At 35.2% G+C, this 67,104-nt stretch overlaps 12 protein-coding genes and 1 pseudogene across 25 annotated transcripts in view; 6 read left to right on the top strand and 7 right to left on the bottom strand.

Annotated features, from left to right (window-relative positions):
* The window catches only part of LOC123198803 (pentatricopeptide repeat-containing protein At2g17525, mitochondrial), a 2,583-nt gene extending 1,863 nt beyond the window's left edge, over positions 1–720 (bottom strand). The window contains 1 exon segment of the mRNA XM_044613584.1: positions 1–720. This exon segment is cut by the window's left edge and continues 319 nt beyond it. Coding sequence (XP_044469519.1) covers positions 1–297 — 297 coding nt within the window. The 5' untranslated portion in view covers positions 298–720.
* Positions 721–2,538: 1,818 nt separating this feature from the next.
* On the bottom strand, positions 2,539–3,286 carry LOC123198802 (54S ribosomal protein L19, mitochondrial-like). The gene has a single exon (XM_044613583.1). The coding sequence runs from the start codon at positions 3,226–3,228 to the stop codon at positions 2,761–2,763; it is 468 nt and encodes a 155-aa protein (XP_044469518.1). The 5' UTR covers positions 3,229–3,286; the 3' UTR covers positions 2,539–2,760.
* A 671-nt stretch (positions 3,287–3,957) lies between these two features.
* Positions 3,958–6,642, bottom strand: LOC123198735 (probable protein phosphatase 2C 47). Its single transcript, XM_044613492.1, has 4 exons — positions 6,097–6,642; positions 5,147–5,341; positions 4,763–4,968; positions 3,958–4,688 (listed from the first exon to the last, which is right to left on the bottom strand). Exons 1-4 carry the CDS (start codon positions 6,280–6,282, stop codon positions 4,133–4,135), a joined length of 1,143 nt encoding a protein of 380 aa, XP_044469427.1. The 5' UTR covers positions 6,283–6,642; the 3' UTR covers positions 3,958–4,132.
* Positions 6,643–8,711: 2,069 nt separating this feature from the next.
* LOC123199407 (glutamate receptor 3.6-like) lies at positions 8,712–14,209 on the top strand. 8 transcript variants are annotated; one of them, XM_044614395.1, is made up of 8 exons: positions 8,712–8,930; positions 10,016–10,092; positions 10,275–10,552; positions 10,677–12,019; positions 12,097–12,374; positions 12,712–12,743; positions 12,924–13,330; positions 13,489–14,209. In XM_044614395.1, the coding sequence occupies exons 3-8, from the start codon at positions 10,285–10,287 to the stop codon at positions 13,957–13,959; spliced, it is 2,799 nt and encodes a 932-aa protein (XP_044470330.1). In that variant the 5' UTR covers positions 8,712–8,930; positions 10,016–10,092; positions 10,275–10,284; the 3' UTR covers positions 13,960–14,209. The 8 variants fall into 8 exon arrangements, with proteins under 8 accessions (XP_044470330.1, XP_044470336.1, XP_044470333.1 ...); XM_044614398.1 differs by lacking the exon at positions 8,712–8,930 and adding an exon at positions 8,954–9,170; XM_044614394.1 differs by lacking the exon at positions 8,712–8,930 and adding an exon at positions 9,218–9,812.
* Positions 14,210–14,799: 590 nt separating this feature from the next.
* LOC123199049 (exosome complex exonuclease RRP44 homolog A) lies at positions 14,800–26,913 on the top strand. Of its 6 annotated transcripts, none has more exons than XM_044613858.1 (24): positions 14,800–15,093; positions 15,199–15,356; positions 15,451–15,506; positions 15,635–15,757; positions 15,896–16,026; positions 16,130–16,370; positions 16,635–16,785; positions 16,935–17,175; positions 17,298–17,454; positions 17,580–17,648; positions 18,165–18,290; positions 18,436–18,488; positions 19,066–19,172; positions 20,604–20,658; positions 20,743–20,842; positions 22,113–22,224; positions 23,037–23,157; positions 23,581–23,640; positions 23,729–23,834; positions 23,918–24,013; positions 24,453–24,534; positions 24,612–24,677; positions 24,937–25,137; positions 26,597–26,913. In XM_044613858.1, exons 1-23 carry the CDS (start codon positions 14,905–14,907, stop codon positions 25,133–25,135), a joined length of 2,799 nt encoding a protein of 932 aa, XP_044469793.1. In that variant the 5' UTR covers positions 14,800–14,904; the 3' UTR covers positions 25,136–25,137; positions 26,597–26,913. The 6 variants fall into 6 exon arrangements, with proteins under 6 accessions (XP_044469793.1, XP_044469791.1, XP_044469790.1 ...); XM_044613856.1 differs by having other exon boundaries at positions 26,563–26,913; XM_044613855.1 differs by having other exon boundaries at positions 24,937–25,142.
* Positions 25,699–29,700, bottom strand: LOC123199051 (protein PIN-LIKES 7-like). The gene is made up of 10 exons (XM_044613861.1): positions 29,477–29,700; positions 28,789–28,987; positions 28,624–28,703; positions 28,005–28,129; positions 27,801–27,922; positions 27,335–27,679; positions 27,147–27,247; positions 27,004–27,056; positions 26,582–26,767; positions 25,699–25,992 (listed from the first exon to the last, which is right to left on the bottom strand). Exons 2-10 carry the CDS (start codon positions 28,921–28,923, stop codon positions 25,868–25,870), a joined length of 1,272 nt encoding a protein of 423 aa, XP_044469796.1. The 5' UTR covers positions 28,924–28,987; positions 29,477–29,700; the 3' UTR covers positions 25,699–25,867.
* A 2,143-nt stretch (positions 29,701–31,843) lies between these two features.
* On the top strand, positions 31,844–37,523 carry LOC123199515 (protein MLO-like). Its single transcript, XM_044614551.1, has 17 exons — positions 31,844–32,007; positions 32,082–32,313; positions 32,396–32,453; positions 32,566–32,798; positions 32,931–33,041; positions 33,141–33,201; positions 33,290–33,402; positions 33,855–33,929; positions 34,099–34,187; positions 34,278–34,327; positions 34,423–34,461; positions 35,168–35,280; positions 35,503–35,661; positions 35,750–35,923; positions 36,590–36,625; positions 36,718–36,846; positions 36,935–37,523. Exons 2-17 carry the CDS (start codon positions 32,191–32,193, stop codon positions 37,337–37,339), a joined length of 1,968 nt encoding a protein of 655 aa, XP_044470486.1. The 5' UTR covers positions 31,844–32,007; positions 32,082–32,190; the 3' UTR covers positions 37,340–37,523.
* A 2,444-nt stretch (positions 37,524–39,967) lies between these two features.
* Positions 39,968–45,164, top strand: LOC123199060 (MLO-like protein 10). Its single transcript, XM_044613875.1, has 15 exons — positions 39,968–40,455; positions 40,832–40,889; positions 40,985–41,208; positions 41,949–42,065; positions 42,173–42,233; positions 42,402–42,490; positions 42,652–42,726; positions 42,815–42,903; positions 43,031–43,080; positions 43,187–43,227; positions 43,308–43,481; positions 43,937–43,972; positions 44,098–44,165; positions 44,398–44,458; positions 44,640–45,164. Exons 1-15 carry the CDS (start codon positions 40,261–40,263, stop codon positions 45,042–45,044), a joined length of 1,743 nt encoding a protein of 580 aa, XP_044469810.1. The 5' UTR covers positions 39,968–40,260; the 3' UTR covers positions 45,045–45,164.
* Positions 45,165–45,911: 747 nt separating this feature from the next.
* LOC123199514 lies at positions 45,912–47,391 on the top strand (annotated as a pseudogene).
* LOC123199061 lies at positions 47,148–49,646 on the bottom strand. Its single transcript, XM_044613876.1, has 6 exons — positions 49,386–49,646; positions 49,244–49,304; positions 49,017–49,152; positions 48,245–48,572; positions 47,977–48,105; positions 47,148–47,899 (listed from the first exon to the last, which is right to left on the bottom strand). The coding sequence occupies exons 1-6, from the start codon at positions 49,474–49,476 to the stop codon at positions 47,424–47,426; spliced, it is 1,221 nt and encodes a 406-aa protein (XP_044469811.1). The 5' UTR covers positions 49,477–49,646; the 3' UTR covers positions 47,148–47,423.
* Positions 49,647–53,684: 4,038 nt separating this feature from the next.
* LOC123198495 (transcription factor SRM1-like) lies at positions 53,685–54,439 on the top strand. Its single transcript, XM_044613177.1, has 2 exons — positions 53,685–54,084; positions 54,261–54,439. The coding sequence occupies exons 1-2, from the start codon at positions 53,813–53,815 to the stop codon at positions 54,424–54,426; spliced, it is 438 nt and encodes a 145-aa protein (XP_044469112.1). The 5' UTR covers positions 53,685–53,812; the 3' UTR covers positions 54,427–54,439.
* Positions 54,440–55,736: 1,297 nt separating this feature from the next.
* On the bottom strand, positions 55,737–59,470 carry LOC123199720 (eukaryotic translation initiation factor 6-2-like). Its single transcript, XM_044614771.1, has 8 exons — positions 59,278–59,470; positions 59,135–59,184; positions 58,943–59,039; positions 58,781–58,866; positions 58,607–58,651; positions 57,123–57,253; positions 56,261–56,371; positions 55,737–56,166 (listed from the first exon to the last, which is right to left on the bottom strand). Exons 2-8 carry the CDS (start codon positions 59,142–59,144, stop codon positions 55,909–55,911), a joined length of 738 nt encoding a protein of 245 aa, XP_044470706.1. The 5' UTR covers positions 59,145–59,184; positions 59,278–59,470; the 3' UTR covers positions 55,737–55,908.
* Positions 59,471–63,200: 3,730 nt separating this feature from the next.
* Positions 63,201–65,850, bottom strand: LOC123199759 (plant intracellular Ras-group-related LRR protein 4-like). Of its 2 annotated transcripts, none has more exons than XM_044614812.1 (4): positions 65,053–65,850; positions 64,061–64,974; positions 63,791–63,976; positions 63,201–63,659 (listed from the first exon to the last, which is right to left on the bottom strand). In XM_044614812.1, exons 1-3 carry the CDS (start codon positions 65,645–65,647, stop codon positions 63,830–63,832), a joined length of 1,656 nt encoding a protein of 551 aa, XP_044470747.1. In that variant the 5' UTR covers positions 65,648–65,850; the 3' UTR covers positions 63,201–63,659; positions 63,791–63,829. The 2 variants fall into 2 exon arrangements, with proteins under 2 accessions (XP_044470747.1, XP_044470748.1); XM_044614813.1 differs by having other exon boundaries at positions 63,201–63,545; positions 65,053–65,849.
* Positions 65,851–67,104: the final 1,254 nt, after the last annotated feature.

Below are 67,104 nucleotides of genomic sequence, written 5' to 3'. Positions count from 1 at the left end.
CATTTCGTCAAGCAGTTCCTTGACAGTGTCAAAGCGACGAAATGCACATAATTTATAGATTAAAGCCCGGTAAGTGGATTGCGAATGGGTGAAGTTTGGGAGTTTTGCGGCCCATTTGAAGGTTTGAAGAGCTTGGGAAGCTGATTTTTGGTCTAAAATGAGACGGGCTATATGTTCGTGAGTTAGGACTGGAAAGGATGATGTAGAAATGGGTTTTGATTGCCAACTGAGCAGTAGGTTCAGACAAGTAGTGGCTTTTGTTAGCGTAAGCTTTGAAGGGTTTGAGATTTTGAGCATTGATGAGGGAGTTCTGAAACTTCTTCTTGTCACTTCAACTTAAAACAAATGGACTTCAGTTCAGTCCATTAAAAACAGAAAAATGAAGAAAAAAGTCACTCTGTCATGTATGTTTGAGGGACATCATGAAACTAGGTTACAGAAAAACCCTTTCATCAAAATGGAACTCTTGCTATTGTTATCACCAATAGCTTTCAGCAAACTCAGCTGTGTGGAAGCTGCTGGCTGGTGGATTTTGCACACCGACTACTTAATTTATAGGTGGTGAATAGTGAATATTACCTAGCGTTTGAGATCCAGTAGCAGCTCGATCGACGTCAAGTTAAAAACTCATTTCGCAATTGACCAGAATGACTTTTGGTCGAATCGTTCTATATCATAATTTAACTATGGGATTCACCCGTCAATGGATAAATAGATAAAATTATTTTAACATTTGTTTAAACAATTTATTAGTTTAACCAATTAGATTTAAGAAGACTCAGATGGGCCCATTGACAAGGTGCTCAAGGCCCCGTTCGGATCCTCTTAATAGGTGACAAAAACAAGACGTTTACCATAACTGGTGCTTGCTGTTGCTTGCCTGATAGTAACTCAATAAGATATGAAGTGATCACAGCCAAAATATGGGCATGAATAATTTAACAAACACAATAAGCCTGATGAAGTCGATATTCTCCTTAATTAGTTTGAACTTTCATCAAATTCAAATTCTTGTCTTAGACAAGCAGCAATAATCAACTAGGTTTATCATCCAGGCATAGGCCACTAGACTGTATATTAAATAAAATATCAACATTTGCTGCTAAACCCAGATAATCAAGAACAAATCCAACCTCACAAATGCTTAATCAATGAAAATTTATTACACAAATTACACTAAATGCATAAGGAGATATCAAAAATGCTTGAAAAAAGAGGCTATCTGTAATGACTCAAGGAGCTTGGAATCGGAATGCAAGTCAGGAATTGAAGTCCTGGAAACTTAAGAATCATAACCCAAATGATAATTCTTCAAAGCTCTAAACTAAGAAAAATATTTAGCATCTGGCAACATCTAGCATTAGAGCTGCACAATTTCCATGTAAATTAAGCAAACAATGTTTGAAGAACAAGCTACTAGTATCCCCACCTTCAGCCATAACCACTTTAAATCAGCCAATCTAGTTCAGGTGTTTAAACCACAACTCACAAGTTATTTTTCAGCAACCTCATGACATGCTAAAAATCATTGAAATAGCTAGATAACACAACCCAAGGATGATTTTTTCCCTCAAAATTTGACAACATATTCAGCAAATTGGCACAAGACACAAAATAGATCTTCATTATTTCAACATGAAAATCGTATACAATCATGATATGGAAACAACCAGCTTCCAAAACCCACCAAGTCAATGAACACTAAAGTAACAACTACCTATGAATTATGGAATGAAGTCAGTGCCCACCACCTAATCTTACCACATTAAGACCAGCATGAGAATGACACAAAATCGGCAGATTATAGTAACCAAAATGTCATTTAGCAACACAATAATTAACAAAGTAACAAAATAAATGTACAAATCATCATTTTAGTGAAATAAAATTGGTGATTGATAAATGTTAGCAAGCTTGATGGGGAGTACTGCTCTACATTGTATCTCCATTAAATTTTCATATCAAAATAACCTTTGCCCTGAACCCAATCTTTCAATGAACACCAAAGCAACAATGACCCTAGAAATTCACCATCTGTCTATTTAAAGGGCAAATGAACTCACTGACAGTGCCTAATTTTGTGACTTTACAAAATGCAAAATAGTGCTATCAAATAAATAGGGTGCCATAAACTACAATGCAAATTTCCAAACATCACAATGTTTAAAGGAGTAATGAAATATCAATAGTAAATAAAATCACTGCAACCTAAGACGTGTGGTCTGTTCATAATAGGCATTGGAATTACACAAATGAGATGCACATCCATTAAAGCAAGCCAAAACTCAAAGAAAACAAATACAAACACAACTAATTCACCACAAGATGAAATATTAACCCTCGAATAACTACAACATATTCATCAAAATGGCACCATACACAATACACAAAATAGCTCTTTGTTAATTTAACCTCAAATCAAATCAATCATATGATATTAAATTGACCATTTGCCGTGAACAGTTGAAAAACTGAATAGAAGGCAATAGCCATGTCTTAACATGCCACACTAAGATTATGAATGAGAATGCTACAAAATCAAAGGGAACCACAATATTATTTCCATAACACAAATGACTAACAGAATAATAAAATATGCAATGTACAGTATATCAATTTATAGTAACAAAATATGCAATGGGAAGTCCAACCCATATAAATCAATGCTTCAGAAAACAAACACAAATCTTATCGACCAATCAAACAAGTACAAACATTTCAAAATTTATGTTTAGAAAAAAGCCTAAACCATGATCTGATTTAATCCAATTCCTTAACAACTTTAATACCCATAGTGTTAGCAGTCCCAATAATGGACTTACAAATACTCTCCAATGGCATGTACTGGCAATACGGGTCTGACTGCTTAACTTTCGCTATCTCATAAATATGTTTAAACGTCAACGTCGAGGCCACCACGTGCCCCGGCCGGCTGCTACCGGACTCGATCCCTGCCGCTTTTTTAAGGTACCACGTAACTGAAGGAGACTTAACAGTGAACTCGAACGTGTTTTCTTTGAACGCAGTAATCGTCACCGCCATCGGCGTGTCTGGCTTGTACTTTTGTGTTCGGGCATTGAAATCCTTGCAGAAAGCCATCAGATTGAGTCGATACTGACCCAGAGCTGGACCCACCGGAGGAGCCGGCCTTGCGCCACCGGCTAGGACCGTCAGCCTGATTGTGGCGGCAACCGGACGGCGAGTGAGTATCTCTTTTAGAGTTGACATGGAGTTGGAGCCTGAGGATATCGGAGGGTGAATCGAGCAATGAAGTTGTTTGAGATAAAATGGGCTTATTTACAATTTCTCATGCTTGGGTTGGGCTTGAGAATCTCAGACCCAGCCCATTACAAATATTTAGGCCGAAAATAGCAAAGGTGGATCCAATCTTAACCAAATTGAACCTAGAGTCTATTTGAGTTCTAATTAAAACTATAATATCCAGTTCGAATTTGTTTAAGCTAATATACAATAACACTAGAGGGGTATTAACATGGTATACGATATCGTTGGAGAAGTGATTGTTTATAAGATGAAAATATTATTGGATAAACAAACGAGTTGATTTCGAATCAAGCTTTTGAGCATCAACTCAAAATCAACTCTTTCAAATTGAGAGAAAGATTTGATCAAAGCTAGCTTATATTAGATCCACTTGTGAGAAGTAGTCTACACACTTTTAAATAGAGCAATTAATTCTAAAGCAAGGCTAGGTTTGATCAGCTTACTCATGCTCACATCAAACAAATCAAGTTTAAATCAAGAGTAGACTTATTTTTATAAACGAATTAAGTTCGAATAAATTTAAACATTTGAGTTGAATTACCCCTAATAAAATTTGAAATTAAATTATTTTAAATCAAATTCGAATCTAAACTTATTAATCTTGATTTGGACCTTGTTTGAACTATGTTAAGATTGAACCCAATCCTTTTCTATAGTTTTTTCAACTCAGTCTCAACCCATGTTTTAGAAATTATTTCTAATTTGATAATATGTTTGAATATCAACCGTTAACTGAAAAATACAAGAAACTACCAAAACTCTTAAAGACTTACATCAAGTCATATTGGAATTCATACTGCCAACCAAAAATAATAAAGAAAAATTACATAAAACAAAGCCTAAGTGCTCATAAGCTATTCAAGGCACCCTTGAGATGATCCAGGCCTTCAGCTGATATACTTCTTCTTCTATGATATTTAGGAATTTCAATCTTAGGAGGTGGATTTGCAGAAAAACAGATTACTACAACAGTAAGGTTGTCACATGTGTTGCGTTGAAGTGCTTCTTTCACAAGTGCTTTTGAGCACTTTTCAGGATCATTATGTTGCATAAGTGCTCTCCTAACCATTGTCACTGCACATTGACTGCTCATTACATCCCAAAGTCCATCACACCCCAATATCAGGAACTCATCTTCTTCTGTCAGGATTATTTCCTCCAACTCTGGCTCTGAACTTAAAGGACAATTTGAGCCCTTTGTGCCCTTAATGTGCCAGTCTCCAAGAGCGCGAGCTACTGATAGTTGGCCATTCAAATAGCCATCAATTATAACACCTCCTAATTTTTCGATTCTTAGCCTTTCAGAGGTTACATTGGGTTTGTGATCTTTCGACAATTCAATTGCTCTTCCACGTTTGCCTAATACTGCTCGAGAATCTCCAGCATTGGCGATCAGCATTATTCTGTAAGAGGGAGTGTCAAATCAACATTCAGAAGTTATAGATTGGTGTCGATTATACCTAGTAAGGAACCATACCTGTCCGACATTAAAGCAGTCACAGCAGTGGTGCCGGAGGATCTATCAAGAGACTTGGCATCTGCAAGAGCATGATCAGCCTTGGCGAAAGCGCTCTTAACAGCCTTTTTTATGCAAGCTGGGAAGTGGTCGTCTTCGACTATGAACTTGAGGATGTTAGTTTTGGTAAAAGTTGCTGCATCGATGCCACCGTGTCCATCAAACACCTGCAGTAATGAGAAATATCTCAATGCACAACCATATTGAACTCATGATTTACAAGGTAATTTATCATTTTAGTGTTAGAGACTCGGTTTGGCTCATGCACTGAAAACTGCCATAAGAAAGTTAACAGAGATTTCATCCATAATATCCAAGCATTTCAACCGAAAAGGAACTAAGTACCCCATAAAATGATGCGGGAGAAGGGAAGTTCGAAGATGAAGGAAGATGTTCAAGAAGATTGTCAACACAGATGAACTCATCTTCCATGTACTGTTTTGGTCCTTTCTCAGAATAGCTTCCTGAACGAAATACAGGTGAAAACACGGAATTATCAGCTGCCGGTGGCTTTAAGCCTGTAATTCCTATTTCTAGTTCCTGCATGAAGAAAGAATGAAAATATTTAGATATATAATCTATATCAAATTGTACAAGCTATGAATATAGCTAATCAGTTTCTCATTCTCAAGCAAAGACTTTGTCTAGAAACTACTGAGAAATATGCCTTATACCTTAGCTAACGCATACACATCCTCCACACAAACTTGAGCACACAAAATCAAACCAGACTGAGCAGAAGAACAGTACTATATGCACTAACAATGGATACAAACACAATCATGTTTGTATTGTTAGTGCATGAAGTATTATTGGAAGCGCAAACTGATTACAGATGTGGCCGTTTGGGCTCAAATCAGTCATGGGGCATTATGGCAACAGCTTCAGAAGAAAATGTTATACCACTTCTTCCAGCAATGCAATTTGCTGTGGGATTTTTCAGATTTTGCCATGAGTTCAAGCTTAGTTTTGTCTCAACTCTTTAATGTGGTGCATTACTTGTAACAAGATTTAGAGAAATTCAGGAACTGATCTTTCTTGGTTATGGAAAAACATTTTCCAAAATTACTTTTGGCATAAAGTGAAATCAGATAAAACAAAATCCTTCTCCTGAATCTATGGCAAAAATGCTGTCAGATGCAAGATCAGTAGAAGAGGATCTTCACAAAATTTTCCCTAAAATTCTCATAACTCATCCTTTACACAAATCCAAACACACCTCTTAAATGAACTCTTGAACCCAAATCATAAAAATTGCATCATCCCAATTGATAGAAAAAAGAGTTTTTACTAACCGGTTCAGCTAAAAAAGCAGAGCTACTGCAGTGCCTGACAGCAGAGAGATTCCTGGGAGGTTTCCCACAAGAGATTTGATTGGAATTGTCCCAAATCTCATCGTTTTCCTCTATTGAATTAGCAGAAACATTCCCATTACACAATTCGGCATCCAATCTAGCTATGTGTTGTGGTGAAGCAGCCATCCCCCCTCCACAAGTCCCACAAATTGAAAAGAAAAAAAACCAACAACTCCTCCTAGGCCACTTTCAATTTAATAAAACCAGAAAAGCCAGCCTTTTTTTGTTTCAACAATACAAATGCAGTTAGCTGGAACCTTGGAAAAAGCTTAAAAAGAAACCATTTTAGACAACCCCACAAAAAAAAAATTTTTACCAACTGTAAAATAAATTACTTGACCCCGAAATCTGAAAGAAATAGAAATCAATCATAAGTTTGGAAATTCAAAGGAGAAGAAGAAGAAAGAAAGAAAGAAGAAGGTAAAGGCAAAGCACGGTAGTAGGGGAAGGGAAGGGGGAGAAAAAAGTAGTTAAAGTTAAGCCACTGGAGATTCCAGGTTTCCCGGTAAACCTGAGATGCAGAGTATGTCAGATGGGGTACTGACACGTGGCTTGGCTTTAAGATCTCATGGATCTCTTCTCTTCTCTGGATTTTACAGTTTAATTGGTTGGTCTGGTAACTGTTTGTCTCTTTTTAGGTGTATATTATTATAAGCAATACTATGTTTATCTATTTTTGATACATAATTTATATACATAATAATATATTATCATATAATTAGATAATTTTAAAATATGTATTATCATATGATAAAAAAATATTTAATCATATGATAACACTTTATCTATGTATATAAATTATGTACAAAAAAACAGATGAATATAATTTTATTATATATTATTATTATATATATATATATATATATCCTGTGCAGAGGTTGAGTTGTCAACTCTCCATTCAATCCAATGCCCAATATGACACCATTAAATTAATAGAACCCAATTGAGGATCAAATTTGGTATATAAAAGAATATATTATTAAATGATTTTAAGTTAATAATAAAATAATATTATATTATATGATTATTTTATTTAAATAATTAAAAATTAGATAATTATAATATTATTTATATGACACATATAAAATTGGATTTAGATTAAGTTTTCCTATTTGTATTTTTGTTTGAATTATATTTGGATTAACTTATTTATAAATCAAATCATGTTTGAGTTGATATTTCATAACTTGAACACAATCCAAATATAAATCATGTTTGAATTATGTCGTTTCATATTAAGATAAATTAAGTCAGATCCATCAAAAATCCAAAATGACACAATACGATCGATCACCATAATTGCCAGGTCTATGCGGAGAATACATTTGATGGAAGATTAACAATTAGCACTGGTGGTGGGGTAGCCTCACTATTGTTTGATCATATGCTTCCCAATCTAACCTTCTCTTCATGATACCATAGAAAAATTGTTGCACGTGCTGCACATGTTGAAAATGATTGATCAGACCGAATTATCAGGCCTTTAGAGGGTAGGTAAAAAAGAAATATAAATTAATTAGAGATCTGGTAAAGAATAAAGACTTGTTGGTAGGACGGAAGAATTTAGCTTCTTATACTATAAAAAAAAAATTACACAAAGTTTGCTTTATGGACACATTAAAAGTGCATATAGTTTAATAGTAATGTTAAAGTCAAAATTCCAAATTATATAAAATGTTTATATCAGACTCATTACTTGCATATTCACCTCATCTTTATAAAGCTCCAGAAGGCTAAGATCTGTGCTTTACTCTGCAGGTTTAACTTTTCCACATTGTTTTTTTCACACAGTGAGTGAATATGTAATTATGGTTGAGTTTTGTGTACACAGGCGGCGCCAGTCCGGTTGAATTAAGCATATTGCTTCTTGTTGTGACATATATAGAATAAAAAACAGTGAGCTGCATTAGGTCGGTTCATGCTGATTATCTGGGTATTTTTTTGTGTTAGCTCTGACTCCAAGCTATACTGCAAGTCTGACCTAAGCCCTTTATAGAATTGTCACCACTTCATCTATAACATATTGTTGTCTGGTCAGTGAGTGGGGTCTGCAAACAGGGGCAACACCCCGAGTCTATAAACCGTTAGAGCTTAATTTATGAAAAGAAACTTTAGAAATGGAATATTTTTACTGTTTCCATTGATTCGAGTGCATGTATTTACTTTAATTGATTCCACGCTGTCTAGTTCGCTCACCAGTTGTGACTTAAAGTGTATTATTTGGTTAAATAATTATGCTTTATGGTTGGTGGATGAGAAGACTAAAGTGATAAACACAGTACTGGAGATTATTCTAGCTACAAAAAGGAGATAATGATGGCGGCTAGCGTCAAGCAGTAATTAAGCACTCCAAGTACTGCCAACCAATTTGATGTAGAGTGCTTCACTACATTGCCTGATAAGGCTATATCAAGAATCATTCGAGTGAAAGTAAAGTTTTAACCCATATACGGTACCGGGTTTATTATAATAGAAGTACAAGTTTACTTTCATGTGAGTCTAAGAATTCTATTTATAATATTACAGTAAGTGCCGATTTATCCACTGTAAAGCTTTGTGAATTGGCCCTGGACTCTAAATGAGAATAACTTGGTGGTTTTGTCAAGATTCTGTGACTGGTAGTATTAAAGTGGGAGAACCCATCAGCTCTGAGATTACAGACCACTTTCTACAGCTATCAGGGAATGGAGATCTTCAAGGAGTTCATGAAATATGGCTTAAAAGTGCTTGCAGTTCACTAGGCAAAAGACAAGTAGCCTGGCTTCATCTTGAAAGTATAGATAGCATTTCAGTATTAGAAATTTTTTTTGTCTATTTTTGGATTTCCCTGTAAATTCTTTGTGCTCTTTTGCTCTTACGTTGCTTTATTAATTGCTATAATTGTTTGTTTCCCGATTTCCACATAATATATATGAGCATGAATCTCTGTTTGGAGACTCAAACATCAGTGCTCTCTGGTTATTGAAGCCGAATCAGTCGGTTCCTTCTGGAGATTTCCACTCTCTGCACTACCAGTAACAGTATTTTGCTTTGTATTGGAGTCTAAGAGTGTATTTTTAATCAAATAATTATATTTGGATTTCTAAATGTTAACATAAAACCTTAGGAAAAGTCTTTTTCTTGGACAAGATAAATGGTTAAGATCTTGTTGGTGATTGAGCTTGGAGAAAAGTTGTCTGCTTTTGTAAGATGCCAACAAGAGATCTGGGTCCTGTTCTTTTTGTATTTTTCTACAATTTTTACTCAGAATTTCATGCCTATAGCAAATTTAACTGGACACCAAGCTTTCCAACTAAAAAATCATATTCAGAGTTACTTGAATGGTGACTCAAATGCTCCCACTTGCAATATGTTCAACAAGACAAGACAAGTGTATCACTTAAACACACTCTGTTTTGTACGCATGATAGTTTTGTGCTTTGGCAATGGTGGATTTAGTAGGCCCACCGCCTAGAAATTCTGCAGATCCTATGGCTTACCGGTAAACAAAGACTCTGACACTTATCCGAATTCACAAAGAAAGTGAAAATCTCACCACATAGGCACATAGGCACATACATCAACTTTCTTCCATGATTTTGATTCCTTTGTTATCCCTCCAAGCTCTGTTTCTCAAAGGGTCAGGTTTTGTGACTGCCAAGGCTCTTCAGCTACAGGTACTCTGTGAGTTATATCTTTCTTCACGTGTCAATCAAGTTTCCATGGTTTTGTTTCCTTGTTGCCATTTCTAGTTCCTTTTGATTTGATTCTCAACTTTGTCTGTGGCTGTTTACTTTTGATGGGTTGTGATTATTTTCTTCTTTATTGCCATGTTTTACCTGTGCTTGGATTTCGCTTCATCTCCCCCTTTTCTTTGCAGGGGCTTCTAAGTCATTGGTAATTGAAATTGAAGCAGCATACCTTGTTTCTGACTATTTTATCACAGTTTAATTTCAGGTTTAGATCTGGATGTTCTTATTTACTATTCCTTTCCGACCATATGTTTCTACTCTGTGTGCAGATTATAATCCTTGCTTCAACCTATATAACTATCACTATCTTCATATTGGACTTTCTTCCAATTCTGGATAGGGTCTTTGAAATAATAATTAAATCTGGGCTGCTTTATCTGTTGACAGGAAAGTCACCATGAGAAGACTTTGGCTTCTGGTTTTAATGATCTTTTGCGGTGAGTTATTTCCATATGGGATTAGTAGAACATATGCTTCTGGAGCACCCAATGTTGTGAACACTGGGGCAATTCTCGCATACACATCTACCGTTGGGAAAGTTGCAAAATTGGCAATAGAAGCTGCGGTTGAAGATGTGAATTCAGATCCAACTGTTCTTGGTGGAGCTAAGCTTAATATTAAAATGCACGACACAAATCACAGCGGAATTCTGGGCATCGCTGAGGGTATATCCTTTACTAATTGTTTGTTGTTCATATAAAGCATGTTATTTAATTTTAATAGATGAATTGCACAGATTCATTTTGGTGCTTTTGATTCTTCATTGTTTGGTTCTGTAAATGTATACAGCCTTACAGTTCTTGGGGGGTGAAACAGTGGCCATAATTGGTCCACAGGATTCTGTGACCGCTCATGTGGTCTCTCAAGTTGCAAATGAGCTTAAAGTCCCTCTATTGTCATTCTCAGCAGCAGACCCTACCTTGTCTTCACTCCAGTTCCCTTTTTTTGTTAGGACTACCCAGAGTGATTTGTACCAGATGGCTGCAATAGCTGAAATTGTGAACTACTATGATTGGGGGGAAGTAATAGCAATCTATGGAGATGATGACTATGGAAGAAATGGGATTGCTGCATTAGGAGATAAGCTTGCTGAGAAACGTCGCAAGATATCATTCAAAGCGCCTTTGAGCCCTCAAGCAACCCGGACTGAAATCACTGATTTACTGATTACAGTGGCTTTAGCCCAGTCTCGGATTCTTATTGTTCATACCTCTGCCAGTTGGGGTCCTGAGGTGTTTCATGTGGCTCAATACCTCGGGATGATGGGACCTGAGTATGCTTGGATTGCTACTAACTGGCTTTCTACTTCCTTAGATACTGATTCTCCTCTTCCTCCAGATGTGATGAGTGACTTGCAGGGAGTTCTTACATTGCGTATGCACACTCCAGATTCAAAACTCAAAAGGAAGTTTGTTTCTAGATGGGGAAACTTAACCAGGGGAAGTGCATCTAATGCACCTATTGGCTTGAGTACTTACGGTCTTTATGCATATGACACTGTTTGGCTGCTTGCTCATGCAATTGATTCATTTTTCAAGCAGGGTGGCAATATTTCATTTTCAAAGAATCCCAAATTAGTAGATGTACCAGGAGATTTGCATCTTGATGCAATGAAGATCTTTGACAGGGGGGACTTGTTGCTTCAGAACATTTTACAGGCCAATCTGACTGGTATATCAGGCACTATTAAGTTCATCTCAAAGGATCTCATAAATCCTGCATACGAAATCATCAATGTGGCTGGAACAGGATACAGAAGGATTGGTTATTGGTCAAATTATTCAGGCTTATCAGTTGAGCCACCAGAAACACTTTATGGAGGTTTGCCTAATCGCTCCAGGCTGAATCAGTTTCTATACAGTGTCATTTGGCCAGGAGAAGCAAAAGGGAAGCCGCGAGGATGGGTGTTTCCTAACAATGGAAGACACCTGAAAATTGGAGTGCCAAACCGGGTTAGTTTTCAGGAGTTTGTCTCAGTAGAAGGCACTGATATGATTTCAGGATTCTGCATTGATGTATTCACTGCTGCTATTAACTTGTTGCCATATGCCGTCCCGTATAAATTGCTTCCATTTGGGGATGGCCATAACAATCCAAGTGGTACTGAGCTTGTGAGATTGATCACAGCAGGGGTGAGCGATGAGTACTATGAACAAGCTCCATGAAACTTGATGCTTTATTTATCATGTGGGTTCTTTGTTCCATACAGGTTTATGATGCTGCAGTGGGTGACATAGCAATCATCACTAACCGGACTAGGATGGTGGACTTCACTCAGCCATATATTGAGTCAGGACTAGTTGTGGTTGCCCCAGTTAAGAAGTTGGACTCTAATGCTTGGGCATTTTTAAGGCCATTTTCTCCAAGAATGTGGGGTGTCACGTCAATCTTTTTCCTAGCTGTAGGTGCAGTCGTTTGGATTTCAGAGCATAGACACAATGATGATTTTCGAGGACCTCCAAGGAGGCAAGTTGTCACTGTTTTCTGGTGAGCCCACAATTTTATGGTTGCTTTCCCTTAGATACATCACCGACCCACACTGTCATTGGTTTAATAGTCTGATTCACGGTTATGATATTATCCATTTTAAATAGAATTATCATGGTTATGATATTATCCATTTTAAATAAAATTTATCACGGTTTTGCCTAAAAACCAATCTTGTTTTAATATTATTAAACGTCTTTGTTATGTTTTGTCAATGTAGAATTTGCAACCTGCAAATAGTAGATGTTACAAATTTTATGCATCTCTTCCTCTCATTCGTTAGTTTATTATGTGCCAAATTGTGCTTTCTTGATCTCAATTCTATTTCGATTTGCAGGTTTAGCTTTTCAACGATGTTCTTTGCCCACAGTAAGTGTAGTATTCAATAAATTACAATTTTTTTACTAAGGTTTGACTTAAAAACATTTTTCACTCAAAAATTCCATTTAGTTAGAAAGATAAAGAACTAGTAAGTTCAGTTAATTGGTTTTCAACAACCACCCTACTATTGGGCTTGTGAAGCTTACTTCTTCTTGTGTATTAATGCAGGAGAAAACATAGTCAGCACCCTTGGGCGCATAGTGCTGCTCATATGGCTATTCGTGGTTCTTATAATAAACTCAAGCTACACTGCCAGCCTGACCTCAATCCTTACAGTGCAACAGCTTTCTTCTCACATCGAAGGCATTGGCAGTTTAAGAGCAAGTAAAGATCCCATCGGGTATCAACAGGGTTCATTTGCCAGAAACTATCTAGTTGATGATCTGGGCTTCGATGAGTCAAGACTTGTACCTCTTAACTCTCCAGAAGAATACGCTAAAGCATTGATAGATGGTCCTCGTAAGGGCGGAGTTGCTGCAGTTGTCGACGATCGTGCTTATGCAGAACTCTTCCTCTCATCCAGATGTGAATTCAGTATAGTTGGTCAAGAATTCACTAAAAATGGCTGGGGATTTGTAAGTATCAGTTTGAATTTACTTTAGTATTTGAGTTGAATTCAAATCATGAGGATTAACTCATTTTGAAAACCAAGGCGAAGTCAAAGTTGGTGAGATAGGTGAGTCACTTGATTCAGTGTTTGCTTACTGTGCAATTTTGATTGTGTTTTGATCAGGCCTTTCCTCGGGACTCGCCTTTAGCAGAAGACATGTCGACTGCAATTCTGAAATTGTCAGAGAACGGGGATCTTGAGAGGATTCATAACAAATGGCTCTTGAGAAGGGCTTGTAGTTCCCAGGGGTCAAAACTAGAAGTTGATAGGCTGCAGCTTAAAAGCTTCTTGGGACTTTACTTAGTATGCGGATTGGCTTCTCTGTTTGCTCTGTTCATATATTTCCTGCAGATGGCCCGCCAGTTCAGTCGGTACTATCATGAGCAGGATATGGAGTCGACTGGTACGAGTTCACGATCTTCCCGCATTCAGACATTTCTTTCATTTGTCAAAGATAAGGAAGAAGATGTAAAAAACCGGTCAAAGAGAAGAAATATAGAGAGAAGCAGAAACGATGATGAATTGAGTAGTTCCAACTCCAACACAAGGCACATCGATTGGTCTAGAAACACTAGTCTTCAATCAGAGAATTGATGCATACTTGATACAAATCCAATTGTATGGAATGGAGAGGAGACCAGATCTTATACAGTCTAACATACCATGAATGTATTTATTAATAATATATATATATATATATATATATATATATATATATATATATATATATATATATATTGACGGAAATTGAATACAAATAACTGTATATATATTACACTTAACAGATTTTTAATATCTATATTACAGTCTCTAATGTAAACAAAGTCATATTTCGAATTTTAAATGTGAACTTAGGATAGTGTCTCCTTCGCCCTGCCTGTTGGGTCATAAAGGAATGAGTTTTTATCCACTAACATGAGTTAGATTAGAGGCATCAAAATAACACTTTATAGAATAAATAAACACAATTATAATTAGATATATTCTTTTTTTTTTTTTTTTTTTATTGTCAAAACAAGGTGTTAGTTTGGTTGTCATCCAATTTCTGAAATCATTGCTCCTTCCTCCCTTTAAAGAAGGACCTGATTATCAGCTTGATTAACCAGTCCGACATCACATATCAAGATAAAATTAGTATTGACTATTAAAAATAATATAAAAAATGATTAACGTTACCCATAAGAGATAATATAAATGATAAAATAAGAAAATATAAATATAAAAAAAATCAAAATTTTAATTTATTTAATATAATAATTATATAACTGATTATTAAATTAGATATTTCACCTGTTTAATATTTTCATATCAAATTTTTAAAGTGATCATGTGACTCAAGTAATTTTGTACTGGAATACGAAGCAAAACGGGCCATTAATTGGGCAAAACCATGGGCCCGTTCATCCGGGTAAATGTCTATCGTAGAGAGAAAATCGTAATTCGATTCCCTCGACTTTTTCTACTGTCAAGCAAAGCTCTGGACAGCAACAACAGAGCATCATCAAGACTGAACAAAATTGAAGAAGAAAGAATACAAAGATGTTAAAGAGCAATGTATTCAACAAGAAAACGAGAAACAACAGAATAAAAAAGGAAGTTCGAGAAGTGTATCTACGAGACGACATATGGTGCGGAGCTTCGTCTTGCAAAACATGCGACTCTTCCGTTGCTCGTTTAGGCACTGCTTCCACAATTCTCGTTATCGATACCAATGTTGTTCTCAACCAGGTTCAATTGATATCTCTTCTCTTCATTTCACTTCTTCGTTTTCTTTGAATACGGTTATTGAAGTTGCTCCTTTTTTTTCATTTCTTTACTTATGACTGGTTTTAGATTGATTTGCTGGAGAATGCGGCGATTGATGACGTGGTGGTGCTATCGGTGGTGTTGGATGAAGTTAAGAACAAGAACGTATCTGTTTACAATAGAATTAGAGCTCTTTGCAGTAATCCTCTGAGGAGGTTCTATGTTTTTGCTAATAAATTTCACAAGTAAGGTTTTTGTTTTGGTCAGTAGATTGTGTTACGTACTGCGTTTTTACTGTTTTTGTGATTTTTTGGGTGTAATTTGATATTCTTTATGCAGGGATACACATGTTGAGAAAATGGATAAAGAAAGTTCAAATGATTTAAATGATAGAGGTGTGTTCTTTGTAAGGAAATTGATTTTGGTGTTTCTTTTTCCTGGTAGACTGTGATTTGTAGTTCTTAACATTGTGGTTGCTGTAACGTTTGTCTTACTCTGTGGCCATGCATTTCTTGTGATTCAGCTATTCGTGTGGCCACTCAATGGTATCAGAAGCATCTTGGAGATGGCACACGGGTTTTACTTATAACTAATGACAGAGAAAATAAGAGGAAGGCCACTGAAGAAGGCATTTTTGCTGAGACAAGTATGTATATTATCTTTCTGTCTACTGTCAGAGCTGCTCCCTTGTTGGCTTTTAGGTCTTTTTTTCACTGTTTCTGTTATTTATCATCGAAAAACTATATCCATGAAGCTCAAAGCTGAAATTTTGGCTTTATTTCAGTTGAGTCATTTGTGAAATCATTGGGTCAGCCGAATTTGCTTGATCTTCTGGTCCAACCTGCATCTGAAGATATGAACATGGAAGACGTTGAAGATTTGAGGTCATCAAAGAGGAAAGACATTTACCCAGAGGTAGCTAGACTTATTACCTTTCTAAGTTGTTGGTTTGTTTGATTACAGTCTTTGGTGGAGGACTGTCTTTTTGTAAAGTTTATCAATCTTGTTGTTTGTTCAGCATAAACCCATGTCTGAGATTACTGCTGGGTTGCGTCATGGAATATACCATCAAGGAAAACTTCGTGTTAACCGTTACAATCCATTTGAAGCATATGTTGGAAGTGAGAGCATTGGTGATGAAATAATCATCTATGGACGTACAAATATGAACAGAGCTTTCGATGGTGATATAGTGGCTGTGGAACTTCTACCTCAAGAGCAGTGGCATGAGGAGAAATCCTTATCGTTAGCAGATGAAGGCAAGTTACCATCATGTAGCATGCATGTTTAATGACCAAGCCACCATTGTTTTGACTTCATTGCCATTGCTACTTATGCTTTCAAAGTGTCAATAAGTAAACATTGACATCATATTATCATTCTTTCATTGAAATTTCTTGTGACAGTTAATTGCACACCTGCAGAATTGAACTTGCCTTCTTTTTTTCTGTCTAGAAGATAATCTTTATACTCACTCTCTAAGCATGTTATCCTATTTTATATTTAATCTTACTCTCTTACAGAGGATGAAAATGAGGATGATGTTCATCTGGCTCCAAGCAGTGCTGATGATGCTCCTAGAACTTCAAATCTTGTGACCACTGGTAATGAAAACACTGTTCCTAGTCGTCCCTCAGGTCGTGTGGTAGGAATCATAAAGCGGAACTGGCATTCGTAAGTTGATTGCATAATGTGCTTGTTTGTTTGATTGTGTTTGGCCATAGTTCTTCTGTCCCTTGCGTATTACATGCCATCACTTCGAACTAGGTTAATGCAAGTTTTTCCTTATTCAGTTGTCTGATAATTGTAAGGATATGATGCAGCTATTGTGGATCTTTGGAGCCAATGCCTATGCCTGCTGGTAGTGGTAGTATTGCCCATGCCTTATTTGTTTCCAAAGATCGCAGATTTCCAAAGATTCGAATTCAAACTCGGCAGCTTGTAAATCTTCTGGATAAGAGGATAATTGTGGCAGTTGATTCCTGGGACCGTCAATCTCGGTACCCTTCTGGTCATTATGTGCGGGTTATAGGAGATATAGGTGACAGAGATACTGAAAGTGAGGTATGCAAAAATGAGTTCTTCTTTGTAAGCATGGGGGGGGGGGGGGGGGGGGGGGGGGGGGGGGGGAAGGGGGGGAGGGTAGGATCCCTGAGCTTGGGGAGTTAATTTTTTGTCTGCTGCAGATGCTCCTGATAGAGAATGACATAGATGCAAGGCCATTTTCTGCTCAAGTTTTGGCATGTTTGCCTCCATTGCCATGGTCGGTGTCCTCTGAAGATTTGGCCAGTCCTGTCAGGCTTGATTTGCGACATCTGCATGTCTTTAGTGTGGATCCTCCAGGTGAGAAACTCATAGGGCTATAATTCTTGCTTATTCTTGATTCTCTTGTCCATACTACATTCTTGATATCTGATGAATGATGGAGATATATTGAAGATTGTGAAATGTTTTTGCCTTTTTTCCAGGGTGCAAGGATATTGATGATGCACTACATTGTAAATCCCTTCCGAATGGAAATTTTGAAGTTGGAGTTCGTATCCTCTAGATTTTTGACTTCCATTCATGGTGAAAATTTCAATGTTGATGTCACTGAAGTTTAAATTTGGCATGTACATTATGTTTTTTTCCCCTGAAAGTTTATGACAGTATGAACATAACTTTAATCTTTTCAGTACATGTATCTCTCTCTCTCTCACACCCCACCAGACTTTAACAGTAATGGAGTCACTGTAATGTACATATTGGTTTGATACTTCTTCCATTTGGAGAGCTACTGTAAAGCACTCGGAGGCGCCCTCATTTATATTGTTCCCTAAATTTAATGTTCTGCAGCATCATACCTGGAAAGTGGCTGAGTCACAATGCCTCCTTTGTTTTAATCTGCTACACCAACATGTTTCTTCTCATTCATCAAAAATATCAACGGTAGAAATTTATGAGTTATATAGTGGTTCACAGTGTACTGTTAGCCCTGGCTTCCAATTTTACTGATGTCTTATTTCAAACATAAACCAGACACTTAAATGTTCTTCTTTAACAAAAACAATTAGATATAGCTGATGTAACAAATTTTGTTCATCCTGGCACGCCACTTGATGATGAGGCCTTGAAAAGGGGTACATCTGTTTACCTTGTTGAGCGCCGAATTGACATGCTGCCCAAACCTCTGACCGAAGGTATGCATTCATGTGTTTGCCAATGCGTTTCTTGTTCTTCATTTCAGTGCATGTATGCTATATAAAGTAATTTTAGGTTTTATGGTTGACTTTTCATTTTTCTTTCATGCTTTATAGCACTCTCAATAGCTAATTTTGCTTGTAGATATATGTTCACTTCGAGCTGATGTGGAAAGACTAGCATTCTCTGTTATTTGGGTATGTGATTCTTTAGCTTTAGATCACATGCTTAACTCATATGATATTTTTGTGGATTCTCTCTCTCTTGCTCTTTTTGTGCTGTCAAGTATGTGTGAGACTCTAGATGGTGTGTGTATAGCATGATTAAACATTTCTAAATAGCCAACTTTGTTCCAACTTCCTAGAGTCCAACATAGTGGTTGAGTGGATTCTAATCCAATGTACTAATTTTAAATGAGTAAAATATCAACAGAGGTCTAGTTATTTGATATGCAAGTTGGCATTGTTATATGTAGATCCTTAACTGTCATTACGCTATAAATTACTGATTATGAAGCTCTTTAAAAGAGTTAAAGTTTGAAGTGCTACTTTCATGCTGCATAAATACTGCTTTTAACTTGATTCTTTTCCTTTTTGTTATACTTTGCTCTTCTAATTTGGAGATATTTTCTTTAGCAATATGATTAATGTGAAAATTGTATATTTTAGATACACTTGCTCCTCCATCTAACAATCACAAACTTGCATGTTGTTTGGAGTAAACTATTTTTGGGCATACATATGGATACTTACTTCAAATGTCCTTTGATATCAGGAAATGACACCTGAAGCAGAGATTATTTCCACAAGATACACAAAAAGTGTCATTAAATCCTGTGCAGCATTATCTTATGTTGAAGCTCAGGCTAGGATGGATGATAGGTGCTTTTTCTTACTTTTCCATCCTCTAATATGTGGATACTTCAGTTATTTTCTTTAAATGTCTCTTTATTTACACTTTCATTACTCCTGTCAAATTCTTTTAATGTATCTTGTTACATACTTTTTTACTGTTGACTTTTCCATTTTTATTTATATTAATTGTCAAATGCTATTAGCTTCTTATAAAATGGAACAAAGCAACTGTTGCTTTTTCTGGAATGTTGTATGCTGATATGACACATACAGCATCCATAAGATCTTGGTGAGTAATTGTCAAATTTCAGTATAATTAGAAACTGAAGTAATTGAACAATTAAAGGATCACTAAATGTGCACTTGAGAGGATGTAAGTCAGTTCTAGTCGACTGTCTTTTGAAGTTTCTGCTGTTACTGAAGACAGAGTCATGGTCACTAGAAGATGGAATAGAATTATTGTTGCTGTCTTGTGGTGTTGATGTTGCAGAATGGCTTTCCTAAACTGACTGAGGTTGCTGTCAAGATATTTATCTTGTATAAAGTTTAGAACCTGAGTTTTTACTTTCGTTTCTTAAAAACATTGTGTCCATTTATGAGACATTGTTTAGGATTCTTCCCCATTCATCATTTTGATCTCTTTGTGGATTTCTAATCCATTGATGTGCTCATCTCATTCTGAGAAGGTTATAAATTAATAGAGGTGTAGTCACAAAAATAATCTTATTCTGACTTAGTTATCCTTATTGCAAGTGGTATAGAGACAAAGTATGCACTATGTTAATATAATTCATTCATAGAGTATGTTAAATCCAAGGTGTATATACATTGGGAAAAGAGAGAGACATAATTTCAGAAAACTAGTACATGTATCTATGTAGTATTGAAAATATGCAAAGTTATCTTAAAAGTCCAAAATTTTATATTATCTTGAATTTTTTCCAATGTAAATTCTATAAATACATTGTTTAAAACATAACCTATGCAATCCTCAACCAATTTAAGTGATACCTTTCCGTCTTCCTCTAGCAAATCAACCATGCCACCTGAAGTTAATACATGAATTCAACTGACCAAAAGTTTTACTATGTGGAGGCAAGTTTCTTATATGAGACATTGTTTAGCCTTGAAAAGTGAAAGCAAGCCCATAGCTGATGTATGCTTGTGTCAAAATTCCTAAACAGCTCAAATGTCTGAGTAGTAGAAAGCCTTTTTCTCTTGTTGATGAAAATTTAAATAGCGCTCATGGATAATTGTTTATGATAATCTAAGCATTGACTATGGAAAATCTATGTGCCACCAATATATTTCCTTTATTTAATTTGTTTCTGGTGACAAGAGCTTGCATATATCGTGAATGGGTTGTCTCTTTTGTGCATATATATCTTAGTGGTTTTTGTTTCCTTTTATGAGTGTCATTTTTATTGAACAACTTAACTGCTTTTATTGTATGTACAGTCGAATGAAGGATCCAGTAACTACAGATTTGAGAAATATGAATTCTCTGGCAAAGGTATGCTAACCTGGAGCTGTCTTTACTTAATTCATGGGATTTTACTGGGTTCCTCCTACAAAGTAGCTTCTTATGATTCTGCAGGTGATGAGGCAGAGACGTATCGAAAGAGGAGCCTTAACTCTTGCCTCTGCTGAAGTCAAATTTCAAATTGATACAGAAACTCATGATCCTCTTGATATTGGTATGTTGTCTGAATGGCAGGTCCTTTCTGTTAACTCCATAAAACTGTGAATATATATTTATGTCCCTGGGCCCATGGCTGCTTCATAGGTATGATTTTTTTTTTCTTGTTGATAAGTTATGAAGCAGTATTGGTTAAAGAAAAACACGATACAAAAGTGGGCAAGTTATCTACTACTGGACTAGCTTGAGAACACAAGAAAAACGATACATAATGTATACTAGAAAAATCAAAATAGAGAACTATTTAAAAAAGAACCTAAAGCCATTTAAAATTTTCCAATGATAAACACCATGAATAGCCAAGAAGTCACTCCTAATTTTAATGAATGAATAAGAAAAATAATATTGAAAAGAGTTCGTAATTGACACTAAAGGGAGGCTAAAAGTTGAACTTTGTACCACTAAGAATTGGTATCTTGCTCTCTGTTAACCATCAAAATCCATATATTCCTTTCCTTTTTGTCCTTTAAATTTTTTTGCTTCTACATAGCATGCATTTTTGTCAGACTATGTAAACTTTCTTGGTGTTAACATTTTGGCTTTAAAAACTTGTTCTATTCCACAGATATTTTTTTTATGCTCAATTCTTTTCAATCCTATAGACTTGAATTTCGTGTCAATGAAATTTCCTTGAGATGCTGTAATGTGCTTGAAAATGGTTGTTATTCTATGTTGTGTTGAAAAAATAAAGATGCTTTGGTTTGACATTAACATGGATGTTGGATCTACATATTAGAACTGGTAGCCTTTGGTTGAACATGACTAAGTCTGTAAAATGAGTGGAATATACAGACATACACATCAAATTCATGATAGTTATATAAGGCTGTTTTAATAACATAATATTATGTTCTGAGCACAGGTTTCATATGTATGAACTCTTTGTATTTTGGTAAAAGTTGTGTGCCTCTTATATATGGAATATGTTCTTGTGGCATGTCTTAAATCATGGCATCTTACAGATAGCTTCATCTCCAACATTCATTCTAACATGTCTTTCTTTAAGTCATGGAGGTGTCTATATTGTTAAATATTTTAAATATTCTTGCAAACATCATGATGACATGTTTCCTTGTAGTTACCTTTTAGTGGAATCATTTTGTTTTATTTAGAAAAGTTGCAACATCATGTAGTTTAACTTGAATTCTTACACCATCAGGTCTTCTTTTGCTGTTGCATCTACTAGCTTTTGTTTTCTATATAATTTATTCAACTAATCATATTGTTTTTGATTTCTTTTGATTTTTTTTGGATGAATTGTTTTGCAGGTATGTACCAGATTCGAGAAGCAAATCAAATGGTTGAGGAGTTTATGCTTGCAGCTAATGTTTCAGTTGCTGAACAAATCCTTAAAAATTTTCCTCTGTGCTCACTGTTAAGGTAAAATTGATGGATTTTCTGTTTGTCTGGTGTCACATCTTTTTTCTTTTTGCTTGTTTTTGAGACCCTAACTTTCCTTTTGTTTTCTAATAAGGCTCTACAGTGCAAACAGTGTACTTTTCCCTGCTTTCTCATCAATGGTCCACTGTTGGCAGACATCCTTCATGATTGCATGATAGCTTGTTGACATTTCTGAGCAATCGCAAAGATATTGTGACCATATGAGTGGCTAATTTAACCTGTTTCTCTCTGGAAAAATACTTGCATGTTAGTGACATGGGCAGACCTACATACTGAGTGGGGGCTGGTGATCCCACTCTAAAATAATCTTTCATTAATTTGCTGTTTTTTTTTTTTTAACTTTGACCAACCTATATTTATATTAATATTTTTATTTTTGTCTCCAATCATTTGTTTTTCTTGTAGTTTATATTATATTATTTTAAATTTCCCCTTTTAGAGTTAATGCCTGGGTCTGTCCCTAGTTAGTGACCTTAGAACCATCTGGATGAGGACCAGTGAATGGCTGGTTTCTGTCATCTTGTGATTTCTTCATTTTAAACCCAAGTTCTAGGAGCTAGACTTTAATAGGTTTCTAAGGAAGTATACTGGTGTGGCAGTTGAAAAAGTGATTGCAATTTGATTTTACCATAACTTGGCATGATAAATTTTCCTCAAATGATATTATCGAATTTAATGTATCTTTGTTAACTAAAGGATCAGATATGCATGCTAGATGAAGACAATTTTTTTTTCAAAATTATGTGGTTTTGTGGGTAGTGGACTCATATAGACATGGGTTTTTTGTGTAGGCGTCATCCTTCTCCAACAAAAGAGATGCTTGAACCTTTACTGCGTACTACTGCTGCTGTTGGTCTCAACTTAGATGTTTCATCATCAAAAGCCCTGGCTGATTCACTTGATCATGCTGTGGTAAGACTATTACGTTACTGCATCTCTGTTTACTGGTACAGTGGATACTGCCACTTTTGGGCTATATACTTGTATCAGTTATAAACTTTGTCATAAACAGATATTGTGCTGGATATGCATGTTCAACCTTCTAAGATTTAGATAATTTTAAATTTTTTATAGCAAACATAATGTGCTACTCACATAGTTGAGATGCTGACTGACCAGTGTATTATTGACTTGTCGGGTATTTTTGAGCTTTTTTCCTTCAATGTTCTTTTCAGCCAATGAGGTTGTATGTTGATTGTTTCAAGGCTTCTCTTGCATGTACACTAGTTTGTTTTATGTGAAACCTTGCGGGTTTTGACTGTTTACCTGACTTGCAAACCCATTTGGATGCTCTATATGGCTGCTGTTTGGTTTCTTATTGTAAACTTTTGTCAGGGTGATGATCCATATTTCAATAAGTTGATTCGAATACTGGCAACTAGATGCATGATACAGGTAATTTACTCGATTGAATAAGTGAATCCTTAAAATATGACAATGAAGCATCTAAACTCTAATACTTTTGACTTGAATAACAAATCAGGCAGTGTATTTCTGTAGTGGGGATCTCACACCTCCGGAATTTCATCATTATGGGCTTGCAGCACCTCTATATACTCATTTCACCTCTCCTATAAGGAGATATGCTGGTTAGTTAGACTGTTAATTCTGTAATGTTCTGTTTGGAGGATGAGATTTTGTAATTTGAATTTGAAACTTTGTTTTCTTGCAGATGTTGTTGTACACAGGTTGCTTGCTGCATCTTTAGGGATATACAAACTCCCACAAGTCTGCCAAGATAGACCCCAGCTTACTAGTGTTGCTGATAGTAAGTTTTCATCCCTCTTGAAATTCTGCTGCCATGCTATATGAGACTGTCATTTTATGCCTGGAAGCCATTATTCTCATCTTTGCACAATAGAAAAATTTTTGTTTGGAACTGGTGTGTACTTCAAATTTCCATGATTGAAAATCATCTCCAACCTAGAGCAATAAAACTAAAACCCTACAATCATGTCTCACAGATTTTGCTCTTGTGGAAGTTCTAATTTAGTTGCTCTCTTTGGCATCTCACATCTTCAGTCCTCTGGGATTCAAATGTATTGCCTAAAATTTCACATATACGCTCCATTAAAGCCAACTCTGTTACTTGTAACCATGAAAAAGATTACTTACCTTTTATTTCTGAAGTCCCACGTATTTTTGGATGATTACATGATGTGCTCTCAGCCATCTAAAGGTTGTTGCGTGATGATTCCTTTCTTCAGATTTGAATTATCGGCATAGGAATGCACAGATGGCTAGTCGGGCCTCAGTGGAGCTCCATACTCTCATCTACTTCAGAAAATGGTATGTAACTGATATATTCTCTCTCTCTCTCTCTTTCTCACTCTCACGCACGTGCTAATTTTTCTTTTCTCTTGCAGGCCCACAGATACAGAGGCTAGGATAGTGAAGATAAGATCCAATGGTTTTATTGTGTTTGTTCCCAAGTATGTACTCTAACCTCAGATGTTTATTTGTTGACTTTCAACTGGAATTATGGCGCCTTTACTTTGCTAATCTTGAAGAAAACAAGTACTTTGCCGGGGCTTATCTATCCAGAAACTTGATTTTACATTTGTTTTCATCTTTTGTTTTGTTTTTTTTTAACTGGAAAAATTGTTGCATGTGTTTTGTCTGACAAAATGTTTTGACGGATCGAGGAAGTTTGTTGTTTGTGTGTGTGTAATTGACAAGGTGTTTTTGCAGGTTTGGCATAGAAGGACCTGTGTACTTGACATCAAGAGGCAAAAATGGAGGCGGGGAATGGTGCGTAGATGAGCAGCAGCAGAAGATTATAAAGATGCATAGTAGCCTCTCTTACACTGTTCTACAACTGGTGATGATTCACATGGAGGTTGTGGAGCCCCAGCCTAACCGGCCGAAACTCCAGCTTACACTCATTTAAAAGTCTGGTAACTTCTGCCCCTACATTTTTGGCTTAAGTAGAAATACTAAATTTATGTTTGTGTCAATCAATTTTATGAAGCTAGGCTGTGTTTTATTGCCATGTTGTTTAATAGGAAGAGATGGTGCAAGCAAGGTTGGATTTGATCCAATTTGCTTGAGCTCGGATCAAATGAGCCAAGATTGAGCAAATTTGAACATTTGAGTTTGAATTGGTTTGGGTTGAATCCAGAGTTAAATTGCTTTTTAACTGAGCCTCAGTTTATTGATCTCAAATTGGATCTTGTTTGAGTTCTGTCCGAATCAAATCTAACCACAGTTGCAAGAATGCTCGTATCATAATTTTTTTTTCTAATGTTCATGATCATAAAAATCAATCTATTTTAAAAAAAAAAAAAAACACCAAGCTGAGATCATCTTCAAAACCCACAATACATTCCTATTAGCTACCTAGATCCTCAAAACCCACAATATGTTCCTACTAGCTACCTGGATCATCTTCAAAACCCACTCATTGAAATCTCAGCTTCATATTGTAAACCCAAAAGATATTAAAAAAAAAAAAATCCAATTATAGGGATCTGTATATTGAATGACACTTTCCAAATTGTGTTCAAAGTGGCCTGGTTCATTCTCCAAAGCCAAAGGACAGAAGGTTTTAGAAATAGGATTTGGAGATACAAGTTGGTGTTCAATGTCTTTTGTCTTGACTTTCCAATGCTATAATACGTGTTTAGGTCAAGATCCACATGTAGACTGTCGACCAAGATGTGAGTGCTAGTGCTGCAACCAAGTATGTCCATAAATAGAGGACTGAACATTCCTCTTGAGCCACTTCAAACAACTGGGTCATTGTACCTGTTTGTATCCATGCATTAACCAAAAATAGAAATGGTTAGATCTGTGGATTGTTGATACAAATTTTGGTAAAACTAGTGGTTGTGATTAAAAAGTCTAAAGTTATATAAACTTCATACTAGAAATGTATAGTTTCCAATGGGAGACTTAAACACCATATTTTGTACTTGAAATCTTGACATATTATCACACTTTATGGCGTTGTTGTTCAGAGGGGTTAGTTGTGAGTTAGCTCTCTACTAGCCCCCCGTGTCACACAATTGTAAAGGAAATATGACGGTGATTCGGATACCACATGATATAAATTTTAGCAGAATCACATCTTAAAAAACTAGTTGTTGAAATTGTAGAGTTTGAAATCATATAAACCTTATACTAGAAGTTTATACTTTTTGATATGGGATATAAGTCATATTTTTTACATTTAGGATCCTAACAATTATTCTCACAAGGTTGGGTTTCGAGTTTACATTAGTATTTAAATTATCAAATTCATTATTTTCCACTTCTTAAAAATTGCAAGATTAAGGACAAGTAAAACAAGTAATGATTTTTTTTTTTTAACCACAGTAATAGAACAACTACTTACCGATATTCATGGCGGGTGGAACAGTAAATTGAATCATGAGCACAAAGTGGTATAGAGGGTCCGATGGAAGGAAACCAAGAGTGGAGGCTCCTTTAACAATCCATATACCAATCACAGGAAGGATAATGTATCTAACACAAACCACAGCTATGATCACCATCGGCCTTAGTGTTGAAGACCTTAAACCTGTAAAATTTTAACATATATTTGTAAACTATCCCTCATTTTTTAATAATACTTTATGTACTAATGGATGATCATTAACTAGTTGACTTGTTATTATGTAATTGAGTGATTTTGAAAAATAAATGATAATATATTAGTCATGAGCACCCGATAGTATCTATCTATTAGTACATGTAATATTATTATTATTATTATTATTATTATTTTTTATAATGAAGATATGGAAATTTAGTTACCTTGAATGAGATTGCCTCCAAGTATAAGAATGATGCATGGAATTGTTCCATCCCTACAAAGGTTTTTTTTCCCCTTTTTGAGTATTCATTCATAAAATAAAGAGATGTTGGGTGAGAGAATAAATCACAATCATATGTCGTACCCAAGTATTTTAATTGAGTCTTGGATCACCCTCAAGGGTGCACCATCACCAATTATAAGGTTTCTCAGCCAAGTAATCGCTCCAAAGATGAATCCAATAATCTGTCGAGGGATAGGTCAGTGCTCAATTCATTACTTTAGCATATATGTGTAAATGATATGTCCAAAACAAAAAAACAAAGAACTCACCGCGGCAATTGTAGGAGGAGCCATCAGCTCCTCCAAGATGTTGTGAAAGAATTCAAGTATCTTTTTCCAGGATGATTTATCCTGATGAGGACTAGCTGTAGTTGATTTGTAGGTTACAGTTTGGCTTTCAGGATCTGCACAAGTAGACTTTGGTAATGACAGATTTACAGATGCATTTTGTTCATTTTCTTCTGGCTTGAGAAGTTGGGTTTGTGGGGTGGCATCAAAATCCTGGTTGGCAGCCTTTGACTTTGTTATGTCCTCAGCAGTTTGAAGTGCTTTGAATTTAACTGATGAGCTTTTTATTAGTTGGTAACTGTAAGTCCATATGTAGATACCGCCAAGCTGCCATACACGAAGAGGCCATTAAAATTATATTGATATGAGACACAAGACTAGTCAATGTCCGGTTTAGATACGAAAACATTGAATTATACGAAAAAAAAATTGCGTTATAAATCATTACCGCCATGGAGAAAGACGCGTAAGAGAGTCCAACAGAGCTACAAACATTACGATTCCCAAATGGACTTCCTTCCTCATTACAGATTGCAGGGACAATTATAAGCAGAAGATTTCCCAAGTTCCCTGTATTCAAATCAAATCAATGTCATATCTCCTCAATGGAAAATAGAATATGTCAATGCATAAATGACATATTAGTAACTACCTGAAGCACATGTGGCAATGATGAGGCCTTCAAGATAGGGCTTTGGTCTTAGAATTTTGACAACTATCCACCCAAGAATGCCTCCAAATAGAAATGTGAGTCCAATGTTAACCGGCATAAACCACCTGAATCAAACAAGATACAACACCCCTTCTAATCATTTTGTCTGATTCTGAGAAACCAATCAGCAGAGTTTAAGAACATTCACTAATTCAGGTACAAACAGATGGGTATAAGGGTGGATTCAAATCGAGCCTAGGGTCTGCGTAGGTTGGGGTCAAATTCATGATATCCAGTTTAAGTTTGAACTCGTTTGAATTAATATATAGTATTGTTGGAAAGTTGTTAACATGATAAACAGTGTTGTCTGGAGAGTGAACAGTGTAATCAAAGGGGTGAATAGTGTTGCATGAGAGACAAACGGACTGGAGCTCTAGCTTGAGTTTGGCTCATTCACACAAAATCAGTTCACTCGAATCCAACCCCAAGTTAGGTACTAACAACTAGATGACATGTCAATTTGTTTGTATCCATTAGTCTACCATTTATGCAGGTAATGTCTTGAATAGATTGGCCAAAGATTATGTTACTCGTTCAATAGATTGGCAGCTGAATTTACCATGAGATTATGTCTTGAAACGTCACAGTTTTGGCCAAAGATGCAAAGATGAGAGCAGGAGTGAACACCATGAACACAATCTGCATTAATTCAACACTGGAAGTTGAATATATTTGTAGATTATTTAAGTAGTAATAAAAATTGTAGGTTGCGTGCATGGCGTACCTTGTTTAAGGATTTTCGGGCTTCTGTTGGAAGAAGATTGCAGAATTCAGTAGCCATGAAAGCTCCCAATAAGCCTATTATAAGCACTTGCAAAATTGGCATTGTTGCCACTTCAAACAGTGTCCAGAACCCCATCTCTTTCTTCTGATTTTGTAAACTGCTACTTTAACAACAAGGTTTGTATATATATCGGTAGATTCTGAACGAAGAGAAGATCATCAACAAGATTAAAAAAAGTTGAAAAACAAAATGTTATTTCAGAGCTCATTAAAGCAGTTAAAATCAATGTTTTAATAACTGATCTGGGTTCGACTGGTTGGATCAAAGTGGTTGATAGCTTAGATAAAGCTGTGTTCTGTTAGTTTTGATCCATATATATGTGTCTGATATAAATTATGAGAATTGAGAAATTTCCACGAAGAAAAGTTTCAAACAATTACTTATTCTTGGTTTTGCATTTGGGAAGTGCAAGGGGAATAGAAAAGACATATGATCAGGATCTTTTACCGGAAAGAAAAGAATGTGATAACCAAGTCTACCAAATTTAAGAAAGAAATAAGATACAGTATTTGCAGTGCAGTGCCGGATGATGAACGCAGACAAGAGGAAGAATTCAACTTACATTATATGTATATATTACTGTACAAGGGAAAAAAAATAATGAAGCAGAAGAAGAAGGACGACAAACCTGGAAGAAGATCTTATCTTTGTATATTGAGAGACAGAGAAGATGAAGTTGGTGGTGGAGGGGTGTATTGGGTTGGCAATTTATATTTGTGTAAGGTGATGGGGTCGCTTTTTTTTTTATACCAGAATTATGATTTCTAATTGTAGATAGAAGATGAAGACAGCGTAGAAATTGACAGAGAAAGAGTTGAAGAGCATTTTGAATTTTACTTGCACCTTACAGCTTATGGTGGGTTATGGGCTTCCTATATTTATACGCCTCAGCTTAATTTGGTTAATCTAAATAAATCCTCTATTAATGGGCATTTTTTATAGTTGAAAATGAAAATTGTGTTTATCATGATCAGGTCAGGGTCATCCTGGCCAACTTGGCAGCTTGATGATTCAGCAATGTCTGGCTATTGTAACATGAGTACGATGCAAGGAGACATAATTGACTGGATCAAATTGGGATATTCGATCAGGTGGCAGTTTGGACCATCTTAATTAACATTTATGTAATACATGACACCGCATATTATTACACATGCCCCATTCATTTCTGAATTATTCAATCAGGTGGGCAGTTTGAATGGAATAGGGCATATTATACACATGCCCCATTCATTTCTTAATTATATATATAATAAATTACAGACGCAAGTGAAGTGAGACAATTCAACTTTGCGTCTAAAACCATGTGAGGTGATGACTACTGGCAATGGCATTCAAAATAATAATAAAGGGACAAGTTGGAGTAGACAGGGCCCAATAATATACAAGTAGACAAAACAGCCAGAGACATTAATTGGAAATTATTACGTAGCTAATGCCTTCCTCGGTTCCAACCTATGCATGCAGCATGTAAATATCGTCTTCCTTCTCACCTCAAACATACATTGCATCTGATGCAACCAATCAACGTGACTGATTTTAGATAAATACAGGATTCCATGTCAAGTTTGATTATAAATATAATATAAAATAATCAAGTCTCCAAGTTGGAATCAGCAAAAACATGCTGAATCCAAATTAAAAGATGGAGAATCGACACCCACAACCAAATATTATTTGATTAAAGTTGAGACATTTTTTGGGTCATCATTCATCTGTGGCTCTTGGCATGCAGGATCACAAGTTGATATTTCTATTTCTGATTTCAAAGTGATCCATGCATGTTTCATTTGGTCCACTCACTGGACAATTCAATTTATTCCCTTTTTCACCCTGAATCATAAACTTAATTTGTCTACAGGTCCACTTATAATATCATGAAAAACATTATCTTCCCATCATCCCATGGAATTGACATTTTTCCAGTTCCTTTGAAATTTTAGCTGTTCAAAAGGCATTGTGAATCACGCAATTTAAGCAACGATAATTTGACAATCATGGTGTTACAAAGACAAATCAGAGAATTCCACTATGGCTGGTCTGGGTCCAAGTAACCAATTTGGGCCTTGAAGGCCCACTATTACTATGTGGTTGGCCAACTTACAGCATGCACTTAACAAGGCTGAAATTCAGGCAGGTATTTTGAATAAGAAAAATCAACTATAAAGTTATGTATTATTTTATTTTTAATTTTTAATTATTCAATCACATAATAATATTTTGTTATTTGTGCAGATAATATTGTTTAAGAAAAATCAAGATGCAAAGACCAATTAGTTTTACTTAAATTTGACTAGCACATTTTAAAAAAGAATTATAAAATTGCAAAGGATTAAAATATTGTATTTAGCTTGAATGTATTTAAAAGAAAATTTCAGAGACCCTTCTAACCCCCATGGCCTGGCTCAGTCTATGACTTGTTCTTGCGTGAAAAAAAGCAATACAAACGTCCTCCAAAGTGCAAAGCTCCAAATCCTTCATATATGATATGAAATTGTTGTGAATTAATATTTGTTTGTTTTGTAAAAACAAGGGCCATGTCAAAGATTCCGAAACTGATGATAATCCTCATTACAAGACAAGGGTATGTTGAAGTTTTCATATATGTCATGCATGAGCTAATTAAACAAGAAGAAAACAAATTCAAGTATAGTAGAATGACTTGTTTCTCTTGATGTCCGAATTTTGCTTGGGATATTATTGATGAGATTTTTCATCATCAATTAATATATGTAATTTAGAATTTTGTGTTAAATAAGTTACAATAAAGACATTGAAAATACGTGAATGAATTATAATATCGATAAAGATGATATAGAATAAATACGAGTAAAGAGAGATGAACATATTATGGTTTTTATTGTAGTATAGAGATTATAAGAAAAACATAACACTTTTAAATAATTCTTAAGTCGAAAAAATAGATGTATAAATATCTATATTACTTGATGATGCTAAAGCAGAAGTGATTAGGTAGATTGTGAACTCTTAATTTGTCAAAATCTGTTTTGGGTTGTAATATAGGCATCCATCCTGCCACTCCACTGTGTTTTCTCTAAAGATATATATATAATTTGTTTATTTATTTAAAGAAGATAGGAGGAAAATAGTTCCCTTGTGCGAGACAAGAGAGTCAGCATCATTAAATTTGGTGTTAAGGTAACAGTAATGTTTGTTTGTATGATGTAAATATTTGACATTACTCTTATGTCGTCTGTGGTCTCTCTTTACAGTTGGATTTACTAGTGATGCCGGCGTCAGCTTTTAAATAGCTAAAGAAGGTTCTTGTGATGTCGCCAAGTCCAGCAGATTTGAAACATTCTTGGTTTTGGAGTAGCACTCATGGCTACTGCAGCAGGAGATAGGTCCTTGAAGGAGACACCCACATGGGCAGTTGCTCTTGTTTCTGCAATTTTCGTTATAATTTCTGTTCTCATTGAGCAAGCCATTTATTCTCTCGGAAAGGTAACGCCACTGATGATTTCATTTATGGATCTCGAGCATTGATGATTATGGCTGATCATTTAGCTTCATTTTCTAAAGGCAGTGGTTCCGGAAAAGGCAAAAGAAGGCAATGACTGAGGCACTAGAGAAAATTAAAGCTGGTCTCTTTCATTCATATCGTACATTATGTTTTTTCAATTTAAAGCTTGTGAAACATGTGCAATCTATGCATTGATAAGGAAACTGAAGTCAGTTTTTCGTTTTGTAATGCAGAATTGATGCTACTAGGCTTCATATCTCTACTCATTACAGTGGGCACAAAACCTGTGTCAAAAATATGTATTTCTGCCGAAGCTGGAAGCACCATGCTTCCATGTAAGGGGCAGCCCAAGGATTACAAAAACAATGGGGGTAATAGTGGGAGAAAGTTACTGTGGCACACTGGGGATGTGATATGGCGTCGAGCCCTTGCTGTGGGAGGAGCCGAGGATTATTGTTCCAAGAATGTAAATATATAGTACTATCAATTCACAAGACTGCATATTTTGTGTGGAGTGTTGAATAGAAAAAATGTGGTAATTCGATACATCATGTGAATATATTAATCCAGTTGTTTTGATGGTAATTGTTGATTTCAGGGGAAAGTACCATTGGTTTCCCAGTCAGCGATTCACCAATTGCACATTTTCATATTTGTGCTGGCTGTCTTCCATATTCTTTACAGTGTACTCACCATTTATCTAGCAAAGGCAAGTAAGTCATGCACTGTTATGAATAATTTTCTAATTTTTTTTCTGGGAAAGTTTGAATGATGATAATCAGGGAAAGCCAATTTTCAATGCACACAGATGAAGAAATGGAAAGGATGGGAGCTGGAGACATCATCCTTGGAATATCACTTCACTAATGGTAATTAGTATTTTCCAAATTTTTTTCATAATTAAGAAATGTTTAGGATTTTATTTTGTGGTTACACTGATGATGTTTATTGTTATAGATCCTTCAAGGTTCAGATTGGCTCATCAAACTTCCTTTGTCCGACGCCATACTGGATTTGCTACAGCTCCTGGACTGAGATGGATAATAAGATGCAATCTAAAACTCTCTTTAGTAGGATTCCAAAATGTTGAAACAGGGTAATTTAGCCATTAATTCCTGTCTATTGAGAGTGGGGTGGATTTTAATAGAGTTAAACACAAACTTGAATCTGCCTGATCTCAATGAGCTTTGAAGATGAGGAGTTCAAACTCGAGCTTAACATTGAAAGTGAAGCTTGAGCTCAGGTTAACTGGGCTTAATATTGTAGAATCGAGCTCGAAACAATGTTGTTTTGCCTATGAGTTATATAGATAAATGAAGTTGTTTTGATATTTTTATATAATACAATAACATAGGCTCAAAAAGATGTTGACTAGACATGCTTACATAACGTAACGTTTTTCAAAAACAAAGCAAAATTGAGCCACTCAAGAGGATGTTGAGTCGAACATCTCATGACTCAAGCTCAAATATATTGCACTTCCATGGTTTGAGCCTATTTGGAATGAAATGCATTGTCACAGGTGGCTTTTTTCAGACAGTTGTGTTATTCTGTAACTAAGGTGGATTATTTGACCATGAGGCATGGATTCATAAAGGTAAGTTACCCCTCATTTAAGTTTGCTTTGTTCTTGTAACATCCCCAAGACTTTTTTCAAAGTGTAAAACATAAAAGCAAAATCGTAATGAACCATTACAGGGCTATCAGAATAAGATGTAACAGTTTTAAACACAACTGCAAGTCTAATATGTAAATATATGTTGCAGGCTCATTTTGCTCCCAACAGCAAATTTAATTTCCACAAGTATATCAAAAGATCAATGGAAGATGATTTCAAGGTGGTAGTTGTTATCAGGTTGTGCTCTATCCATCCTTCTCTTTCTCTCTGACTCTGAATTTCTGATTAATTTCTACCTTCTAATTAACCATGAATGTTTGTCTACAGCATACCGTTATGGACATGCGCCATTGTTTTCCAGCTTCTCAATGTGTATGGTGGGGTTGCTTTTCTTTGCTTTTCTTACCATGTGTTCATTTTGATTGTGAAAGTTCATATTGACATTAACACAGTTGCTTCACATCTTCTGCAGGATGGTATACACTTTCATGGATATCATTTGTACCACTATGTTAGGAACCCAGCATTTATTCAATCAAAACACAAAATCAAAACACAAAATACATAATAACTAAAATATTTCATTACTAAAAATATTACAAGATAAACCGAATAGTTCGAGGAATTCGGAACCTCCCATTTTTCGGCCATTCGAAGCGCCGGAGACCTCCCTAAATCAGCCAAAGGTGGCTGCCCTCAAACCCCAAACCCTAATATTTTCTTCTCTTCTCATTTTTTAAATCTAACAATTACATTTATAATAAAAATGGATCACTGGATTGATGACAAGTGTCTCAATCCTAATATTTCCCTCCCCTTCAAAATCATCTTATCCTCAAGATGAGTTTTCTGTTTTTTTTTTTTTTATATTTTAATAAACTGAAATATTTCTCCACACCACTGTTTCTGCTCTTTTTTTTTTTTTTTTTTTTCAATCCCAACACCCCACATCTTCTTTTTCTCTTCCCAATAAAGTTCTGCCATCTCCTCTTTTTTTTCCTTCCCAGCAGCCACACCACATCACATCTCTCATTCCAACAAGCCACCGCAACTGCCCTTCACCCTCTTTTTATTTTTATTTTTTTCTTTATTTTTCTCTCTCCTTTCTCTTTCTTCTCCTTGTCTTTTTCCTTTCTTCTTTCTTCTCCATCTCCTTCGTCCTTCTTTCTTCTTCCTTCTGCGTTCTCTGGTTTGAATATGTTTTTTTTTTTTTTCAGACCTTGCCGACGTTCCCTTTTCATCTTCCTTATTCCTCTATCTTCATTTTCTTCTTCTTCTCTCTTTTTTTGACACTTTTCCAGCATGTAGTCACCGACTCACAGCCTCCTCCGTAAATATTTTTCGGCGACTTTTTACTTTTCCGACCATCTATTTTCTCCGTTGGATCGAACGCGCTCTGATACCATTTGTTAGGAACCCAGCATTTATTCAATCAAAACACAAAATCAAAACACAAAATACATAATAACTAAAATATTTCATTACTAAAAATATTACAAGATAAACCGAATAGTTCGAGGAATTCGGAACCTCCCATTTTCCGGCCATTCGAGACGCCGGAGACCTCCCTAAATCAGCCAAAGGTGGCTGCCCTCAAACCCCAAACCCTAATATTTTCTTCTCTTCTCATTTTTTAAATCTAACAATTACATTTATAATAAAAATGGATCACTGGATTGATGAGAAGTGTCTTAATCCTAACACACTAGTTGTAAGAAATTCTGAACTTTCTGGTTTTAAATTGTTCGTCCCGGGATATTATTTCTGTATCTAACTGGGTTCTATTGTACATGCGACAGATATTTCTTATAGTTGGTGCCAAGCTTGAAATTATAATCATGGAAATGGCTCAGCAGATTCAAGATCGAGCCACTGTTGTAAAAGGAGCTCCTATTGTAGAGCCTAGTAACAGCTTCTTCTGGTTCAATCGCCCTGATTTGATTCTTTACTTGTTACACTTCACCTTGTTCCAGGTACTTTTCTTACCTTACCTTATTGTATTTTTTCATAATTTTACTTTTGGGTTTTGTAACTCAAATTGATGTAAAATACAAATATATACCTAACATCTTTTTTATTGTTAATCTAAGATTCAAATAAGAGTGTTACATTCACCCTTTTAATGGTATTAAATATCTTCGCTAATTTTATTTCACTATCATTCAAAAAGACACATAGAGTGATTTTATTATTATTTATATTATCTTGATTTAATAACCTGATTGATAAGATATTGTCTATTTTGTTTTTGAGTTTTACAATTGAAAATGTTTTTAACAATTTAAAAACATATTTTCCATAGGTTGTCGAGAGGAAATTTGATTAGAAATATTATATTTATCCTATTATAAGACTCATTATATTAAGATTTATCCTATTATTATTTTAGTAAATTTTAGAGAATATGAAAGACTTTGATACTATTTATAACATCCTTGTTCAATGCTCCAACCCTTATGGATATATTATCCCCTCTAAACATTCTATCAGTAATAGTTGTTTTTGGTTTTTGCAACCGGAAACCCTTTTCACAGTTTAGGAGCAGACAAGCTCTAGGGACCACAGACTTGCATATGACGGCATCAATTTTGTATGCATCTTGCACTTTATGAGCTGATGATCCTGTTTTCAATTTACAGAATGCATTCCAGATGGCTTACTTTCTATGGACATGGGTAAATTAATAGCTTAATCACAATCCTCAGTACCATAAATTTAATTTGCTTGTAAAGAATTTGATTTATTTAATTTTTATTCATGAATTCAGTATGAGTTTGGATTGAAATCGTGCTTCCATGAAAATCTGGTGTTACTATGGATAAGGGTGGCCCTGGGTGTAGCTCTTCAGATTTTATGCAGCTATATCACCTTCCCTCTCTACGCCCTTGTAACTCAGGTAACTTCTTTTACTCATACACAAATTCTGAATCAAAGTCCGCAAAAAATAGTGACAACACATCATAATGCATTATGAAAAGTTGCAGATGGGGTCTCACATGAAGAAGGCAATCTTTGAAGAGCAGACAACCATGGCTCTAAAGAAATGGCAAAAGGCTGCCAGGGAAAGGAAGAGGTTGAGAAAGGCCACAGGCACAGGCACAGGCATCCCATCTAGTTTCATAAGAGATGAAAATAGTACTCCAAGCCATAGCTTATCACCTTCACATTTGCTCCACAAATACAATCCCAAGAATGCCATGATGGACCTGGAAAGTACTCTGAGTTCTCCAAGGAGTGCTTACAATTATAATTCTGAGACTGAGTTATCGGAAAGAGAAGGGCCGGCACCACCAGTTTCCAGTGATGATCATCATGAACCAAGAAGGCATAGCAATCTGCAAAAGTTTGAGGAAACGGACAGTGGGGATTTCTCGTTTGTTAAGCCTTGATGGATAAGATTATTGTTCAGAAATTGTTGCTACAATTTTTTTTTCTTGTAAAAGATATAAACGTAACAGTTATCACATGAACAAGTTCCATAATCATGCTTTTTGCTACAAAGGCATCTGATTAGGCTCCATTGTCAAGAGTAAATGTTTTGTTGGAATAATGTTCAAGCTCATCTTTCATATACCTCTTGATTGTGCTGTTGTTCTAGCTCATCTTTCGTATATCTCCTCACAATTCACATGATGCTGTGTAGGCTTCTTGAAACCCAAAACAATGCATGGGCCTGCTTGGATCCAGCATGTGTTAGTGTTAACAAACAACAAGACTAACAGATTTGACTGACTGATAGTTTGGAGCGATGTAGAAAGTCCTTACTTAGTCGTGTTCACATCAACTTCAAGTCTTGGATGATTGGTTAGATAATTAGGTAATAGGTTTTGTCCATGAAATCAACTTTTTGACCTATCTTCAATCTTCATACTTTCATTTTCCATGAAAACGAGTATACAATCATGTTTTTTGGTTATTAATTTATTATTGGCCAAAGGACTATTTCCCACCCCAAGTATACTATTATTTCGAAATTTTCTCTGTTAATTTAAAAATCTCATTTATCTATCTATGAAGGGTTAAAATTAACAGAACCTTAATCTTTTAAAATTTTATCTTTTTTCTCCTTTAACCCCTAAAAACTAACCATTTTCTCCTAAACCAAGTTTTAAAAAGTAGCATTCTCTCCTTAGGATTTAGCTTTCAATCCCCGGCGTCAAATCCAACATTATCGCCGATGACGAAACTTTTCAGAGACACCACCATACTCCGACCGTCTCTCTTTTCTCTTTTGAAACGTCAATCGATTGAGATCTGACCTGAAAAATCGAAGAGCTTCGTCATGGGGTTTATTGGATCCAGGGTGGAGACATAAATAAAGAAAACCAGAGGCGAGAGTAGAGAGAGTGAAATCAATGGATGAGAGGAAAATGTTTAATTGTTTAATGGTTGACAGAGTGTAAACACATATACTAATTACACTTGACTATTAATTAATTAATTAATTAATAATAATAATAGTAATATTCAATCAATTCATACCTATACCATACCGTCCCTTGAAACGGAAACGCGCCTCAGCCTTACTTTTTCCATAAATATATATTCAAACAATATAACCCCACATCACATCTATACGTAATTCATATCCACCATCTCTACCAGCAGCTGCATGCAGCAATGGAGATGCATGCATGCATGTATGCAGATGCAGTTCCTCTTTTACTTAATATATACAATAATCCCTCCCATATCAGACACAAGTCGGGTCTTCTCACCACCATCTACACGTATTTATTGAACTCGAAGCGTTCTAGAATTCCCATTATGAGACAGTCAATCAATGAGGACTTTTTTAAGATTATAACAGAGGAAAACTTAGTGGAGAATTAGGCTAGGCTAGGGGGCTTTATAAATTAATTATTCATTTGGTAAATGAATGGGCACATGAAGAATATAATTTTATATATTATGATGACTGGCTCATTTGTCATCTCATGGCTGCCTCCTCAATCGAGATAAGACTATTTTTGTATCTTCTGCCATGGGATCTGAAACTTGAAATTAAATATAAGTGGAGGTGGAAGTGGAAATGGAACCGCTTCTTTTGAATGAGTCATTAGAGTCTAGTCCTAGACCTTAAAAACAAATACAAGAATAGAGCGTTGACTCTATTAAGAGCTGATCTGCAGATGATCTGATTCAAATGTGAAAGCAAGCTCATATTTAACATATCTTCTGGGTGAGGTCAGTATTTTCACACACTGTAGACATATTGAAGAAAGACATGCAAGTTTGAAACTTGGGACTGAGAAGGTCCACAGCAACACCTGATTATTTGTGGATATTTGGAATTGGAAACAAAGTTCCCTTGATTTATGGCACAAAATATTGATATTAAATTATATTCTTCATGTGCACTCAAGAACAAGAATAGATGTTGACTCCTCTTGCTCCACCAACCCAACCCAACCCAACCCAACCCATACAGCCATACAAAAGTGTCAAAATATGCCAAATAATAAAATAGGTAAACAAGTGGAAAAAAAAAAAAAAATGGATGTGCTTTCCTTTATGTAAGGAGTGATTCACATGTTCCCACTTAGGTTTAGGTTTGGATTAAAACACCTTCATAAATAAATTAATGTATAAAACTATATTTTTCAATAAAAACCTAATATGGTTAAGAAAATTTACTATATAAAAAATAAAATAATAATTTTATCATACAAAAAATTTTAAAAATGGTGATTTTACAAATCTCATTTTAACATTTTGATTGTATGAAAATTTGTAATTCAATCTCTATAAATCAAGTTTGAAAACCTAATCATCACAACCTTCACCCATTTAAACCCAAACCACCAAAACTTTAACACTGGTTTCATAAGCTTCAAATTGATCAAATATGAATGGAAGAAGAAGGTGAAAAGTAGAAAAATTAAAGAAGGGAGTGTTCATATTGATAATGATATGTAAAGAGTGAAATTTTGTCAATTTAGGGTAAAAAAGTAATTTTGAATAGTGACTTTCAGACAATGTTTTTTGGCCAAACCTTTTTGGAAATATATGAAGATTTCCCGGGTCATAAATGGCTGATTGATGAGCATGTTCAACAGTTACCATAAGCAGCAATTTGTTGCAAGTACAAACGCGTTTTACTTGATCTGATAACAGCTTCTCTGAGGCAGTTTCCTGGCAGCTTTCTTTCTTACTAGATCCAAAGTTGTAACTTTGCTCAATTAATTCACGTCCTCTTCAATATATTCCCTCATTTATAACCAGGGGAGTATCAGAAACAACAAACAGAGCTTCTGATTCTTTTTGTAACTCTTTTTTTTTTAATTCTTCTGGGTTCGTTGAATTCAGCATGAAACCTTCCGACATGTTGCTGCTTTTCTGTCTTTCTCTTTCGTTGGTGTGTGGAGATGTAGCCATGGCAGCATCATCTTCAAGCACGGAGAGGCAGATTAGTCAGACACCGACATGGGCTGTTGCTATTGTTTGCGCTGTTATCATCATCATTTCTTATTGCCTGGAAAAAGTTCTTCACAAACTTGGAACAGTAAGTTTGTTTTTACCTTTATTATGCTTTTAGAAATTCTCCACTGCCAAGAGTTTCTTCATGTTTGTTCTGTGACTGCCGTGACCCTTCTAATTATCTTCTTAAGTTGTCATTTCAGTTCTTTTTTCTTCTTTTCCCCCTTTCTGAGGCTCAATAAACATTAAATTTTTGGTTTATATGTTTTGTGTTTGAGATTCTTTGATTTTAATCCCTCATTTGGCTACTTGCTGCTGAGTTTTTATTAAATTTAGTCATGATTCAAGATTGGATTTTTCAATTGTCAATGTAGTTCAATTAGTGTTTGCTAATATTAGAATGTTGTTGTAATTCGGCTCTTTGATTGACTGTGTGGCTAATTTTCTGGAATACAATTCAGGTTCTTACAGAGAAGCGCAAGGTGGCTCTGTTTGAAGCCCTTGATAAGGTCAAAGCTGGTAAGAAGATAAATTTTATTCTATATTTCTGGTAGTGTTTTGGGTGGAGACAAAAATTGAGTGCTTAATTGACATTTAATATATAATTTTTGCAGAGTTGATGGTAATGGGATTCATTTCACTCATACTCACTTTTGGGCAGAAGTACATTGTTAAGATATGTATTCCTTACAAGGTTGCAGACTCTATGCTGCCTTGCAAAGCAGATAATATGAATGATGGAGAGTCAAGCGGCGGATCAGAAAATCGTAGAAGACTCTTGTGGTATGAACATAGATACTTAGCTTCTTCAGGTACAACTGAGCCTGCATGCAAGTCGGTGAGTGCATATGAAGCTCAACTTTCTACATTTTCCTAAAGTGGTAGTGGGTAAATGGTATGACCGAGATTTATCTTGTGATTGGCATGTATTGTATTTTATGACTTGCAATGTATGAGCCACGACTTTTTGTGGTTTGAAATATTATGTTGCCAGCCTTAAATGCAGTATTTTGCAGCCAACATGACCAATGGTTAATTTTCTTTTCCGGTAATTTTGTTTTGGGAGTTGGATGGGTGCCTGAGGTTGACCTTGGTGCTACAAGCCAAAGAAAACTTAAAAACTTATCACGCATAAACATCTTCCATGCATTAGCAATCTTTGGATGTTTTTTTACTGCCAATGCATATGAATCTAACCTGTGTGTTTCTAAATTCTAATTAGTTCACAATGCCTATGACATTCCAGAAGCATTTTCCTTTTTGTTGAATGTCTCGTATAGTTGTATAGAATTTAACATATATGTACAAAGTTTGGACTATAAAATTGTTTCAACCGATGAAAGATATCCTAGATAATGCAATATGAACCAAGCTTTATCTCCTGTTATGTTCAATATGAAGCTTATCTGAAAATTTAATAGTATCTCATGCAAGGCATATGTTACATGGACATACTATCCTGCTTAATATGCAAGAGCTGTAGTACTTTTACCATCCAAAAGTTGATGGTTGATACCTTTTATATACTAATCAAAATCCATAATTCATGCAATAGCTAATCCGTTTTCTGTCTTACAGGGGTATGAACCACTTATATCATCAGAAGCATTACACCAATTACACATCCTCATATTCTTTTTAGCAGTCTTTCATGTGGTATACAGTGCTGTTACCATGTTTCTTGGGAGGCTAAAGGTTTGTAATCTGCCAACAAAACCTTGCCACGATAAATAATTATGATGTCGTCTTTTCCCTGTGGTAACTAGTGGATTTAGTTACTAACCAATAGTTATGTTAGACAGATTCGCAGCTGGAAGAAGTGGGAGCAGGAGACTTCAACCCATGACTATGAGTTCTCAAATGGTATATTATCCGTCAGAAACTGAAGATATTTTCTTTCTCTTCATTAATAAATGTTGTGGCTTGAACATTGGTATTTGTGGCCTCGAACATGATTTATCCTAAGTTATATCTTAATACCTGCATTTATGCTCATCTTTAAAGCTAAGTCAGATCTGTGTTAATTCGCAGATCCTTCAAGGTTCAGACTTACTCATCAGACATCATTTGTTAGAGCACACACCAGTTTCTGGACTAAGCTTCCTATCATCTTTTATATCGTAAGTCTCATGCTCATCTTTCTTCTGTTTCTGGAGAAAATAAGGCTCTTATGAGTTCCATGTGGTAATGCAATTATTTTAAAGTTGGCTCCAGAAGACATTGCCATTCAATATTTTAGATAAAATTTTTAGATATCTGAAAATCTGTCTCTCAATTGCAGGGATGCTTTTTTCGACAATTTTTTAGGTCTGTTAGTAGGTCTGACTATTTGACGTTGCGCAATGGATTTATCAGTGTAAGTTTTCAGTTAAACAATTCACAGTTCTTAAAGTTTGGTAAATTCAGTTTGTTGCTCTATTCTAACAATTCTGTATTAATGATAGGTTCATTTGGCTCCTGGATGCAAATTTAACTTCCAAAAATATATTAAACGATCATTAGAGGATGACTTCAAGGTAGTGGTGGGAGTAAGGTAATGCTCTTTTTATTCAATGTGTTTCTTGTCATGCTATCTTCTGCAGTTTTCTTGTACCAATAATGCCTAATCAAATTGATACAGAATATGTTTGTGTCCTGACATTTGTTTTTGTTATTGGCAGTCCTATCTTGTGGGCATCATTTGTGATTTACTTGCTTGTAAATGTTAATGGTGAGCCATCTTCTCCTGGAACATACCATTTGCTCTAGATGATTCAGCACTTTGAATGGACTTAGAAGTTGGTATAGTTAATTAAAATATTCTTCTGCCTTTTCAGGATGGCAAGCGTTGTTTTGGGCATCCTTGATCCCTTTGCTTGTAAGAAATTTATTCTCTTTAACCTATCTTGTTGACTTACCGGAAGAGTTGAAATTCTGAGTAATGTTAATTGGTTGCAGATAATCTTAGCTATTGGAATGGAGCTTCAATCTGTTTTGACGAAGATGGCTCTTGAAATTACAGAAAGACATGTGGTGGTGCAAGGGATGCCTCTTGTACAAGGCTCCAACAAATACTTTTGGTTTGGTCGGCCTCATTTAGTGCTTCACCTCATTCACTTTGCTTTGTTTCAGGTATCGAATGACCTCCTCTTTTGCTGATACAAGATCTTTGGTATTTATGGTTAGAGTGAAACTTGCAGTAAACTAAGACCAAAAAGGCAAACTAAATAACTTGCTGCAACTTCTATGCATGCTGTATCTAGATTATGATAGATATGGCTTCATTTTATAACTTAAAGAACATTTGAAAGAAATTTGTTTTGTTCTTTAATATTTGAAAGAAGTCTTGACCTCATCTATGAATTTCATACTATTTTATTGAATTATCTTTCTATAGGAGGCATGATCCTGATTTGTAGATCAATGCTGTGACTCTTTAGTAATATAGCTCACAGCTAGGAAGATGTGGTTTCTTTCTCTGCAGTAATCAGCCACAACAAATACTTCTCCAGTTTATTGTTTACCTGTGAAGTTTAAACCTGTTTCAGTGACCATCTAATTTTTTTGTGCTTTTTGGTTGCTTGCAGAATGCTTTCCAGATTACATATTTCTTTTGGATATGGGTAAAGAATCCTTCTCTGCAAATTAAGCAATTCAATAACAATCCTGGCTCCTCAACTTCTCTTAGGTTCTTAATTAATGCAAGTATTACTGTTTCATTATAACAAAGTTTTTTCTTTCTGTGCAGTACTCTTTTGGATTGCATTCTTGCTTCCATTCTACTTTCAGGCTTGCAATAGCAAAAGTTGTTTTAGGGTATGCCATATTTATCTCCTCAGCAACAGAAACACTTTCAATCAAATGCTGACTACAAACTTTTAAGTTCAGTGTGGACATTATTTTTTGACAATTACCCATCCAATAACCCTTGTAGCATTCTTACAATGTATCATAATATTACTGAAGCTTTTGAAATCAAACTTAAATTGATCTTGTAAATTTTTGGGTTGTCTTGAATTCATGGCTGAATATATGTTGGGTTTTGCAGGGTTGTAGTCTTAGTTCTATGCAGCTACATCACACTTCCTCTATATGCCCTTGTCACTCAGGTACATTTATTTTTCTATTATAAATGTGGATAATAGCAATGATGTGTACTGTACATAAATCCTTGACCAATTTGTTAGAACAGGTCACATTATTTGTTTTCCTTTTTCATTTCATGTTCGATATTCTACGTGTTATGCATTATTGAACTAAATAAAATTATCCCTGGTGTGGATATTGTAGATGGGTTCAAGCATGAAGAGATCAATCTTTGATGAACATACATCTAAGGCCCTCAAGAAATGGCACAATGAAGTGAAGAAGCAGAAGGGAGGAAAGTCACCAGCTCGAACGCTAGTGGAAAGTGTAAGTCCAAGCCCTTCTACAGTGCACTCTCAAGGAGGACACAAACTACAACGTTTCAAAACTACTGGTCACTCTACGCGCTCCTACACCTATGATGACAATGAGACATCTGATAATGAAACCAATCCATTATCACCCAGATCACCAGAAGACAACTTTGTTATAAATGTGGATAAAAACTACTATGGAGCAACTGAAAGAAATGAGCCCCATCATGGGGAAAATGGCAGCAATGAAGGTGACTTCTCATTTGCGAAGCCTGCTCTGGCAAAAGAACCATGATATACTTTCAGCATTGGCTTGAATGTATGCTGTTGTACATTTGTTATCAGGAAGAGTTTGATATTCACATGCTTGTTTATTAACTTTGAAAGGAAAATTATAGATTTGGCTTTGTTTTAAGCCCGAATTTTGCTTAATGATAAGAGTAGGTGAAAATGAGTAATGTTGCCAGCCATCCAAATCATCTGACAGCATGGATGAATAATATGATAATAGAATATTAATGATCAGATTGCTTTCAACAGCAAATTAGGCAGAGGTTTTGCAACAAGTATGAACTTCCTTCCGGATAATGAAAAAAGGTTGTGCTACTGTGGACTTTTGATATGGTTTGAGCACTTATAAAAGAGGCTTCAAGCACCACACAATGGTGGGTTCGTTACCCTTGGTTATAAAGAAGCAATTAGTAGGCTTGTCTTATGTCTCACTGGTATTTATTATTGAAATATTGTTGATAGGATTTGAACCTTTGCTGTCGTAGTTTGCATGTCACTTGCTCTGCACACAAATTCCAACCTCCTAAGTCAATGTTTTCAAATGTCTACCGGATCTCGGTGACATTAATTCCAAAACTATCCCCGTGTTACCGAACTAAACACTTGATTATGCAGACCAAAATCGTCTTTTCCTTAATCCTTCATTACCAGAGAGAAACTCACAACTCAAGCCTCACTTTTGCTGCCTACATCTATATATATAACCTTCAGTTTTCATCATCAACTCGAGCAACAATGAGCCGTTTCTCAAGAGCTCTATTATCCCACCAGAACCCCTTTCATCTTCAGCTCCACCGCCAGAGCCTGTCACCTCATAAAAGTCATATTTTGTGCTGGCTCTAGCTGCTCTTCTTTGTGCTTTGATATTTGTGGTGGGTCTAGAAGTTGCAGCCCGCTGTGCCTGGCGTTGCTTCCTCTGCAACACTAACCGAACCTCCTTAGCAGAAAACGAAGGGTTAAAAAGATGGTGCTACAGTCTGTCCCCACCTAAAGCCACACCACAACCACAAAGATGGCAGCATTGTCCTCCTCAGAATGTGCCATTTGTTTAGGTGAATTTGTTAAAGGTGATGAGATGAGGATGCTGCCAGTGTGGCCATGGCTTCCATGTTGTTTGCATAGACAAGTGGCTCTCTTCATACTTCTCTTGTCCTTCATGCCGTCCGATTTTGGTGGTTGCAAGGCGCCATAACTGTGGTCAGTTCCCTGCCGCTGCTGCTGGCGGTGGTGGTGGAGGAGCATCTGTTATTGAGGCTCAAGTGAAGGCTAGCGAAGATAGCGCTTACAATGCTAACAATGATAATAATTATAATACTAATAACAATGTTGACATGAATCAGACAAATACAAGGTAACACTTTGGATCATATAAACTTATAGTCCTCTCAGAGAGAACAAGTAGTCACCATAATAATTCATATCATCAGCCTGTAACTGATCACACATTTCAAATAAAAAATGCAAGAGTCTCATATATACAGGACACTTTTTTCTCAGCCATATACTCTCTCTAAGTTAAATATCTAATTAGACGTCACTTTGTTTTCTGGTTTTCTACCAACTTTTCTAAACATTCTAACCAAGCCAAGACAGGGTTGATTTGAACTCAAGTTCATTCAAACTGTGGTATCATATTGCTAAAAGGTTATTGATAAGATGAACAGTATTGTTTGCAGGGTGGTGAACAAAGCCTCCGGAAAAACAAATAAGCTGACTTTAAATGAGTTTAGTTCAACTCAAATCCACCCACCCTACTGACCATCCACCAAAAAACCATATCTTCATACTCGAACCACTATCCTCCTCTCCAATTAGAAGATGAGGGTTTGTCAATAGTCGAGCTTTTCTGCTAGAATCTTGCCTTCTATGGTTGGCTATATGAAAACCAATCTTTCAACTATATTTGTAACTAAAAGATTAACAATATAACTTCAGTTCAGAAATCAAAATGGAATATTTGTTCCACAAAAGCTTTGTATTTGCGGAACTGCATACCATTGTTATGAAATATTCAAGGATTTCAGAGGCAATTTGATGAACTCAAGGCAGAATCTATTATCAAAATATTCTTATACACTTGCCACCTGAATTAAACTAAGATCTCCCATAAATTCAACAAGTTTTCCCTCTTGTCAACCATTAAGATTATAAGCAAACCTACTACTTTCAGTGTCACAACAGAAATGCGAGTTTTGCCAAAAAAAATGAATGCAAATCTCTGATGAACAAGGTAGCAGATAACAAACATGACAAAATATATATCCCACAAGTGGAAGCACATCTATTATGCTCTGCATATTGATGTCATTGTTACTTACAGAAAATCAGCTCTTCTCGAGGCCCAACAGTGACAAGGGAAAACACATAGTACTAGCACATTTGATCAATCAAGACCCTCTTCATCATCACTGCTGCCTCCAAACATAGTAGCCATTTTCATAGCAAGCTTTGCAGCCATTTCCCTCCTTTGAAAATCAGGCATCAACCTTAAGTTGTTACGAATGTTCCCTATCTCAGACATCAGCTGTTCCAAATCCTCGAAGTCAAAATGTGTGCCCTTATCCAATTCCAAGGCTAAATCAGGATCTCGTGCATTTTGCAACACTTCATTGTCAATCTCATCCACCACAGCACCTGTTGAAGTTGAAGGTTGCAACTCCGCATTCTCAAAATTAGTTACATTCTCTGGGACATGTTCTGTGACAGAATTATTCAGAGTAATCGATTGCCCAGTGTTCAGGACTTTGCTAGTTCCATTGGCTGAAACCCACACTTCATCTTTGTCATCCCACGGCTCAGCTGAACCCGCAGATAGCACTTCATAGTCGAATTCAAAATCAGATTCTTCTTCAGACAACTCTGGGCAGAAAGGAAGAGACCAGTAAGCAATGTAATTAACAATTAATAAGTTAAAAGTGAATGGAAGTGGTATATACCTTCTCTCTCAGGTAATGATGGCCCAGATATCTTATCACCAGATTTTAAAATCATTCCAGGCCACATGTGAGCAGAAAGAGCACCATAGAGACGTTCAACTCCTTGTGAATCGCCATTCACTGATAAACCTGTCTAGAACAATTTTCTTTATCATTTTTGTGAGTATATATGCTGCCTAATTTCAAAAGAACTGTAGAAATCTGACTGATCCTAGTTCTTATTCACCATAAGCAAATTATTCACATTGAAAGCAAAGGAGAGCCTTACATTTGTCAAAATCAACATTAGAAGCACAAGCTTCAACATATTCAATGTTTTGCTCTGCACACCATTCCAAACATGACCTCCTGATCTCCCATGATGGTTCTTCATCACCCAACAAACTAGTTCCTTCAGTTTCAGAAATTCCATATTGACTGAAATCCGGACAAAGATCAGCAGAAGATTCCCCATGCTTCAGCAACCGCCTTCTGTATTCAGTATGAACCGGATGACCTGGAAGACAATCCACTTTGTTCCCAATGCACAACAGTATTTCAAACCTCTGAAGATCAATACGTGACACCCAATCCTTAAGCGAGACTAAAGTTGATAGCTGCACATAACCGTACAAGAAAAAGACATTAATTAACACATTACAGCAACATCATAGATAGCTCTAAGAATTCGCAATCAAAATTATTGGATTAAATAATTAATTATGACATTTTTAGAATAACAAATGTGAATAATCTTAATGTGGATTATAATCACATTTTTAGATTATTTAAGCCATAATCCAGAAAATACTAGGATTAGCTCTTTTGAATTATTGGATTATTGGATTTAATGAATTTTTAGAGCTAAAGTATTAAATATATTGAACAATTTAACATAAATAATATGTCAAACAGTCACAATTGGATTATGATTATAAGTAATACTAAAACATAAAAAGAATTCAGTGTCACGTAATCCATTATTATAATTCATAATTATAATTCAATAATTATAAGTTGTCACACAGACATTAAAGATAAGTTGGGTGGTAGAGGCTTACATCACTGAGGTCAAAAACCATGACTAATGCGGCCAACTGCTCGAGAAAAGGAAGAGAACCAAAAGAGAAGTCCTCGTGAAGATGAGCCATCCATACTGAAACTTCAGCAGTATAATACTTGGTGTTTATAGTCCACCTGCAAGTAAAAACCCATTACACTCAATGCATACGACGTGTTCATAAAAATTCCACAAGGATAGTTCAAATTGAAAACCGAGAACAAATACCCATGAACAACTAGTTCAGACGAAGAATCAGAGCCATCTTCAAGATCAACTGAAAGCAATCCTACATTAAACAACATAATTAAGCTAAAATTGTATAATTACTGTAACCCAAACGAATCAATGAAAGAAAAAAGAATATTACGGGAGATAAGAGAGCGTTTTCCAACGTTGGAGGCTCCGAGTATCAAGATGCCGGGTCTCGTCTCGAGAGGGATCCGATCTGTGGTATCCATTTCTTGACTTCGCTGCAAGGGCTTTCTCCTGGCAAAAAGCCGTGTCCTTCATAATCAGATTTCGCATGCCAGATTCCAGTTATACTAAACGAGGTCGTATCGACCAGTCAGAGATCTCGCAGCCGGGCTCAGTGTTACAAAGCCCGGTTAAGTGAAATTTGGCTACTTTCGTTATTCTATACGAATAGGATAAGAGCATGGATAGATTCAAAAACCGTGGGCATTCCTCTATTCTGGAGGTTGGTGCATTATATCTCACAAATAAATAAATAAATAAATAAAATGAGAGATTTGTGAAAAAATATGGATTTGTTGGTACACGTTTCAGAAGCACTTAGTGAGATTAATCCTGGCCGCGGGCCGGTTTGGGCTGTGAACCAGACCAAAACTGGTCTCATAAAAAATCGGAATCAAAATCGTCAAAATTGAAACCTGTATAACCGGAATCAAAACCAAATTTTAACAGTTCGATTTTTGTTTTAATATTTTTGAACCATAGAACCATCGATTTATTGTCAGTTCATGAACCGATAATTCAAAAATTCATAAACTGGTTTTTTATTTTTTAAATTTTAAAAATTTACATGAACTGGCAAATGCAAATGTTTTAAAACATTTGCAGGGGTTTTTTATTTATTTTTTAATATAAAATTTTACTTATAAATATTATTCAATCTTTCATCTCTCTCATTTCTCATTCTCTCAATTCTTAATATTCTCTTAATTTTTTAATCAAATTATCTCAAATTTAATTAAATTCTCTCTTTATTTTTATCAATTCTAATTTTAATTTCTATAATTTAATTATTATTATTTTTCTATTATACAATTTCATAATTAATTATAGAATTTATCTCTATAATTAATTTTATTTATTATCTATTATTATTTTTTTCTATTATCTTTTATAATTAATTATATAATTTATTTTATTTATTATCAAAAAATAGTAAATAGAACTACGTAGACTTTGATTCATTCAAATCTCAAAAGAATACGTAAAAAGTTTAATTGAAAATTAAGTCTAAGCTTTTCTTTAATTTTTTTATTCTTAATTATTATAATTATTAATTAAAAAATAAATCGGGGTCATGAATCAGAACCGACGATTTAATGTCAGTTTCGAACCAGGGCCATGAACTAGAACCATCGGTTCCAAACCAATTATGAACTTTCCTGTAACGGTTTCGGTTCAGAGTTTTTATTTTTTTTGAACCATAAACCAGTGGTTCCGAACCAAAACCGTCGGTTCATAAACCGTGGCCAAGTCTAAGTGAGATCATTTTAACTTGACTTACGAGAGAATTGATAATGTAAAAAGTGTTTCAAAAATTGTCAGGCGTTTTCCTATTCTTAGAATTTGTGTTATAACTTACAAAAATAATCAAAATTGGACGTGTTTTAGAGAAGCATGAATTTTGACTAATTTTAGACACAATTCTCAATGATCTTCATTGAGATCATCTATCTTGAGTTGTGATAAGATGAATAGTGTGAAAATTGATATAAAAACTGGTTTTTATCCTTAGGCTAAGGCTGATTGAAATCGAATCAAGTTTAAGTTCAATTCGATTTGCCTGGAACTAAGCTCGAGCTCAGGCTTGTCGAGGTCACTTCAAATGAGCTCGAACTTGGCTCGTTTCAAAAGAGACGAGTTCGAGTTCGAGTTCTAGTTCTAGTTTGAATCGAGTTTTTCGTTTAGTTTGTTATTAAAATGACGTCATTTTAATATATATTGATCAAAACGACGTTATTTTATATCAAAATTTTTAAGCTCGTGACCTTGACGAGTTAAGCACTCCAAAGCTCAAACTCGAAAATATTGAACTTTTAAGCTTAAGTTGAGCTCATTTGGGGCACGTTCAAACCAAACATGAGCTCGAATAAACTCAATTTAAATCCTACTCTATTTTAGGCCCCATGTGCTAAAACCCAAAGAAAAAAGCGCAAAATTATTGGTTTTTGGAAAAACATAAATTTTGATGGATTTTGGGTACAAGTTTTTAGAATTCTTAATGAGGTCATTTACCTTAACTCGTGAAAGGGCAAATAGTGTGCAAAATTCCAATAAAAACATTGGATGTTCCCCTACCCTTAAGGCCCATGCACTAGCTCATAAAAATGGTCACTAATGAGGGTTTTTGGAAAAGTGTGAAATTCACTGAGTTTGAACAAAGGTTTCAAGGTTTTTTAGTGAAGTCATTTACCTTAACTTATAAGAGGGAAGATCGTGTGATAAAGGCCCCAAAAATAGTTAGGCATCTTCCCACTCTCAAGGCTCATGTGTCATAGCCAACAAAAATGGCCAAAATTGGTAGTTATTGGAAAGCTTGAATTTCAACAAGTCTTGGGTGTAAGTTTTGGGAATCCACAATAAGGTCATTTGTTTGGACTCATGAAAGGACGTAGGTTGCAAAAAAAAAAACACCTCAAAATCGTCAGGTGTTCCCCCACCCATAAAGCTTGTAGCCCACACAAAATAGCCAAAACTAGAGGTTTTAAAAAAAGATAGATTCGATAGGCTTTCGGTGCATGTTTTAGGGATCCTAACTAAGATCATCTACTTTGACTTATGAGAGGGTAGATGGTGTGAAAATACTCCAAAAATCGATTGGCATTCACCCCAATATGCTATTAGCTCACAAAAATGGTCAAAACTTGAGGTTTTTGGAAACAGGTGAATATCATCAAGTTTTGGGAATCCTTATTAAGGTTATCTATCTTGACTCATGAAAGGGTAAATGGTGCAAAAAAAGACCAAAAGACCATTCGACGTTTCCCTACCCTCAGGGCTCATTTGTTATAGCCCATGAATTGACCAATATTGGGAGGTTTTTTAAAAGCATGAATATTGACAGGTTTTGAAAATTATAATTGTGACATCTATCTTGACTAGTGAGAGGTTGGATGGCACAAAAAAGGCTCTGAAAACCACCAGACGTTCCCCCACCCATAAAGTCTATGTGTTATAGCTACAAAAATAGCCAAAATTAGAGGTTTTTTGAAAAAGTATGGATTTTAGTAGGTTTTAGGCACAGGTTTTGGAGATTTTCAATGAGGTCATCTATCTTGACTCTTGAGATGGTGGATTGTGTGAAATACGCCCAAAAATCAATAAGCATTCCCTCACCTTCAAGACTCGTGTGTTATAGCTCATAAAAATGGTTAAAATTGGGGTTAATTAAAAAAATATGAATTTTGATGGGTTTTGGGCATGGGTTTTAGGAATCTTTAGTAAGATCATCTATTTTGATTTGTGAGAAAGTAGATGGTGTAAACATGTCTCAAAAATCGTCAGGTGTTCTCCACTCTCAGGGCTGTGTGTTATAGTGTATAAAAAAAGTCAAAACTGGGGTTATTGGAAAAACATGAATTTTGGTAGGTTTTGGTCATAGATTTCAAGGATCATTAGTGAGTTCATCTACCTTAATTAGTGAGAGGGTGCTCGTGTGTTATAGCCCACAAAAATAGCCAAAACTAAGGTATTTTTTGTCCAAGGGTTATAACACATGAACCTCGAATGTGGATAATGCTAAATAGTTTTTGAGACATTTTTTACCTTATCCACCCTCTAATAAGTAAAGATTGATAACCTTATTAATAATCCCAAAAAATTGTAGATAAAACTGATCGAAAATCATAGAAATCGTATTTTGATGGCTAAGTATGCTTAAGAGTAACCACTGAAGATGAAAATGAAGTTAATGTGCATGATTGTTAATGTTTTCAACGGAGGTGAGGTATGATAAGTTACAAGAAGATGAGTGTTAAGAGTTGGATTTGCATTGTTTGAGCTTGAATCAAGTTCTAATCAAACAAGTTGATGTCGGTCTAAAAATTGTACTCATTTTTATAAACTGACTCAAGTTCGAATCGATTTCGAACATTCAAGTTTGTGATAACTCATATTGAATATAAAAAAATATTTGTGTTTAATTTGAGTTTGAGTTTAAGATATTCAATATCTAGTTAATCTTAAGTCAATTCCTTTTTATTCTAGCCAATTTCGAATTAAGTTTTGTTTTAACTCAGCCAAAATGTAATCCAACCCTATGAAACGTGGCATGCATGTTCTATTATTCGAAAGTTTGGAATAGAGCCTAATTCATGCATTTGTAATCTTCAATTATGGCAAGCAAATAACAATAGCATCTTTAACCATTCTGTGTGTATATATGCGATCTTCAAATTTTGGCAAGTTTAGCCAACAACTTAATTTACACTATTCAAAGTCCATCTGATTCTGCAATTTTAGTTGACTATGGAGGCATGAAACCCTTCTTCTCAATCAATTATTTTCTCATCTCAACCAGTATACCATGGCTATCCACAACAAATGAGCAAGTGGAGTAGGGAGGAGGACGAGCTTTTCGAGACTGCCATTGCTCAACTCAATTTTCTATCCCTTGATCATTTATTTCAACACATTGCTTGGAAAATGCCCAGAAAAACTCTTTCGGAAATCAAACAACATTTCTTCATTTTAGTAGAAGATCTTCATCTGATCGAGTCCAATGCTGTACCATTACCAAACTACAAGACTTGTGGCAACAAGACCATTGGACACCCAAGAAAAAGAAGAGTTCCATGGAACTCAGAAGAACACAAGTAGTGTATATATATATATATATATATATATATATAAATATGTCATAAGAGAAGCTTGCTTACACACACACAGACACACACACACACACACACATATATATATATATATATATATATATTAATCTTGCTATCTTTCGAATTGATATTGTCTGTTTGTTTGAATTTGTTATGAGCAGGTTATTCTTGGAGGGTCCGGAAAAGTATGGAAAGGGAGATTGGAAAAGCATCTCCAGGTACTGTGTTGTGACAAGAACTCCATCACAAGTTGCAAGCCATGCTCAGAAGTATTTCATTAGTCTCCATCGAAAGTCTAAATCCCATATATTTGCAGTTCAAGAATGACATGCTGTTCCTCCTCTGCTGTTTTCAATCAATAATTTGCTATATTTGCATAAGACAGTTGTTCAACATCAATAAAAGGGTCATAATTTCATTACAAACTGAATTGCAATATATTTTTATTGTCATTTTGTACAAATAATAAGCATTGAATTTCTTGGAAGTCCAGCCATGAGGGTAGACACCAGTTTACTCAAGGACTAATTTTATAAGTAGATGAGTTGCCATTGCCATACCATGGCAAGAGCAACCATGAACTTGTGCTTTCTATTGTAGGAGACGAATATACTATAAATTTTCCTTCATTTTCAATTGTCATCACCAATGGAGACTTGATCAAATCTATCTGATTATACTAAGTTTCATTTGCTTTGAAAACAAGCAGCCTAACCCATCATTAGAAGACATGGCAATGAAAGTGCTGGTAGAATTTGAAAAGCATTATGAAGTATGTGTTGAAGATAATGTTGAGATAATTAATGAGGCAGGTAAAATATCATTGTCTGTATATGGTTCTGCTCTAGTCTCACAGAATAGGGCTAAGAAGAAGAAGAGGAAGAAGGGCTGCGGGAGCAAGACATCAAGTAGTTGTAATCAGAAAAGGAGAGCAGCATGGACGCCAAAGTACTAGTATGCATCCATCACACCTCACCTTTTATCAACTCCATTGCTAGTAGACACAGGATTTTCTTTTCTTCAATGGCTTTTTATTGTAATTTCTACATTCTTTCATGATATAAAGATCCTTGCTATTTCTGTAGGTTCATCCCATTAAATATAACAGTATTGCTTCCTGTTCCACTACATTGTTGAAGGAGCAAGGCCCTTCTGCCTTTTGGAGAGATCGGGCTGGCAAGTTCTTTGGTTATGGTCTTCAAGGTAGTTGATAATTTGGTTTATATGAGTATTTCAAGACTCTATTCTAATGTTTCGGGGGATTGCAATGGGAGTTTTGTTTTCTTTGTTAGTAATGCATCTGCTGAAGTGATTGCCAATGTTGCTCTCAGCCGTTTGAAGCCATTAAAAGTCCAGGTTAAAGCTCCGTCCCATCCCATTTTGCCAAGGGTTTGGCTGATGGCTTTCCTAAGATTTATGCATCAGAAACAGAAAGGGTCTTTGGATTTATGATAGACAACAGGTGTTAATGGCTGCTTGATCTTTTGGCTTTGTTCAATCAGTTATAAGTTACAAAGGATCTTTTGGCTTTGTCCAATGCCAACAAGGAAGATGAGGTTATAACCAACACAACAAATAAACCAACTTCAAAAATCTTCATCAGTAACAGGCATAACAAAAGGCAAATATACATCTCATGTGTGAAAGTAGACAGCCCAATTTTATAAATTGGATCATTCTTTCTGAATTACAACATTCTTAAATTTAAAAACAATATTATCATCAAAAAAATAAAGTCTATACGTCGTTCAACTTTGTAAATCAGATAAAGACTCAAAGACGACTGTGATGACAAGTAAATTATAAGCCTTAGACATAGGTATCAATTAATGATTTCCTCATCTCATCCACAATGGCACTAGGTTGAGCTTCCCTCAACTTGAAAACACTCTCGATTACTGAGAGTTCAGTTGCTGTGGTGTCTGACCCACAGAATGCTGTCCAGTCATTAACAGTCAACCCAGCAGCAATCACTTCACTTCCACGGTTCACTGTCCCAGCCACCAAAGGCACTTGAAGGAGTGTTGAAAGTTCATCTAAATCTTCGATGGATGTATGTGGGTGAACCTACTCCGGTAATAGCGGAAAGTTAATGGTTGGAAACACAAAGATAAAATGTGGTTTACTATATGTCTAAGTACAGAATGTATTCATTTCTCACCAAGCCACCTCTATTAGAGAAGGTGCAGTAACTACCCACAAGGATGTTACCAGCAATTGTCTGCCTGAAAACTTCCACTCCAAGAACATCTGCAATCATTTCCTCAGTTTCCTGTTAAAAAAACACTGCATTAATACAAATGCACAAAGAAGAAATACTTGTCAACAACCATAGATGGGCTCTATAAAGCTTGAATCAGCTTTGGTTGCAAACAAATATAGAAGTGAAAAATTTTAAACTTCTCAAACAAGTAAACCAACTTCATTAGCAACTAAATTTCTTCTCATCCCTAATATTCAACTATGCGTGGGACCTAAAAGTCATGAGGATTTGTCAAGAGCGGTAATGAGTTGCTTTTCCAAGGCCATTCCAATATCTATTCAAGGGAAATGGATTTTTCAACAGGTCATTTCGTCCAACTTAAACAGAACAGATAACTACATCATCTACAATAAAAAGTTTCAGTATATGTTCCTGCAGTGGACTTTGTAATGCACCCATTTCCTTGCATTTTCAATTATACTTTTAAGTTAATAAAATCATTATCTACAAGGATATTCACCAAGAGATTAGGTGATCAAATTTAGAATTTAAAAGGTGATAGTCCTATTTTTATTCCAGATCGTTCTTAGCCCTGAATACTGCATTTGTGATCTTTTTTCCCTGAGACAGTAGCAAATGAAAGTCATACTTTTTGAGGAGGAAGGAAGTAGGGGAAAAGAGTACAAAAGAAAAACATCTCAATACCGCATGTGTGACAATGAAATTTCTATTCCAAATTCAATGCAAATCCAAAGAACATTTTCCAAAAAATTATGAATAGAGAAAACATTAAAACTAAAAAAAAATAAGACAGTCTTACCCTGTCAAGATCTGTGTGTGTCAGGGCAACATGATCATTGCAAGCTATGCAATTCCCGAGGGCAGATAGCCTCTCTTCAATACGCTGAACAACAACTTGATCAGGTAGACTGTTTCTCAAGTGTTGAAGTTCTACACCAGCAATAAAGAGTTCATACGATAAATAAGAGAAGTTCATTAGTTCATTATGTCTGTATCAGATCCAAACTGATGCTTGCAGTAGAATAATTAAAGCAATCAACTGCACTTCTAGTAATGCTTATCATTCACTATTCATTCATTTATGCACACAAACACTGAGAGCTTTATCATTCACAATATCAAACTCAACAAAAGACAAGAATGGGCCATTATGAAGTTCCTACTTCCTACTGCCAAACAAGTTCCATGCTTCCATTAGGAACTACAAATTGTGGCTTAAAGGTATACCTAAGCTTCATAGAGACAATGAACAATCAATTAATGGACCAGAAAAACCGGAAGAGTTATGATTTTCTAGACTGCTCAATTGTTGTCTCACAATTGTATGGTCAAACACATAATACCCAACTTCATAATAAGGATGATTGTCCTTTATTTTTTTTTCTTGACAAATGAAAAGAAAGTAAAACTCCAAAAGATTGATCTCTCCTTCCAAAAAACCAAGCTAGTAACTTGAAAACAATAACAATATTTTATAACTAAGAAAAATGACACCTTAGATTCACAAGAAAAAGAAGACAAACATTCACATTACAATGTTTCACAAAAAACCACTCACCAATGAAAGCCAAAACAACTCCTGCACCTACATATGATGACATTCCAACTATATTTAATTGTTAATGGCAACGTAACCAACCAAAATAAACTTAATCTCATGCTGAGAAATACAAATTGATAAAGCATAGGGTGTCATATCAAGTTGTGAACAAATTATTTGATCAAATATGTGACTGGACACTACACATACTATTGCCTTGTACATGAAAAATTGAACATTCAAAAACCTTTGTGCCATTCTCCTACTTTCTCCGGTTCAATTTCACTTCTATTTACTTATTACAAAACATGATATCATGTTGTGAGTACACAGAATAGCAAAATTCTAAGGAACATAGAAAGTGAAAGAGGAAGAGGCAATAAAATTTACTTCTCAGTCAGTTTGGGTATCAATTGCATAGTATTGAACTAACATTTAGAGTTTTTTAATCTTCTTCAACAGCCCATGATGTCTACTGGTATATTGTCAAAGCTTTTAAGCCAAAAATGCTTTGCCTAAATAAGAGCGAATTATAAGCAATCAGCAGTCCAAATGTCTTTTTAATAACAAGTCTGGTATGACACAAAGTCTAATAACCTTAAAAAGAAACTATGATACTATTCATAATAACGTTTTAATCAAATAAGAGAGCAAACAATTTTACAAGATGCTTGTCCCCATCTTATAAGGACAAAAACCTTAAGAAAATTACTCATCGTGAAAGTAAGTCAAAGAACAATCACCTTGATCAGTGGTAGTATGCGGCAACAGAAGCCCGTTTTTATTTCCTGCAAATAAAATAAAAATAGAGACAATAATAAGAAAGCTATAATTTATAAAAATACTGAGAATCTCAAATCTGCAATGACCTCCAAGTCATGCAACCATCCCACATATTCGATATGGAAAAAACTTACCAGCACAAAGTCGCCCAACAATTCTAGTGCCCCCAATTGAGGCTTTAACCACAGGAATAACATCTGCTAACTCAGCCTCAAATGTGCTATGTACACAAAAGACTCATTAAAATTTCATAACCAGACAAATAATTTAAAAGCAGAATAATGAAGAAAAGAAACCTGTAGAAGCTTTCAGAACCTCCAATTGCGACCAAACAATAAGCGTTAGTGAGTTTGGAAAATACACCGACCTCACAAGAGTTCTCAAACATAAGTCCTGTTGTACATCCAGACCAACGAAAGACGTTATTTTGACAGCTGCTAAATAGAAAAAAATATTGAAAATTTATAAGCATCTGAAATCAAACTCACTAGTAGCCATGATTACGGACTAATTCAAGCTGAAGAGATGAACAAAAGGTCTGCAATCATCATAACATATAACCATGTGAGAAGACAAATAACAGCCCAAGTTAAGAAAATCAAATAAAATCGACAAAGAAAGAGAAGATTACCTGGATTAGGGTTTTGAACAATAAGTATGAGGCAGCCAAATTAATTAAGAAAAGGAACAAACTTTGAAGCGGCTGCGGACCGTGTTGAACTTGGAAGGAGATTGGTAGTACGACGTCGTAGAAGAGGAGGAGGTTTTATTGGCAACCCTTGAGACAAAATGTGTTGTTTAACACAATGTATTTGATTTTGAGTATATAGTTTTGTGAATGTAAAATCTAGGTTCATATAAGTTAATGCTAAAAATTTTTAGAGCAATCATTATTTGCCACCCTATGTTTGATGAAACTAAATTTGACCCACTGAATTTTCAAACTATAAATTCATCTGTCCTATCAAAAATTTGAAAATAACATTAAAAAAGAAAAAGATATGTCAACGCTGTCATTGGTTGCACTTTTTCCTTATGCGATTTTACTATAATTTTAAAAAAGATGAATAGTTAAGTAATTAGAGATAATATGATTGTTTTTATTTTTGATATTATATGAAAGCTTTTTTTCATTAATAGAGTTAGGTTTTGGACAAGAATTTAGAGTTTAAAATTTTAAAGAGTGGACTCTGTGATTTTCCCAAACCTTGGGTGGACATTGTTATTTACTCTTCATGTGATATATTGATTGGCATTGGTTGTTAAGGGTGCATGTGAAGTGAAGCATACTCCAAATGGGGAATTTTGTATTTTTCCAAAGGCCAAAGACTTGGCTAATTGTGTCGAATTGAACATGAAATTGGGACCATTGCTTTTCAATTCTGCATTCATCGTCATCACAATCAACCAAAAATTTAAGGTCCCATCCATTATTACATTATTATCTCTTCATTTATTGCATTTGGCCACACTAATTACGAAGTGGGTTTTTTAGGTAATGTCATTTTGACATCTAAGGCTGGATTAGATGTAGTTGGAGCCGGAGTTGGGTTTAATTTGAGATCTTTTGGGAAGGAGTCAATTTGATACTGTCTTGATAGCACCGAACTAGAATTCAAACTCAATTGAAAATAATTTAAATTTAGATTTTATTTGAATTAATTCAGACTTTAAAATCCTAAATGATTTGAACTTAATTCATTTTACAAAAATGGATTTAATATTTTAACTTAAATTAACTTGTTCGATTTAAGTTAGAATAATTTAGATTGAGTCAAACCCTATTGATAAGTGTATTATTTCATCAACTTTTTAAATATTGTAACATAGAAACTCAGATGTTTATAAAACTGATAAAATATTAAAACTTTTAAAGAAAAACTCTGAATTGAAATCTCTATCATATTTATGAAATTTTAACTTATTTGGTTGAACTCAAATTTAAGTTGAAATTAAACAAGGTAACCAATATAAACATTCAAAGTTTAAATCTTAATTTATCGATTTTGAGCCAAACTCGAACCGTATCTTTTGGATTTCAAATTGGGTTTTATTTGGCCACAACCAAAATCAAATCCAGCCCTCCAGTTCCAAAATAGGGTCTTGCTCTTGCAGATGCACCAATCTGTAACTAAAATGATCTATAATTGCGGAAATCAAGCTCCTCTTCCTGCTGCCATGTCCCATGATGAAAATTCTTTGCGTAGCTTGAAATGTCACATTTATAACTTCTTCTGCTTCACATCTTCTTCTTCCATCTGGGTTCCTCTTAAGCTTATCAGATGCCTATGATCCTCACTTTGAGCTCCTTCCTGTTTCTAAAGCAGCTTTGAAGTAGTTGAATTGAACCCCTGATACTCAATCTCCACTTTCACAATCCCAAAGCACAACTTTTCTTTTAATCATCTATACCTTCTTCAGATCGCAACTGTTAATTCCTTCGCCTTACAAGTTTCAAGTTTTTGACGCAACTATTCACGTAATAATTAAGTTGCAGTGCAGCAGGAGAATTGCTGTTCATTCCGGAACATAATATATGGAAATTCTAGCCTTGATGAAGAATCCAAAGTGAAATATTATCGGTATTTCATCTTGGAACATTACTAGAATTGGTTTTTGGCTGCATTCTATCTATCATTTTAAAAACATCGTTACTCATTCTCCATCACAAATTTTCTGAATTAGTAACTGATAAATAAAGGTTTCGGGTTTGAATCAGGGGTAGAATAGAGGCGACCCAAATTTAAACATGAATCTAGAATGGCCAACCCGGGCTTGACTTGCTCAATTGGCCATTTACTTGCCAAAAAACTATTTAAAAGAAAAAAAAGAGTTGTCATAGATGAAAAAAAAACCGTAAAAACTATCACGAGAAGATGAAAAGTTATCAAAAAAGATGGATTTGATAGTGACTTTCCAACAAGCTCGACTCAATCTCAAATTGAGACTATCCTCATGTTTGGCTTGTTCAAGCCGGACACCGAGCCAACACATGCATTTCAATTTTTTATATATTGGAAAGGAAAAATGCTAACGATGCTTAGCCTCAAAATGAAGTACCGTAACCTGAGCACAGCACATGATCTGCTTATAAATTGATTGTGAAAATGAATTATTATTGGGTTGAAGAACAATGATTAAGCATTTGCTGTAAGAAGAATAAAAAAGAAATCAAGTATAGTATTAAAGAATTGACAGTTACCAAACAAAGCAATGAAGGGATTCTTTAGCTTTTCTTCTTTTCCATTATCAGCTTCATCTTTTTGAAAGAAAACAAGAGGACCCAACCAAAGTTTTCTTATGGTACCTCTCCAGATCCACCAATTTAGGGTCAAAAAGTATAGCTAATTTATAAAATCAAGTAGCCTAGTTGGGTGTTATTCTCTTAACATCTTTCTAATTGGTTGCTCATTCTTGTTAAAATCCACACAGATTTGGTAACCACACTCCTTTCACAAACACCAATCATTTTACCTTCTTCAAGATGAACCCACTTTTTATTTTCCCTTGTTGAAGATGGCTTAGTTTTACTTCTTGTTTTTGAGTTCCACCAATCATCCTACACTCAAAACCATGTTATTAAAACCCTACATAAAAAGCAATAAAAATTAGTGGTTGATTCTAGCACATCATATCATGTTATGGTAGGCAATTCCCAGCCTTCGGTGTCATGTCGAATGTATACATGACATAGCGGACCAAGAGTAATTGCTGAATCATGTCATCAACTGCCTTATCAATAAATGCCAGCAACAATTAAAATTTTCAACTCATTTCTACTTTTTGTCTATTGGCATAAGATTTTTCTCTTACTGTATATTCACATTTTTAATACATAATTTTAGTATATAGATAATATATCATTATATATAAATATGAATCATATAAATTATCATGCAATATCATATCAAGAGTAGGATTCCAAATAAGTTAAACCGCTCGCTCGTGAGTTACTCATATCTTTGTTAAAAGCTCTAAAAGTTTAATATTACATTTACACGTTTAAAAATTTTATTTTTGACTTTAAATAAGAGAATACATAATATAATTGTAATTTAATTGTAATTTTAAACCGATGTGGAGTCCTCACTTTCACTCTTGAGCTCAAACTCAAGCTCTAAATAAACTTTATCAAGTCAAACTCAAATCAAACAATACTTAATTCAGCTCATTTGCAACCCTAATCATGAGGAAAATTATGCTTTTGTGTTCAACCCCATATTATCCATACAAATATGCCAAGTATATCTCAGACAAAAAAAGACAAATGGATGATATTAATTAGTGCACTAATCACTCAGCTTTGCATAATAAATCCAACAACATAACAATCATGCAATCATAAAAATATGACTTAGCCACAGAATATGTGCAGCATGTCCAAATCATCATAGCTAATGGCATTGCCTAATAAGACATTATTGCTACATCTAGCATAAGTCTGAAAGCTTAACACCAGATGTAAGAACAAATGCTATTTCAATGCAAGTATATTGAACTTTATTTCAGATTAAATTCACAACGATAGAGTGGAGAAACAGAGGAGATTATGGATTCTGTTTTAAAAATAAACAAATTTCTATTAGAAATGATGAAAAGTGTAAACTCAAACTTCATTTTACAAGAAAGGATATAAAGATCATCAATTCCTTTCCCTCCTGTTTGCCGGCTGAATTGTACACCTCATTATAGTTTCAGAACACCAGAGATACAGATGGAATAAAATATAATTAAAAAAATACAAAAAATAAAAACCGTAAAGAGGAACAAGGAAATCTACAATTGCAGATACAGAAGTCAGTGGCCATGTTTTATAAACCCACACCTGTCGTTCGTTAGTGCATGGGATCAGCTGCACATTGATCTTTGCTTTTCATCAGACTGACTCTGAATAAATCCCTGGAAGATGAATAATGAAGTCATTACTCACCATCATAAGCTAATATAATCCATGTATGTTTTCAGTGTTTGTGTTCAAAATAATAGCACATCCTCTACACTCTCCAGCCTAACCTGGATAGAAAATTCCATTTTTTGATTACAATCAAGTGAACTGAGTTCCCAGTCAGTCCTAATATAAACATGATCCGAATTTCAGAAAACCCATGAACAGAATAAACTCAAAGATAATTTTAAGAACTTACTTTTTTAGGAGATCAAATCGGCATTTTTATCCGCACAGCTCAAGCTTTCACATAATCCATACTATTGCGCTTCCTCTTGTTAGACTTTGAGAAGCAGCAAATCTGAGTCCAACTCTTTTTTAGCTTAACTGGTTGTGCCTTAACATCTCTCTTTTCAACAAGATCAGCCATATACTGAACCACAGCCTGTCCAAAACAAATAAACAAGAATTACACCTTAAATAGAAAATAAAAATGGAGTTACATATTCAAGAAGAAAGAGACATTTACCTGTGCACCCTTTTCAGCTATATGTCTAGGAGGCACTTCCAAAGGATTTTGATCCACAAGAAGTACACGTAGTCGTGTTAGCATCCTAAATGAGTCTGGAAGGACCCTGATCTGGTTATTGCTAATATCCAACTCTTCAAGCATCTCCAGGTTTCCAATAGATCTTGGCAGGTAACGCATATCAGCAAAATTGTTTCCTATGTTCATCTTGACAAGTGTTGTTGCAAAACATAAGCTCTCAGGTACAGACTCAAGCTCATTGAAACTAACATCAAGCTCCCTCAGGTTTGACAGAGATGACATAGTTGTAGGTAACTGTTTGATATTATTATAGCGTACAGAGAGAACCTCTAGAGTTTGAATCTTCCCTACGGCTTCCGGAAGGGCTTTAAGCCTGTTATAATCCACACGAAGCTCCCTAAGTGAAGAACATTGGCCAATAGTATGTGGAAGTTCTTCAAGGTCATTGGTTTCCACATTCAATTTCTTGAGGCTAACAAGTGAACCTATTGTGTCAGGGAGTGAAGGTAGGTGATTTGAGCTCAAGTCAAGGTCTTCAAGGCGTACCAATCTGCCAAAGGTAGCAGGCAGAGTTGATAACTGGTTTCCCCTCAGGTCTAGAAAAACCAAACTAAGGAGATCTCCAATGGTATCAGGGAGTTGAAGAATTCTGTTTGCATGCAAATCCAACTTCATCAATGATGAAAGCCCCCCAATAGTGGGCGGTAAGGCCACGATTCGATTCTCAGACAAATCTAGAGAAATCAAACTGGATAACTTTCCAATTGATTCCGGTAGCCATTCAACATTATCCATCAACTTGTTTTGGAGATTGAGATCCCGAGTACCTTTCTTCTTTGAAGCTTCAATCAGACTAGCCAACTTGATCAAACTCAATTTATCACCATCCTGACCTACATAAAAAAACTTCCCTAACAAGTAAATACACTTAATTCTTATAAAAAAAAAAAAAAAAGGGTTATGAAGCTCACCTGGTTTTAGAGTGGAATCCAATATATGAGGGGTTGATGAAACGATCGTTCCAATTCCATCCGAATAGAAGGAAGATTTGGCCTTCTTCACATAACTATCATCCCTAGTAATCAATTCTGAAGTCTTGACGGGCGCTGCTTTCTCAGAGTAATACAAACTGGCGGCGGAAGTGAAGTTCGAAGTTACAGCGGAAGTTGACTTGGTTTTAGCGTCAGGAAGGGATGTGGACTTAGAATTTGAAGTAGAAGAAGATGAAGGGAGACAATTAGAAGCTCTCTGAATAAATTCATCAAACAGCGCATGGACATGTTCAAGATCGAGTAATTTCAAGGCCTCACGTTTCTGTTCTTTGCTGTGATGGTACACCAAGTTCTTCCGCATCTCTTGTAACACCATGAACAACTCTTCTGGAACATCTGGACTCTTGGTCAATCTGCCAATGGCTTCAAGTCTCGCCTGGTCCTCCTTCTCCACATTCCGGATCAGCTCTTTCGCAGCCTCTATTTCATCGATTCCAGGTCTCGCTGGCAACGATTTGTGAATTTTCATAATCTCTTCGACTGCTTCGTCCACTGAGCCCACAGCACTCGCCATTTTTGACCAAATTCAAACAAAATTCAAACAAATCAATGAGCTCCTTCTCCTGTATTCTATTCTATATCACAAATCCAGCTAATTCCCATGCTATGTCTCTGAAAGCTTCTTCTGCTTTGGCTGATTCTGATTATTATATTACGTATATACAATAAGGACATGTATATGTAAATATATGTATGTATGTATGTATGTGTATGTGAATATATTTATCCGTTTTTAAATCACCATATTTACGATAATTCGATGGAAATAGCGTGAAATTGATTACGACTGGTCGGTTATCAGCTAATTCTTGTGTACCAGAAGAAGATTCAATTTATGGATATCTCCCTGATGGTTCAGAAATATAACAGAATTGCCAGTGATGGTTTTTTAGGCAAAGTGGGAAAGGAGGATGAAAGGTGTTTTGTTGTGCAATGGGGGTACTAAAGTAAAAAAGGAAAAGATAGGGCAATAACTGGAGAAAGTTTTAGATGCGAAAAGGAGGACACGTGTTGGTAGATGTACAGAAACTCCGTCCAACTGTAACCAGCTGGCAGGTCACGGCATAACCGTTTTTGGTAGCAACAGCTAATTTGAACTTTTAAATGGAGAGATGGAGATGGATCGGAAGTAGGGAGGTCTGATGATTGAGGGCTTCTCACGTGCTGTGATGTTAGTTGTCCCTTAGCCTTGGCACAATGCTGACCATAACTGTTACTGCTATTGTCATATTGAAATATACAGTTTTTTTGTATAAAAGGCAAAATGAAATAAATACACTATTTGATAAAGAAAATACGAGGATATATTAGGATTAAATAGTTATGATTGTGAAGCAAAATTAAGAGAATTATATATTAGAGAAATTATTATTTTTGACAAAAAAAAAAATTTATGACTTGATAGATTTTTAAATGGAAACAATAAATACAACTGAATTTGATTTAAAAATAAGAAGATATTAATTGATTATAATTAAAAGAGTCTTGGATCCTTACAACCTATAAAATTGTTTTTAAAAGAGTTTTAAATTCATAAGAAAAATAATAATATTAGTTTTTTATTTCTACATTTGGCAATTGAAAAAAGGGGGAGGTGTAGAGTTATTTGGATTATTAAAAGAGCTAGAGATTCAAGTAAGTTTAATATTTTAATTTCATTTTATTTAGCTCAGTTAAATTTTGAGTTTTAATTTCAATGATTAGAGAATTGATTGTTTAGATTGTGTTAGCATCATATTTAAGTCAATAATTGTGTTTGTGCATATTAAAAACTGAAAATTCTGAAGAGTTTGTTATTCTATCTTTATTAAATATTTTGATGAGGATTTTTATTTAATTTGTAATTGAAATTTTTTTTGGAAATTTTATAACATGTATTTTTAATTATATCAAATTTTCATAATTTTTTTTATGATTATAGAATTTATTAAAAATCTTAGAGCAATGACTGTTCAACAACAAAAAAATCTG

Source organism: Mangifera indica, chromosome 16 (genome assembly GCF_011075055.1).
Source record: "Mangifera indica cultivar Alphonso chromosome 16, CATAS_Mindica_2.1, whole genome shotgun sequence".
Classification (NCBI taxonomy): Eukaryota; Viridiplantae; Streptophyta; class Magnoliopsida; order Sapindales; family Anacardiaceae; genus Mangifera; species Mangifera indica.
The sequence above is the reverse complement of the archived record's forward strand: the minus strand, read 5'-3'. Positions and strand labels throughout refer to the sequence as shown.

Bases quoted from the DNA above. Each gene is read 5' to 3' on its own strand.
- LOC123198802 (XM_044613583.1), bottom strand. From the start codon at position 3,228: ATGTCAACTCTAAAAGAGATACTCACTCGCCGTCCGGTTGCCGCCACA.
- LOC123198735 (XM_044613492.1), bottom strand. From the start codon at position 6,282: ATGGCTGCTTCACCACAACACATAGCTAGATTGGATGCCGAATTGTGT. The intron at 4,969-5,146 runs GTACTTAGTTCC...TCATTACTGCAG, and splicing joins CTCCCGCATCATTTTATGGG to GTGTTTGATGGACACGGTGG. The intron at 4,689-4,762 runs GTATGGTTCCTT...TCCCTCTTACAG, and splicing joins ACTGCTTTAATGTCGGACAG to AATAATGCTGATCGCCAATG.
- LOC123199407 (XM_044614401.1), top strand. From the start codon at position 10,285: ATGAGAAGACTTTGGCTTCTGGTTTTAATGATCTTTTGCGGTGAGTTA. The intron at 12,375-12,711 runs GTGAGCCCACAA...TTCGATTTGCAG, and splicing joins CAAGTTGTCACTGTTTTCTG to GTTTAGCTTTTCAACGATGT. The intron at 12,744-12,923 runs GTAAGTGTAGTA...GTATTAATGCAG, and splicing joins AACGATGTTCTTTGCCCACA to GAGAAAACATAGTCAGCACC.
- LOC123199049 (XM_044613858.1), top strand. From the start codon at position 14,905: ATGTTAAAGAGCAATGTATTCAACAAGAAAACGAGAAACAACAGAATA. The intron at 15,357-15,450 runs GTAAGGTTTTTG...TTCTTTATGCAG, and splicing joins TTTGCTAATAAATTTCACAA to GGATACACATGTTGAGAAAA. The intron at 17,176-17,297 runs GTATGCAAAAAT...TGTCTGCTGCAG, and splicing joins ACAGAGATACTGAAAGTGAG to ATGCTCCTGATAGAGAATGA.
- LOC123199051 (XM_044613861.1), bottom strand. From the start codon at position 28,923: ATGGGGTTCTGGACACTGTTTGAAGTGGCAACAATGCCAATTTTGCAA. The intron at 28,130-28,623 runs GTAAATTCAGCT...TGTTTGATTCAG, and splicing joins TTTCAAGACATAATCTCATG to GTGGTTTATGCCGGTTAACA. The intron at 27,248-27,334 runs GTGAGTTCTTTG...ATCCCTCGACAG, and splicing joins CTCCTCCTACAATTGCCGCG to ATTATTGGATTCATCTTTGG.
- LOC123199515 (XM_044614551.1), top strand. From the start codon at position 32,191: ATGGCTACTGCAGCAGGAGATAGGTCCTTGAAGGAGACACCCACATGG. The intron at 32,314-32,395 runs GTAACGCCACTG...TTCTAAAGGCAG, and splicing joins CCATTTATTCTCTCGGAAAG to TGGTTCCGGAAAAGGCAAAA. The intron at 35,281-35,502 runs GTAAATATTTTT...CCGGCCATTCGA, and splicing joins ACCGACTCACAGCCTCCTCC to GACGCCGGAGACCTCCCTAA.
- LOC123199060 (XM_044613875.1), top strand. From the start codon at position 40,261: ATGAAACCTTCCGACATGTTGCTGCTTTTCTGTCTTTCTCTTTCGTTG. The intron at 41,209-41,948 runs GTGAGTGCATAT...TCTGTCTTACAG, and splicing joins CTGAGCCTGCATGCAAGTCG to GGGTATGAACCACTTATATC. The intron at 42,066-42,172 runs GTTTGTAATCTG...TATGTTAGACAG, and splicing joins TGTTTCTTGGGAGGCTAAAG to ATTCGCAGCTGGAAGAAGTG.
- LOC123199061 (XM_044613876.1), bottom strand. From the start codon at position 49,476: ATGGATACCACAGATCGGATCCCTCTCGAGACGAGACCCGGCATCTTG. The intron at 49,305-49,385 runs GTAATATTCTTT...TGTTTAATGTAG, and splicing joins AAAACGCTCTCTTATCTCCC to GATTGCTTTCAGTTGATCTT. The intron at 48,106-48,244 runs GTAAGGCTCTCC...TGTTCTAGACAG, and splicing joins TAATGTTGATTTTGACAAAT to GTTTATCAGTGAATGGCGAT.
- LOC123198495 (XM_044613177.1), top strand. From the start codon at position 53,813: ATGAGCAAGTGGAGTAGGGAGGAGGACGAGCTTTTCGAGACTGCCATT. The intron at 54,085-54,260 runs GTAGTGTATATA...TGTTATGAGCAG, and splicing joins TGGAACTCAGAAGAACACAA to GTTATTCTTGGAGGGTCCGG.
- LOC123199720 (XM_044614771.1), bottom strand. The intron at 58,867-58,942 runs GTTTCTTTTCTT...TTGTGTACATAG, and splicing joins GGTTCTGAAAGCTTCTACAG to CACATTTGAGGCTGAGTTAG. The intron at 57,254-58,606 runs GTGATTGTTCTT...TTGCTGGTGTAG, and splicing joins GCATACTACCACTGATCAAG to AACTTCAACACTTGAGAAAC.
- LOC123199759 (XM_044614812.1), bottom strand. From the start codon at position 65,647: ATGGCGAGTGCTGTGGGCTCAGTGGACGAAGCAGTCGAAGAGATTATG. The intron at 64,975-65,052 runs GTGAGCTTCATA...TTTTTTATGTAG, and splicing joins GGATTCCACTCTAAAACCAG to GTCAGGATGGTGATAAATTG. The intron at 63,977-64,060 runs GTAAATGTCTCT...TGTTTTGGACAG, and splicing joins TAGCTGAAAAGGGTGCACAG to GCTGTGGTTCAGTATATGGC.